The sequence below is a fragment of the Maniola hyperantus genome, chromosome 8 (assembly GCF_902806685.2).
Source record: "Maniola hyperantus chromosome 8, iAphHyp1.2, whole genome shotgun sequence".
Classification (NCBI taxonomy): Eukaryota; Metazoa; Arthropoda; class Insecta; order Lepidoptera; family Nymphalidae; genus Maniola; species Maniola hyperantus.
The window spans coordinates 3,176,082-3,241,089 of record NC_048543.1 but is presented as its reverse complement, the minus strand read 5'-3'; the positions used below and the strand labels follow the sequence as shown (position 1 = coordinate 3,241,089).

At 38.2% G+C, this 65,008-nt stretch overlaps 2 protein-coding genes and 1 long non-coding RNA gene across 3 annotated transcripts; 2 read left to right on the top strand and 1 right to left on the bottom strand.

Annotated features, from left to right (window-relative positions):
• Positions 1-8,455: 8,455 nt before the first annotated feature.
• LOC138402638 (uncharacterized) lies at positions 8,456-9,858 on the top strand. Its single transcript, XR_011236995.1, has 2 exons — positions 8,456-9,606; positions 9,696-9,858. It is a non-coding gene; the product is annotated as an uncharacterized lncRNA (long non-coding RNA).
• Positions 9,859-14,267: 4,409 nt separating this feature from the next.
• LOC117984279 (ATP-binding cassette subfamily G member 4) lies at positions 14,268-60,986 on the top strand. The gene is made up of 12 exons (XM_069500345.1): positions 14,268-14,625; positions 30,994-31,111; positions 44,887-45,076; positions 45,449-45,773; positions 46,496-46,637; positions 48,922-49,138; positions 51,077-51,223; positions 51,845-52,013; positions 52,778-52,878; positions 53,825-53,980; positions 54,460-54,645; positions 55,321-60,986. The coding sequence occupies exons 1-12, from the start codon at positions 14,439-14,441 to the stop codon at positions 55,477-55,479; spliced, it is 2,097 nt and encodes a 698-aa protein (XP_069356446.1). The 5' UTR covers positions 14,268-14,438; the 3' UTR covers positions 55,480-60,986.
• On the bottom strand, positions 34,146-37,263 carry LOC117984298 (uncharacterized). The gene is made up of 3 exons (XM_034970925.2): positions 36,985-37,263; positions 35,165-35,381; positions 34,146-34,759 (listed from the first exon to the last, which is right to left on the bottom strand). Exons 1-3 carry the CDS (start codon positions 37,221-37,223, stop codon positions 34,229-34,231), a joined length of 987 nt encoding a protein of 328 aa, XP_034826816.1. The 5' UTR covers positions 37,224-37,263; the 3' UTR covers positions 34,146-34,228.
• Positions 60,987-65,008: the final 4,022 nt, after the last annotated feature.

Below are 65,008 nucleotides of genomic sequence, written 5' to 3'. Positions count from 1 at the left end.
TTATCAAATAAAAATGGTAAGGATATTTTTTTCTTTCGATTAAAACTCAGATTTAAAGGTTTATAGCCAAGGTTTATAGCAACAACTAGTTTATGCTAGTTATTTTTATGTTGAGAGTAGACCAAATTTATACATACACAGATTATATTTATGACAATTACAAGCTCTGTGTCGGTATTAGTCTGCACTCTGCGTCAAATTCCCTGTAATTATAATACTCTTTGGTCAAACAGTTTCGAAAAATTATCTACCTTCTACTTTTTCGTGTTTTGTTTTGATAATCGTAAAACTTAAAAAACTTGGAAGTTTCTTTTAATATGTTGTAGTGTTATGTTTGTTATTAACTACAATAGAAATGGATAACAAGTTTCTTATTAACAATTTGGGGTAAGTTCACGCAATTCTAAAACCTTTGTGCACAAAACTTGAATTCGCGACGTAGTCATATTTTATTGTGACCTCTTTATCATATTTACCTACAATAATACTTGTTTTTGAGCAAACAAAAAGCTATTTCATTAAATTTTATTTTAAAACCCTACTTTGCAATAAAATAACTAACTTTTAAACAATAATTTAGAGAATCGTATCCAAAAGAAAATGAAAGTGAGTAAAACCCCAGAGAATGGGACAACTAAAAGTAAATATTCTCTAAATTTTCTGTGTCAGATGTCTTGCGCAATAAATGCTAAGTGTGCGTAGCATTGAGTGGTTAGTGGTAGCTCATTAGTTTGTAAAAAGGTCCTTGGCGTTTATACATACTGTTTTCGATATACTTAATTGCTTGATATACCTACCTACTTTAGTATGAGATTGCAATAAGCATAAAACCATCTAATAGGATAGGTATATTCTCTTTACTTGGTAGGATACTTACCTTAATAACATTATTGAAATAAACATAAAATAAATTATCACCAAGTATTCACTAAGAACAGGTTTGTTTTAAAAGTAAACATAGTCAAGGCAGTATTAGGCATTCATTAGACAAAATATTTGGTCAAGCAATATGACACTTACACACGCACACACACATACACACACACACACACACGCTCACACACACATATGCACACACTCACACACGCATACACACACACACACACACACACACACACACACACACACACACAATCATACACAAACTGTTGTAATTTTATTTTATTATTGTATATACCTACATTTATTCTAACTATTCTGTTAAAATAGTTTAATTATAATTTTAAGTAATCTCTTTTGGCCTTCTGTTATACCTAGATTTAAATTTAAATAATAATTATGTATTTACGCTGTTGATTACTTTCAAATAAACAAAATAAATAAATAAATATAAAATCTGCTTCTTTCATACATATAATTAAGTATTTGTTTACTTAAGTAAATATTAATTTACTTAGTTAATATAATATTAGGTAGCTGTTACAGAGTAAATCATAAAAGGAAAGAAATAAAAAGCTTAAACTTTTGCAAAGTGCTTTCAAATCTTATAAAATAGAAAGATTTTTTTTTCATATAAACTTTGACATAATTATGTTTAAATTTTGATACTTAATGCAAAAGCACTTGTAGAAACAAGTGCTTTTGGATCATCAAATAATCTACCAAATGAATCGAGAGAATACTACTACTTTCAAGCGAATCTATCACTGGCTCCTTCAGGAAAGTCAAGTTTAAAAAATCTATTAAAAGTATGCTCCTGAAAAAAGCAAATTACACAATTGAAGATTATCTAAATGATAAAAGGGCGTGGATTTGACCTGCTGCTCGTTCCAGCAATGCACAGGACTGCAGATACTTTTCATAGATGGCATAATATTGAATATCTAATCTTTGAAAAGAGCAACCGCCGAGTTTCTTGCTGGTAAGATCTCAGTAGGAAAGGCATTCCGAACCAGTGATAGATGCATCTGACGATTCAAAAATACTTAAAAACATACTAGTAAAAATTACTTGTAAAAGTTTAAGGCAGCTCAGTTCGGTGCTTTCTTCATACAAACGTAGGAGGGAAAATACAACAATATTCGATATTGTACGCACAAAACTAAGAATTATATCGATTTATCTCGTCATTATCTAGGTTCAATGATATCTAAAACATTGAAAAAAATATTGATTTAAAAGTTACGAGCCTCAAAAGATTCCTATTTTAACACTAAATTTATGTCAACTTTGGGCGTAAATAAATAAGATTAGGAATAGGAAAATTCTAAAAAAAATTATCATTAGACATAGTTTATTTATTCATTAGTTGAAATAACTTTACTTTGCAAACCTAAATTCAGTAGTTTTTTCTCAAAAATACTTTTCCCAAACTACTGTTCAACCCTTTTCAAGCGCTAGATTTCGGCTAAAATCATCATGCTTCTCACCCCAAAACATTAGACACCGCGCGGGTGGCGGAGGGAAGGGCCAGCCCAGCGGCGCGCGGCTGCGCGTGTAATATTTTGGTTTCTATGACGACAACTGTTGTTATTAATATGTTTTCAAAAACAAAAGTCGTAATGATTTTATAAAATTAATTTTTATTCAGTGGCTATGCAAATGTGTAGAAGATTGAGCAGAGCAGAGTCAATAAGTCCTTCAAATACTTATTGCATTTTGTACATTGACCTCTGGAATTTGAAATTTGGACACCAATTTTATTCATTGGTTTATTGACCTGACTTTGTTGTTGAGGTCCTAGTAGGGATATCTACTCGTGTGGTCCTAGTACAATAGGTAAGTAACTTTGTTTAGTTATTTATTTTATCTAATTTTAAAAAACCGGCCAAGTGCGAGTTGCTCGCGCACCAAGGGTTCCGTACTCAGGTATTTTTTTGACATTTTGCTCCATAAATCAAAAACTATTATGCATAAAAATAAATAAAAATGTGTTTTAGAATACACAAGTAAAGCCCTTTCATATAATACCCCACTTGGTATACTTATCATACATTGAAAATTGAAAATACTAATTATTTTTTCATTAACACACTTTAATTTTTTTTTGTAAGTTGTAATCACAAATCTATGGTTTTCGGATTTATTCCTTTACTTGTGCTCTAAGACCTACGTACCTACTAAATTTCATGATTCTGGGTCAACGGGAAGTATCCTATAGGTTTGTGTGACAGATACGGACACAGACGGAGAGACGGACAGACAGACAGACAACGAAGTGATCCTAAGGGTCCCTTTTTTTCCTTATAAAGTACGGAACCCTAAAAAAGGCACCTGTATATGTATAATAATATAGGTAGGTAGGTACCTACCTGGTGGTATTTCTTTGTATTTTTAGGGTTCCGTACCTCAGAAGGAAAAAACGGAACCCTCTGTCTGTCGGTCCGTCTGTCCGTCCGTCCGTCTGTCCGTCCGTCCGTCCGTCCGTCCGTCCGTCAGTCCGTCCGTCCGTCCATGCGTCTGTCGGTCCGTCCATCGGTCCGTCTGCCCGTCCGTCTGTCCGTCTGTTCGTCTGTCGGTCTGTCCGTCTGTCTGTCTGTCCGTCTATCTGTCTGTCTGTCTGTCTGTCTGTCTGTCCGTCTTACAAATAAAGTACGCAACGCTTCGTACAAATAGTACTTTTTTATTTATTTACTAGCTGACGCCCGCGACTTCGTCCGCGTGGATGTAGGTTTTCAAAAGCCCGTGGGAACTCTTTTATTTTCTGGGATAAAAGAAGGCAGGTCATGCCTGTCGTAGAGGTGATGGCCGTTGGAGCCGGAAAGTTCTTGAGTGGAGACCGCGTAGGTATATGTAAGCGTAGTGTGGGACGCCTTCCAGCACGATGGACCGACGATATACAGAGGCTGGCGGGAAGTGGCTAGGTGAGGAAGGCTGAGGACCGGGTGTGGTGGCGCTCTTTAGGGAAAGCCTATGTCCAACAGTGGACGACCGCAGGCTGATGATGATGGAAAAAATCACGTTGATCCGTTGCACCCCTCACACGTCCCTATCCGCCTTCTCCACTCCTGTCACGCTGGCGAATAAGTTTGGAATAGAATAGGATTCGATGGAGTGCGTGGATTTTTGTGAACGGAGTTCAACCATGTAGTCGTGGTTTGGTACAATAGTAAATGGTACAATATTAATTCACCAACAACAGTTCCTAAAACCCATAGAATAGGAGTGCAGTACCCTGCAGCATCAGTATTGAAGAGTTGGAACTTAAAGTTCAATAATGGTATATATGTTTGGCATCTACAATATTATCTCACAATCAACAGTGGCTTAGGAGTGCAATACCCAGTACCCTGCATCATCAGGGTTGAAGAGTTGGGATATCGAGTTGAATTATGAAGTCGTTGCTTGGTACCTAAACCAGAGATAGTTTATTCTAAGCGTACCTTTAATATCAATTCAACATCAACTATTCCTAAAACAGCTGATTGAAATCCAAAAGTACAAAAGCTACCCGTCATTATTATGATGATGGTTGAGAAGTTGGAACTTGAAGTTTTAACATGTATGGTTTCTAACAAAAAAGAATGAATGAAATCGGACTACGCGTTAATGAATTACAGCTCAGTATACATTTTAACTTTCAACCCCTCTCCTAAGGGAACCATGCTGAATTTCGGGATAAAAAGTATCCTATATCCTATATCCTCATAGTATGACGTCAAATCGTACCAAGTTTCATTGGAATCCATTCAGTAGTTTCAGCGTGATGCGCGGCCGTGATACAGACAGACAGACAGACAGACAGACAAAAATGAAAAAAAATCCAGTTTTGGGTTCAGTATCGATTATAGAGTGCCCTCGAAAAAAAAATTTCAAAATATCTTCAATGTACAGAATTTCACCTGTTACAGTTTTATTATAAGTAATAAAATAATAATAATAATATTGATTCAGATACAAGTTAGCCCTTGACTGCAATCTCACCTGGTGGTAGGTGACGATACAGTCTTGCTTACGACTATTTCGGATCGGAAATTCTTGGATTCAGGTTAAATGCAGTGCAAAAAGAGAGATCATTAGGATTCCGTACCTCAAAAGGAAAAAGGAACCCTTATAGGATCAGTTTGTTGTCTGTCTGTCTGTCCGTCTTACAAATAAAGTACGCAACGCGTACTAGTACGCGTAGTCTGTCTGTCTGCTAGCTTTTCACAGCTCATCCATTTAACCAATTTTGATGAAATTTGGTACAAAAATAGCTTGCATCCCGGGGAAGAACATAGGCTACTTTTATGATAAATAAGATTTAGTGGATACCGCTATTTTTCTGGAAATAACGTTAGATGCGAAACTTCAATGGGGCTCTCATATAAATAACTTATCGAACAGACAGTTCTGCTGCAAATGCGGTAAAAAAGATTCGCCAGTTGACAGACATAGAAACGGCGAGACTAGTATATTTTAGTTACTTTCACAGCATTATGTCATATGGCATATTATTAGAAAAGAAAAAGAAAGAAAAGAAAAAACGTTTATTTTTTAAAGCTGTACCACACATTACCAGTTACCAACTGGTTAGGTTATCCCAGCGCCTCTTATACTTGAGTAATAAAGTCAAAAAACCTCAAGTAGAAGAAGCGCCGGAATAAAGTATGTCATGTGTGGCACAACCCAAAAAAAAGGTCCCTACTCAGCATAAATGCATATTGTCTTGCACAAGTACAAAAACATACAGCGCTGGTTTTCAGTAGAAACCCTGATTCAGATGGCACCACGGAATTATTATGGGGTAATGCTGCTGATATAAATTCTATTTTTGTGCTGCAGAAAAGGGCTGTTCGAGCCATATATAGTATGGGACCACGAGAGTCGCTGAGAACTAAATTTAGAGAAGTTAAAATTATGACAGTGCATAATCAATATATTTTTGAAAATTTATTGTACGTATATAAAAACATAAATAAATTAAAAAAAAAAGTGACTGTCATAAGTTCAAAGTTTTCATAAAACGTAAACTAATTAAAAAATCCTATTACATTGTAAAGGATTATTTAAATGATAAGCAAGCTTGGGAATGAGTTGCTCGGCTTTGTGATAGTTCTAATAAGTTTAATTTATGATTTTGTAAAGTGGTGATAATAAAAGAATACCCGGCTGAGTTAGCTGTGGGCTCTTCTCAGTCTTGGGCACGTTTGGAACCCTCGTAGCGTTTGCGAAATAATTATCACCACTATATTTTACAAATCCAACAACTGACAATCGAAAAGAGTAATTTATTACCTATTTTGAACAAATCATTTGACTTTGACTTTTGATCTCGGAAAATCAAAGTTCCCACGGGATTTTTACAAAACCTAAATCCACGCGGACGAAGTTACGGGCATCATCTAGTGCATACTAAATAGTTTTTGATTTATCATGCAAAATGTCAAAAAATACTATTTACCTATTTATTTATTTTTATTTTTCACTAGCTGCCCCGGCGAACTTCGTACCGCCTAACAGTCGATTCTTTTTCAGGATTTTTTTAAAAATTTTCTCTACGTAAGAACCATATTCGTACTTCAAGGAATATTATAAAAAAAGAATTAGCGAAATCGGTTCAGCTGTTCTCGAGATTTGCGATCAGCAACACATTTAGCGATTCATTTTTATATGTACCGAAATTCTAGTTACATAGTAGTAATAAATTAAGTTACATTGTAAATGCTTATCTCTAAACAGAGATTTAGAGATAAACATTTTACTATTGTAGTACGGAAACCTCGGGGCGCGAGTCTGACTCGTACTTGGCCGGTCGGTCTGTCGGTCGGTCGGTCGATTTATTTTAGAATGCATCGTATCGACAGCTGGTGGTAGTAGTTTACATATATCCTACTAATATTATAAACTAGGTGAAGCTATGATAGCCTAGTGGTTAGGACGTCCGCCTTCTAAACGGAGGTCGGGGGGTTCGATCCCGGGCACGCACCTCTAACTTTTCGGAGTTATACGCGTTTTAATTAATTAAATATCACTTGCTTTAACGGTAAAGGAAAACATCGTGAGGAAACCTGCATGCCGAGTTCTCCATAATGTTCTCAAAGGTGTGTGAATTCTACCAATCCGCACATGGCCAGCGTGGTAGACTATGGCCAAAACCCTTCTCACTCTGAGAGGAGACCCCTGCTCTGTAGTGAGCCGGCGATGGGTTGATCATGATGATGATGAGGTGATGCCCGCGACTTCGTACGCGTGGAATTAGATTTTTAAAAATCCCGTGGAAACTCTTTGATTTTCCGGGATAAAAAGTAGCCTATGTCACTCTCCAGGTCAACCATACCCATGCAAAAAATCACTTCGATCCGTTGCTCTGTTGCGACGTGATTGAAGGACAAACCAACGAACCAACAAACAAACACACTTTCACATTTATAATAGGTGTAGTGATGTGTGTGTGTGGATGTTTGGATGTTTGTTACTCAATCACACAAAAACGGCTGAACGGTTTTGGATGAAATTGGGAATGGAGATAGATAAAAGTGTTAATTTAGGGTATACCCTAAATTAACACATAGGCTACTTTTTATCCCGGAAAATCAAAGAGTTCCCACGGGATTTTTAAAAACCTAATTCCACGCGGACGAAGTTGGGGGCATCAACTAGTAATAAAATATAATTTGGACTTATCCGAATTCCGAAAGTCAGGGTTGTCAAATCACACTTATATTATAAAGGCGAAATTTTGTATCTGCGTGTGTGTGTGTATAGGTTTGTTACCCTTTCACGCAAAAAGTACAAGACGGATTTGGCTGAAATTTGAAATAGTGATCGCTTTTGAAAGAGTTCTCGCGGGATTAAAAAACCACTATATCCTCGCGGACGAAGTCGCGTGTATCATCTAGTTACAAATACACAAATACATTTTCAAAAAGATTTTCATTTCATTTCATTTCATTTCATTTCATTTCAAATATAAGTATGTAGGTCATATTGTGTGCTTAGACAATTTAATTATATACTTGAGTTTTCATGTAACAGAAACAAAAATGGATTGGCGGAAGAGGAAAAAGAAACGGTTTAGACTCGCAAAAGCAAATCCCTTGCAAAGAGGAGATCTATTAAAATTCATCAGAATCTTTCCAAACCATAATATTATCTTGTGATGATAATGCCATTACTTTTTCGGGGTTATTCCTGTGAGTCACACCCGACGTGAGTAACAATGTGACTCGAGGGGAATTTTATTTGACTGAATATGTACTTTTCCGGGATGCTGAATTTGATAATGACATTTATTTTCAAATCCAAAATAGCAGACATGCACTTTTCACAAAAATAGAAATGGGTGTCGTTTTCAGGGTTTCCAGGATGCTGGTTTTGATAATGACATTAATTTTTTAATCTAAGATGGCGGGCCAGCACTTTTTATAAAAAATAGACGCGAGTGTCGTTTTCAAGGTTCTCCAGGATGGTGAATTTGATGATGACATTTATTTATTTTCAATAAATACTTATATATTATACTTCTATTTTAGTGGATCACAGGATTTTCTTTGACAAGGAAACGACAAAGCAAAAATCGAATTGAATTAGATTATGATGCTATCACACCGTACCATTTAGAGCCAGCTTCTGAAAATTTGACACTGTGTTTGTAAGTTGATATTATTTAGATACTAGCTAATGCCCGCGACTTCGTCCGCGTGGATTTCACATTTTTCAAAATCCCGCGGGAACTCTTTGATTTTCCGGGATAAAAAGTAGCCTATGTGTTAATCCAGTTAAGAATTCTAAATTTCATTCAAATCCGTTCAGCCTTTTTTGCGTGATTGAGTAACAAACATCCAAACATCTACACTTTCACATTTATAATTCCACTAGCTGCCCTGGCGAACTTCGTTCCGCCTACGGCCTAACAGTCGATTCAAATTTTTTAAATTTTTCTCTCGGTAAGAACCATCCTCGTACTTCAAGGAATACCTAATTTAAAAAAAGAATTAGCGAAATCGGTTCAGCTGTTCTCGAGATTTGCGATGACATTTAGTGATTCATTTTTATATTATAGACTAGCTTATGCTCGCGACTTCGTCCGCGTGGGCTACACAAAATTTCGAACCCCTATTTCACCCCCTCCAGAGTTGAATTTTCAAAAATCCCTTCTTAGTGGATGCCTGCGTCATAATAGCTATCTGCATGCCAAATTTCAGCACGATCCGTCCAGTATTTTGAGCTGTGCGTTGATAGATCAGTCAGTCAGTCAGTCAGTCAGTCAGTCAGTCAGTCAGTCAGTCAGTCAGTCAGTCAGTCAGTCACCTTTTTCTTTTAAATATTTAGATTAGGATTAGGATAATATAATTATTATGTTACTAGCTGCCCCGACGAACTTCGCACCGCCTACAGTCGATTCTTTTTCAGGACTTTTTTAAAAAAAATCTCTCCATAAGAACCATCCCCGTACTTCAAGGAATATTATCAAAAAGAATTAGCGAAATCGGTGCAGCTGTTCTCGAGATTTGCGATCAGCAACACATTCAGCGATTCATTTTTATATAATATAGAGATTTACTATTTGTTGTCAGATTTGTCAATGCTGAATTATGTTGTATTTTAGTGACTCAAGACATTCCTTTTAGAAGAAAACAAGGAAAATAAAATGAATATGCCCAATATACGTACCACTGAAATCCAACATGATACTGCAACATTCAATTCTGTACTAAATATTGAAAGGTCTACCATCCCATACTTGTAAGTTGTTATGCTATGTTTTTTGCATACATTCTATATAGATAATACTCACAATATAATTATGTTGATTGTATGTTTATTAATTCCAGAAATGAAATGGAGAGCTTCAATAGTTCTGCGTCGAATGATACATCTAATGTGACTGTTGAAACAGAAAATGATACATATTGTGTTTATGTGTGTAGTGGGCTTTTAGAGGGAAATTGAATTGTACCTACTTCCTACTTATAAAAATAAAATTTTCATTTTTGAGATCAAAGTGGAATTTATTTTGACTTTTGTATACACAAGTAGATAGTATATATAGTTTTTAGTCGCTACTAATAGATAAGTGTAGGCAACAAAAGTTATTTTCACAGACAAACGAATGTGTAATCATGTGTTCCTAATAGGTAATCCGCCAGCACAGAGAATTCAACTCCTAGAGTACGCATATACAAGGTTTTACATGAAAACAAAATCGTAAAATGTTGGCGGGGGACAGGGGAGAATGCTTTGTTGTGATTGGTGGACTGACTAATCAAAACAATGTGCGGAATGAGGGTACCGAACGGGCGTGGGCGATGATTCATTTAAAATTCCGTGGGATCACCACGATTTAGCAATGCAATTCCTTAGGTACAGCATCAGGGTCGAGAAGTGGGTCTTCGAGTTCAATGATAAAGTCTTTACTTGGTAGATATAGGTACCTACCTCCAATATCAATTTATAACCGACAGTTTCAAAATCCCATAAGTTTTGGTGGTCATGTCCCCTGCAGCATCAGGATTGAGGAGTTGAAATCCTGTGTGTCCTATATAAAATGACATTTTATATAGGACAATGTTGCAAAGTTTCTTTATCAATTAAAAAAATACGCAAATCGGTTCAGAAATCTCGGAGATTTCTGTGTACATAGGTAGAAAAACACAACTCCTTTTTTAAAAGTCGGTTAAAAAAGTATCCTTTGTTAATCCTCTACTTGTCTGTAAAAGTCCCGTCAAAATAGGTTCTGCCGTTCCGAAGATTAGCCCGTTCAAACAGACAGACAGACAGACAGTTTTTAAAAACGTTTGATTCAGCTGTTATGGTACAGTTCAAATAACAATATTATGAGCTTGCGGTAGTTATTTCGAAATTACAGACAGACACTTCATAGAAGTATGGATTTCTATAATATATACGAGTTGTTTATACACGCTGAGGCAGTAGTTACCTAATAGGTATGTATGTAAGTGAGATTTTATAGTATTCATCAAAAGATAAGTAGGTAATCATTATCATTCAAAAAAAAATTAAAAAATATTTATTTCAGTAGGTAAAACAATTTCACATAGTGCGTAGTAATTGGGACCATCCCAGTAACTGTTTTAGTATTGCTACGAGTACTCGTGGCAGGCGACCCCGCTCTTCCATAAAATCTTATACAATAATAATTGAAATAAGTAGTTCCTTCATAAATCATATATTTACAAAAATTCATCGGTGACATCTGTCCAACTATCTGTGTGCCATCATCAATATATCCGGACGCTAGTGTGAGCGCATGCACTCGCTACACTGCTCATCACTGAGTCTATTTCTTTCTATCACAATGTTAGGTGAAATAGCATACAGGTTACCCACGTGGGCCGAGCAGTTCGGACGTGCATCCAGCGTCACCTTAATTGAATAAAAATATTTTTATTTATTTATTTATTTAGAATTTCCTTTCTATTGAGAGAAACTAGTATGAAAACAACTCTTCATAATCCAAACTATCAGTTTCCAAGGCTAAAACCAGGTAAATTAGGTATCATTAATAAATATCAACACAACTTGAGAGGTTGATAAAAATTCATCTTTGATAAATAGCCTCAACTGGTGACAGAAGGGCTGGCTCATTTTTTGCGCAGCGGATCAGCCTGGCTGTCCAGCGCGGAAATGCAGCCAGTATTCTTGGCACCATTCCACGCGGTCATGATTTATATAGTAATTAGATAAGGCTAGCTTTAAGTTTTATTGTATTAAAAAAAAAAAAAAAAATTGAAAAACATAGAAGATGAAGTTGGTAATTATGTGATTACCTAATGAAAGGGTCATAACCATCAGTAATGAGGCATTTGATTCATAGAGACAGAGAGACATAATGCTTGGAAATAGGGAATTCTGTTTGGTCCAACTTTGAGCACATAAAAACCAAAAACAGGTGGATTTCGAGCTTGATGCAAAGTGTAAAAAAAATGCAGAGAATTTAAATTTCATGAAACTACTTGCTTCTAACGTAAATGTTGATAGCTTACAAGGGTTGCTAAGTTTGTATTTCTTTGATTAATTAACTATTAGGTATCTGATAAAAATTGTTATCATGGCAACTATCGCAAAAATTATCAAAAGACCAAATCTTTAGAATTTTGAACCCGGCTACGAATGCACTTCTATCTAATAATAATATATGTATATAAAAATGAATCGCTAAATGTGTTGCTGATCGCAAATCTCGAGAACAGCTGAATCGTTTTCGCTAATTCTTTTTAATAATATTCCTTGAAGTACGACGATGTTAAAGTATTAAAAAATAATACTTAAAGAATCGACTGTTAGGCGGTACGAAGTCCGGGACAGCTAGTTAGTAATAAAATTACAGCACATATCTAATCCTAATAATATTAGCCCTTGACTGTGAACTCACCTGGTGTATGTAACCATGCAGTCTAGAATGAAAGTGGGGTAACCTGGAAATTAACCCCATAAGTATTGTTTGTGACAGGTTGAGATGGCAATTGTCTAGTGAGGTGACATCACGTCATGCCGAGTAATCAATATCAAAACACTAAAACTACGACAGTGTGGTATGCCGGGCGTTCCCCCCCTTACGACTCACCTTATACCCCGATTGCCCTGTTGACCTGTCGCGAACGATACAGCTACAAGTTCGCGACAGGTCGAGATGGTAATCGGGGTATCAGGCGGAGGGACGCCCCGCACACCTGCGCTCGCCCGCACTGGGTTAACGCGGGGGCATTGCGGGTGTGCGGGGCGTCCCCACCTCGATTGCCATATCGACCTGTCGCGTACTATGGATACCACCACCTACATATAATTTCTACGTTGCACTGTACGAACTACGAACACTACTCGGCGACATATATTGACTTTAATTTTTTTTTCAATTTCAAGTTCAGACTTTCAAATTAATTTCAAAAGGTCACAAAATGAGCTTTAAAGTATAAATTATTTTACTTCCCAAATGAATACCGGTAACATTTTTAATGTCCTTACCATTTTTAAGTATAGGTCTAGGTATTTAATTTAATTAATGCAATGTTAATTCGCTTGTTTTGATATCATTACGGAACCCCGATAAAATATATCCGACGGCGCAAAGTTCAAAACTTCTTGCGACGTCAGGAAGTGTAAGGCTAGGTCTACACAACTGGTTCAACTATGATTCGGCCAGAACGAGTAATGGCCATATAAAACTGTCGGCCATACAATATTTACCTAAGGGTCAACCACAAATGGTTATTTGTACTGTACCATAACTGAATCACACGTTTTAAAAAAAATTCTCTGTCTGTCTGTCCATCTGTATGTCTGTCTGTTTGAACGGGCTAATCTTCGTCGTTAATAAAATCTGCGAGCTCGCACAACGCTTCGCAAAAACTAACGAATTAATTTGCATCGCGCAGTCTTCCGAGTTCAGATGTTCTGTCATCATCATCAACCGATAGACGTCCACTGCTGGACATACATAGGTTTCTTGTAGGGACTTCCACACGCCACGGTCTTGCGCCCTCTGAATCCAGCGGCTCCCTGCGACTCGTCTGATGTCGTCCGTCCACCTAGCGGGGGTCTTCCAACGCTGTGTCTTCGGGTGCAAGGTCGCCATTCCAGCACCTTGGGACCCCAACGTCTAACTATGTGCCCTTCTGAAGCCCAGATGTTCTGTCTCTTCTTAATAATAACAGAAGTGCGACACGCTTTATGTGATGATGAGAGACACTCGGCAAATCTCAATTTTAAAAAGTAATCCAGTACCGGTTCATGATCCATGGTTTTGCTGGTCTTGGATATCCGAATCATGGCAGCTAGATACCTTGCGGCGCGAAATTGCATCGCATTGCAGTTTTTTGCGTCGCAACGTAGTTTTGTGTCTTATGTACACACAGACATTTCATGTACACCACCATGACCAACCCATCGCTGACTCACTATAGAGCACGGTTCTCCTCTCAGAGAGAGAAGGGTTTTGGCCTTAGTCGCTGGCTATCGGATTGGTAGACTTCACACACCTTTTCAGTACACTATGTAGAACTTTCAGGCATGTAGGTTTCCTCACTATGTTTTCCTTCACTGTTAAAGCAAGTGATATTTAGTTACTTAAAACGCACAAAACTCCGAAAACTTAGAGGTGCGTGCCCGGGACGAACCCTCGACCTCCGATTAGAAGGCGGACGTCCTAACCACTAGGCTATCACAGCTTTCTACCATGTACACAGATCAATAGTATTCGTAACAAGAATAATATGTACTAGAAATTCAGCCAATCACCAGAGGTGTGATTGTAGCAATGATTGATGCAGTTTTTCGCAATCAACCAGCTCATTAGAATGTGTTGGCCGCCAAGTTTTAATTATAGTAACCGAACCGGAACCGTGTAAACCCAGCCTTACACCCAGTGGAGGTCGGACGTCACTCTCGTCCCCACCGCTCAGTGCGTGCGCGGGAGTGCGATCGAGTGCGCGTGTTGAGCACTCCACACATCACAGTACAACTTTACGTCCTTTGTGACGTGTGAGATGACAGTTTGACTCCGTAACTAACGAGTTAGCTAAGTTAAGCTCCATTTTGTGTAACAGTTAGAATTCAAAATGAAAGTGGAAAAAGAGTTATGCGCTCCTGAGGAGAGTAAACCCATGATCTCCGACAGGAAGGGCAGTCTGAAGGTGACCATCACTCCGGCGCAGCACAAGACGCTCACACACCTGCCCAAGAGGCCGCCAGTGGACCTGGCGTTCACGGACCTCACATACAAGGTCCAGGAGGGAAGAAAAAGCAGTAAGTTTTTTTGTGTACATTTTATCATCAAGCTAATTCTAATTTCTTGGAGTTTAGAACTTTCCAATGTAGTCTACTGAGCTAGGACTGAGTGCATTAAAAAGATCTTTTAGTAGTCATAATACATGGGTGTGAAGTGTTTTAAGTAGACTGATGTTTGCTAGGAACGCGTTTGTTTCAAAATGCGACTGTTCATACCGAGAAATACTTTGCAATCTACCCTAATTTATTTATTTATTTAGGTGGCTAGTTCTAACTTATTAAGAGTAAGGGCGTTTGTGCACTCATTCGTATTCGATTCGTATGCTTGCTTATTCGTAAAAATATGATTTGAAGTGGCCGTAATATAAAATGTACCTAAGCTTGTGCACTAACTTGATTCGTATTTAAATACGGATCCGTGAAAATACGAATAAAATGACTTCACAAACGCCTTAACTAGAGAACTTTCCATCATAATACAGAGATAGTTTTGAGCCGGGTTGTTATTCTAAAATCTGAGCACATAGAAGCCAGGTACAAAGGTGTTTTTAAGTACATAGCCTGATGTTTGGTTCAGAACGTAAAATAATGTTATACCGTGAAATATTTTGCAATCTACCCTACTACGCGCAGATAAAATTGATTTATTGTTACAGTGTTTTTAAATTTTATTCCTAAGTAAAACATGATAAAATATTATTCCTTTCTAAATAATCATGCCAATCCGCACTTGGCCAGCGTGGTAGACTATGGCCAAAAACCCCTCCTCACTCTGAGAGGAGACCAGTGCTTTGCATTGAGCCGGCGCGGCGATGGGTTGATCATGATGAAGTAATCATGAAGCTTTTGCTAGGAGCAGAGGTAACCATAATACCAACTCCTTTAAATATTTTACAATCTCTTGTATTTCAGTCGGTCTGTACTGCTCAGCTATTCTTGATACTTGATAGGTTTACTCAGTCTTAGATTCTTGAGCGTTACCTTTTTTTTATTCAGATACAAGTTAGCCCTTGACTGTAATTTCACCTAGTGGTAAGTGATGATACAATCTATGATAAGCGGGCTAACCTGGAAGGGGTATGAATGTTTTTATTAACCCCATGCCCCTTTGGTTTCTGCGTTGCGTCGTACCAGAACGATAAATCGCTTGGCGCAACGGCTTTGCCGGTAGCCCAGACCAGAAATTTAGAAATTATAAAATTCCAAACCCCTCCCAGAATTCGAACCCGGGACCTCCCACTAATAAGACCACAGTGCTTACCACTGCGTCAAGCTTATATTTATATTTTATTTATCGTTGAGCTTGTGCGTTAATGTTGCTTCATGGGCAAAGGAATGGAAGTTTTTCATACAATTTACCTAATTATCTTAATGACTTTGATTGTTATAAATAGTAGTTAGTTAAATACACAATAAGTTATTCTTAGCTAAGTTGTAAAATGTAATGATGGTGGTTTAAATAGTCTTATCTATCTATAATATTAATTATTAGATTTATTATACTTAACCATTTAATTTGTTTCTTATCTTTTCTGTCTATATGACTGTGTTTTCCTCAACTTTGTGCATTACGGCTCTCTATTAGTAAGCCGTGATAGCTTAGTGGTTAGGACGTCCGCCTTCTAATCGGAGGTCGGGGGTTCGATCCCGGACACGCACCTCTAACTTTTCGGAGTCATGTGCGTTTTAATTAATTAAATATCGCTTGCTTTAACGGTGAAGGAAAACATCGTGAGGAAACCTGGATGCCTGAGAGTTCTCCATAATGTTCTCAAAGGTGTGTGAAGTCTACCAATCCGCACATGGCCAACGTGGTAGACTATGGCTTAAACCCTTGTCACTCTGAGAGGAGACCCGCGTGCTCTGTAGTGAACCGGTGATGGGTTGATCATGATTAGTACTAAAATAATATTCTTAAGCCTCAATAAAATAGTTCAACGGTTGTTTAAGGCGCTGTGGTTACCTAAGTTTCCATCTTTTTCGCACATTCTAACATTTTCAATGATTGTGAAAGAGCTTTCAACAAATGTAGCTCAGTCAAGTCCTAAACAGTAAAATTACGTTCCTTTTAGACAAATGTATGTATTTTTATCTATGATTTTTATCGTATGACGGACAGCGGAGGCTTACGGTATTTGACAACTAGTCAGTAATCAGTAACTTTTTATCGAACGTCAAAACGCGCACTTAGTATGCGATATTCTATATGAAATACTGGAATGTGACGTCACATCACAATGACGTACTTTTAGTGTAATCGATAATTTATGGTCATTACACTTAAAACTAACAAAGGACGTGGATTTTACATATTTTGGAGGACCGTCTACTTAATAATCACTGAGAAATTATTTATTTTTGATGTATTCAAATATCCACTTGGGTGCCGTTGGCACACTTCGGGTACGGAACCCTAAAACGAGATAAAAACCTACAACTTCATTGCTTTTATTTGCATCGATGACCACGTCACGTGCATCTGCTTGTATTAAGAGAAAAACGCAACAATGTCATTTTGTTTAATTTTCATACAAAGGAGTACTAAACATCAATCATTGTTTGTTTTTGTCGATATTTAAACATTTGAAAACACCTGTCTGTAGGCATTGAGTCATCTACACTTCTACACTAATATTATAAAGAGGAAAACTTTGTTTGTTTGTTTGTTTGTTTGTTTGTTTGTTTGTTTGTTTGTTTGTTTGTTTGTACTGAATAGGCTCAAAAACTACTGAACCGATTTTAAAAATTCTTTCACCATTCGAAAGCTACATTATCCACGAGTAACATAGGCTATATTTTATTTTGGAAAAAAATAGGGTTCCGTAAGATATTTGGGTTTTTCGGACATAAGGTGTAAAAAATCAACCAAAAAAGTTACTTATTTTGCGTACGCTGCCTAAACTATAAAAGATAGAACCATAAAATGTTCTAATTAATTGTAGATCTTATAAATATCTACAAAAAAGTCCGCGACACACTATACCCATCTATGTCGAGTGAGGCACAGCAACCATTTTTTTATTTAAAAATCTTGAATTTTTTTTGGACTACATTTAAACGCGTTTATTTTACTCATGCTATTAATCCTTATCAAAATAAATGATTTCATCACTAAGAACAGTTTATGGAGATAATATTTGGTCTTTGAATGATTAAAATTGGACGTTTGGTTTTGAAGTTATGGCGAAATTAAAATATTACGATTTCTGCTGCACGGCCCGTTGTATTATATAAAGAGGTAATGTCGTTAAGTTTGTTTGTAGGGGGTAATCTTTAGAACTACTGAACCGATTTTAAAAATTCTTTCACCAGTAGAAAGCTACATTATTCCTGAGTGACATAGGCTATACGGGATCTTTAAAAACCTAAATCTACGCGGGCGAAGCCGCGGGGATCAGCTAGTATTATATAAAGAGGTAATGTCGTTAAGTTTGTTTGTAGGGGGTAATCTTTAGAACTACTGAACCGATTTTAAAAATTCTTTCACCAGTAGAAAGCTACATTATTCCTGAGTGACATAGGCTATACGGGATCTTTAAAAACCTAAATCTACGCGGGCGAAGCCGCGGGGATCAGCTATATTATATAAAGAGGTAATGTCGTTAAGTTTGTTTGTAGGGGGTAATCTTTAGAACTACTGAACCGATTTTAAAAATTCTTTCACCAGTAGAAAGCTACATTATTCCTGAGTGACATAGGCTATACGGGATCTTTAATATTATATAAAGAGGTAATGTCGTTAAGTTTGTTTGTAGGGGGTAATCTTTAGAACTACTGAACCGATTTTAAAAATTCTTTCACCAGTAGAAAGCTACATTATTCCTGAGTGACATAGGCTATACGGGATCTTTAAAAACCTAAATCTACGCGGGCGAAGCCGCGGGGATCAGCTAGTAGATTTTATAGAGATGCAGACCTCATCTCATGATGTCAAGAGAACGCTGATCTCCCTTAGCACGAAAGTTCTGATCACATTGCTGCACTGCAGTCAATGCTGCAATAGTGCATTTTCTATACTATAAAGAGAGTAGGTTTGTTTTGTTTGCTATCGATAAACTTTGAAACTACTGAACCGATTTTAATAATTCTTTCACTCTTAGAAACGAGACGACGACCTACCTGGCGCAGTGGTCTTGTTAGTGGCAGATCTCGCGTTCGATTTCCGGCAGGGGTTTGGAATTTTATAAATTTCTGGTCTGTTCTGGTGGAAGGCTTCGGCTGTGGCTAGTTACCACCCTACCGGCGAAAGCCGTGCCGCCAAGCGATTTAGCGTTCCGGTACGACGCGATGCCGTGTAGAAACCAAAGGGGTATGAGTTTAATAAAAACTGCCATATACCCCTTCCAGGTTAGCCCACTTCCATCTTAGCATGCAATCATTATCTTAATAAAAAATAAAAAAGCTGCTTTATTCATCAATTTGAGAAGATTCAGCTATAAGACTTCAATTTGAGACCGTTTTGCGAGACCTCGCCGCCTCTAGTTATACATGACGCCTCTTTGCCCGTAGGTATACCTACTTCGTCACCAAGTCGCGAGGATCAAGGGTAACGTACTCGTCCTGAGACTTTGAGTTACAGTAATTGTTTTGTTTTGTTTTTATACTTATTTCAACGACCTCTCTGACGCAGTGGCGTGCGCTGTGCCCCTTTAAGATGGAGGCTTCAAGTTCGATTTTCGATTGGTGCAGTTAAATATGGGAAAATTTCTAAATTAGGTATTTATTGTTTCCCGCGTTTCCATCGTTTGTTTTGGTTACCACGTCTTGCCGTGTGGTTACGGCTGGAGAATGATTTTTTTGTACAAAATAAAAAAATCTTACGATTTTATGTATCTTCTCCAGTTAGTAGGTAGGTACATGGATAAACCACCCACTGCGCAGGTTTAAGATCAAAATTCATCTCACCTGACGTCAACTGCGTCAGACGGCAGACCATATTCCATCACATTAGGTCGTAGGTAAACTAACTTGTCACCAGATCAAAGAGATGACAGTTTGTAGGTTATGTAAATTCTATATTTTATAATTACAATTTTGGTACATGAAAAATAAAAATAAATAAATAAAAATAAATTCTATGAATTCCCATTCTCATTAATTCATATATATTATAAATGCGAAAGTGTGTCTGTCTGTCTGTCAGTCTGTCTGTCTGCTAGCCTTTCACGGCTCATACGTTCAACCGATTTTGACAAAATTTGATAAAGAGATAGCTTAGATCCCGGGGAAGGATATAGGCTACTTTTTATCTACGCGGACGAAGTCGCAGGCATCATCTAGTAAATAATAAAATCCCTAGTACATAGTTCTATTTATAATCAAACATCTAGAAGGTTTACTTAATTATAATCTAATAGGCACCTATTTGAACTTGTTTTGAACTGAGATTTCGAAGAACACAGCAATAGATTGTATGATTATGTGCCTAATAAAGTAATAATCAATACTATACATAGATAGCTGTACTTAGGTAGGTATATTATAAATGCGAATGTTTGTTTGTCTGGCTACGGCCCATCCGCTTAAGCGATTTTGACGAAATTTGGTCGAATGGATTCTCAAATGCGCGGGCAAAAGGTTGTAAATTATAATACAACTAGCGTATGCTCGCGACTTCGTCCGCGTGGACTACACAAATTTCATACCCCTATTTCACCCCGTTATTGGTTGATTTTTTAAAAATCCTTTGTTTACGGATGCATACGTCATAATAGCTATATGCATGCCAAATTTCAGCCCGATCCGTCCAGTAGTTTAAGCTGTGCGTTGATAGATCAGTCAGTCAGTCAATCCTTTTATATATTTAGATATCACCACTACGCTTCAGGTAGGTAAAGAGCTTTCGAAACTGTCAAACGGCTTGCTGTCAAGCAAGTAGATTTGTTTTGCTTGATCATGCTGCTTGATGCGCCTCGAACACTATCCGAACGTCGCGTCGCGTCAAGCAAAAATATATAAAATCGCGTCAATCACGCGTCAAGCACGTGAATGCTTGACACAAGCATCAAACAAACTTTGTAAAGGGTCAAAATGCTTGACTCAAGCAAAAATATTTTAACTCGGAAGCTCTCAGGTACCTAGGTCGTCATAACTACTACAAGTATTCGTCTTGGAAGGTAGGCATTTTGTAAGATATTACAAAAAAAATAAAAACCGACTTCGTTACACAAACACTAAAAATTGAAAAATAATTTAATTTATTACCGAATATATTATGTATACAAGAGTTAATATAGTTCCATATTAATACTTTTTGGTGCCGGTGCCAATTAGCTTTAGCTGCGCGAATCGTCTAGACTTCATATTTTTATGGGACTCCACAATGGCACCTCATTGGCACCGACCCCAAAAAATATTATTATGGAACTATATTAACTCTTGTATACATAATATATTCGGTAATAAATTAAATTATTTTTCAATTTTTAGTGTTTGTGTAACGAAGTCGGTTTTTATTTTTTTTGTAAAAATTTTTTATTTCACAATTTTTAGTGGCTCCATGGAATTATGCTATGACTGGTTAAAAATCTACTGTTTACTAAGCTATTACACTGATCGCGAGCAATTTACTCTTATCCGTTGAGGAGTTCCAGTATCTATCTTCGAAGATGTTCATCAGATCTTCACCAAATTGAAATGGGACCAACTTTGAAGTATACCCTTTCAAACAAAAAAAGAATTTTCAAAATCGGTCCAGGCGTTTTCGAGTAATCGGGGAACATACATAAAAAATAAAAAAAAAAAAAAAAAAAAAAAAAAAAAAAAAAGATTCCGACGAATTGAGAACCTCCTCCTTTTTTTGAAGTCGGTTAAAAATAACATTTACAAGGATATTTGCAACCTTAGAATAGCTAATTAGTGTTGTAGTTATTGTATTTTAATTTTATGTATGAATCATGAAAAAGTTTAATGACGTAAACGAATGAATAAACCATTGAAGACTTGTTGCTAAACAGATAGATGTACCTAAAGGAAAACAGGCTTCACCGATTTCCTTGTTGGCTTCCTATACATACTATAACCGGTAAAACAGATCTGTGATCGGTAGTATCTTAGAACTTATAATAAGCATCACTCAGACTACCAGGACTATTAGACTTGTATGTAACAACTAATTGGAATGCCTTCCCGATACATGCGCGAGAGACAGGTCACAACACGTAGTCTACCGAGAGATTTAATCTACAGAAAACTACTGAATGATAGACCCATTTGTAATGTATGGACATTAGACTACGACTGTCGTCTTACTCTTGCACACCACACTCTACAAAGTGATGATAAATTAGAGAACCCTCTTCCAGCGACACTTGGTATATGGCAAGGAAGTGGAACGGACGTGCGTGTGGTGTGTGAGACGTAAACCAATACTACAGGATAAGTAGACATACGGTAGGTACACCATAACTAGTCAAATCAGTAACTTTTTATCAAACGTCAAAACGCGCGCTTAGTATGCGAGATTCTATGAAATACCGGTGTGTGACATCACAATCATTTGACTCACATGCTTTTTTTTATTTTAATCGATAATTTAGCAGAAAGAATGTTAAAAAAATACTATAAAATTTAATAGATAGGTTGCTTTTCTAGCCCAACACTATTTAGGTATTTTATTTGGATTTTGTATCATTAAAAAATTACGTTTGACTATTATAATTATTACTATTCTGTGGTTTGGGCATTTTTGGTTCTAGCTTAGAAAAATCGACCCTTTAAGTAAAGGCACTAGGTCATTTGTATTTATGCATTTATGCGTTACCAAAATATAAAACCAGGTCATAATCAATCTACGTAGGTCAATTATTTCTATATAAAAAATAGTGGGGCGAAGACGCGCCCCACTATTTTTATTTTTTGCGGGTGCGGGGAGTTATCTTTACCTAATTTACCTTCTTGTGCGTGTGCCCACATCGCTGATCGGTACGTTACGACTTCCGATAGAACACACTCACAGTACGCAGCACATTTGCATTGTATCCGATTGGGACAAAGAGTGGGGCGCGTCATCATGGATTGAACTATCTATACTTACCTATGAATATTCTATTCACAGCTATTTTTAGAGCTTTCGTATTTTGGTATTATAGACACACGATTTTCTCAGTATTTACCGCTTTAAGATTTCCCAAATATCATGGAATCTATTCGCTTTCCTGTTGGCAAACGTGCCTGGGTGAAGAATAATATAATTAGTTCATAGCTTGTATATAAACTTATCAAGATAATGGATTAGCTGATGATCGCGACTTCACATTCATTCATTCATTCAGGCTTTACAACCTAACTTCAGGGTCCCCGGCACAATTTGTAAAAAGACCTATTGTAAGAACAAATAAATCATGTAATCTTATCATTTAATCATTGTGACTTTTCACATATTTTGTCATAATAAATAGATGTTTGTAATCAGTGTTCTATTATCTCGTCCAATACCATCCCTTCGGCATATGAGAGTGAAGGAATAGAGGGTGCGTCTGTATTCGCTAATATCTCCTGCCTAGTTGACTAGTATCCGTTAAGAATAAAAGATTGTTCGCCGCGTTTTGCACAAAATCTGATTAGGTCCCTACTCCAAAAACTTCACCAAGTCTCCTGCTTTGATCCCGCACGTAACTTCATTAGCTTACTGCTTATGAGCATCAATGCTTACGAGTTATGACGTAGGTCATTATTAATCATAAATACAGAATTCTTGTTATTAAATGAATGCTAGGCATTTTACGCGTTTCGGCGTTGCCAAACCGGCAATGTTTCAGAACAGGTATTATATTGCACGGCGGATGACATTGAACAGTGTTTTAAAAATTGCTTCCTCTTGATTTATTTTTTATTTTTAATACCTACCTGTGCGTTTATATAGCGATATATCACTTTCACGAAATGATAATGATGATATAACCTAATAATTTTATTCCAGGTAGGCTAGTACTAGATAAATAGCACAAAAAATACGAGGAAAACCTACTGGCTGAGACTTCGTATGCGTGGATACAGATTTCTAAAAATCCCTCGGGAACTCTTTGATTTATCGGGATAAAAAGTAGCCTGTGTCAGTCTGCAGGTCTTTAACTATACCCATGCAAAAAATTACGCCGCTCCGTTGCGACGTGATTGAAGGACAACCCATTAAACCAATAAACAAACACGCTTTCGCACTCAGGTATACTGCACGTGTGTGCACGTGTATCTGCTGTGACGTTTCTTTGACGGCATTAAACTTGTAGTTCCTTGTGTATGAAGAAGGATAAAATAATTGCGAAGAAAAATATGTCTGTTTTCATATTACTCATTAGATTGTAGTCAATGTTCAATTAAACTGATGTCGTCGGTACATTTTTATATCAAAGTAGTTAAGTAGATAATTTATATGTAGTGTCTTCTTCATGAACATCAATTAAAGAGCTCATATTACTGACATCACGTGTCCGATACATCGGTTATTATAAGTTATAGACCTATTGTTATCTTAAGTGAAGGAGCCTAATGTGTTGAATCGCTAATTGTGAAGATTTATGAGCTATGACAACTGACAGTGTATTAGTTAGTTATATATTTTTCGTAAACATTTTTTTTTACTATTTTATTATGTAAATAAGCGCTTGTGGGTAACCTGTCCGGTTATTTTCAGAATAATTAATATAAATAAATTCTATACCTATAGAGAAGTAATTTGCATGTCGGAAGTTATTAAATAAAGGCCAATCCTTAACAGAAATATCTTTTAAAGGTTTAAATAAATGATTTTTTTACCGTGATATTTAATTAATTAAACGGGAAATGGCTTGTTAATTTTTAAAAGGGTCAAAACGCTTTGAGTGACCTTTTTGGACTCTTAGCGGACAAATATTTTGCCAGTTCAAAGACATCCTTGCTGAATTGTTTGCAAATACCTAAACTTAAGCTATTGTTAACACTAAATAACTATAAAGAAGGTAGTATCTAAATATATAAAAGGAAAAGGTGACTGACTGACTGAATGACTGATCTATCAACGTACAGCTCAAACTACTGGGTGAATCAGGCTGAAATTTGGCATGCAGATAGCTATTATGACGTAGACATCCGCTAAGAAAGGATTTTTGAAAATTCAACCCCTAAGGGGGGTTAAATAGGGGTTTGAAATTTGTGTTGTCCATGCGAACGAAGTCGCGAGCATAAGCTAGTTGATTGATAAGATCGTAAATAAAGACATTAATAAATTACTAAATAGTTTTTATTTACGCGCGCGTTTCCCAGAAGACGTAAGTAGGTTCGAATCCTACCGATTCCGCAATTTTTGATATATTAAAAAATTTCCTTGAAGTGTAGGTAAAAATATTAACATTAAAAAAATCACAAGAATTTATTTGTGTCTCAAGTTGTTAAAACATCCCACAAATTAGGATCCTTGCAGTTCAAGAAATTATTTCAGGCCCAAAGATTTTTGACACACAACCCATATAAAATCTAAACCCTGTCACAATGATAGTCATCAGCATCATCTTCACAACCGATAGACGTTCACTGCTGGACATAGGTCTCTTGTAGGGACTTCCACACCTCACGGTCTTGCACCGCTATCTAGCGGCTCCCTGCGACTCGCCTGATGTCATCCGTCGACCTACCAACCCAGTCTTGTATACTCGTACTGGCAGTACCTTCCAACAATGCCAGTCATCATCGTCATCATCATCAACAACCGATGGACGTCCACTGCTGAATACAGAGCTCTTGTAGAGACTTCCACGCCCCACGGTCTTGCACCACTTGAATCCAGCGGCTGCGACACGCCTGATCATCCGTCCACCTACCAACCCAGTCTTGTATACTCGTACCTACTGGCATTGTCTTCCAAAAATGACGAGTATTTAATTGCTTACAATCCTACTCACACGATAAATAATTAATCATAGTGCAGTGTGTACGCCCTGAGCATAGTAGGTGAGCATGTATTTCGTCTTGTCATCATTATAGTGTAAAGTACGTCGCGTCGTCACAGGAACTCATAAATGCACTGTAAAAACCGATATCATAGCGTTTTGGAATTAACAATGAGTAATGACCTCATCCCCATATTTTCTTTTTAAAAGAATATCAGCCATGTCAATGGACTAATATACTCATATATCAAGCTTACAGTTCAAAGTCCCGTATTACGAAATATTAACCATATTATTTACAATGTTATTTGATATTCAGAACATGTTGCAAACGATTTTGATCCATGATGAATCACTCTTTGTTGTATAGATAAAGTGTAATAATGTAATAGTTTGAAAACCACTATGTTCACAATGTTGCTTTTCTTATGAAAGCTATGTGCTATTATTAATAAATAATGATCTGGACTGACGATCTAAGGTCACAGAGTAAGGGCGTCTGTACTCTGTACACTCATCCGTATTCGATTCGTATAATCCCTGATTTTTCGAAATGCCCGTCATACAAATACGTACATTCGATTCGTATTTTTTTACGGATCCGTACAATCGCAGATGAGTGCGCAAACGCCTAAGGGCGGTTACGCACTAACCCGATCCGAGTCCGTGAAAATACGTTCCGAAGTAATCATAGAACTATTTGTATGGTAGCTTATGACATCAAATCAAATAAATCAAATTTGTTTATTTGCAAATGTGGGTTGTATTACAGATGTAATAGTTACTAAAGTCTCACCGTGAATAGCCATAATATTATGGCAGGCAAAAAACAATATACTTACTCAATTACAATTGAATTTTGTACCTACCTATCTACAGTTAATAATTATATTTTTATATATATATATTCTAGTATTGATTAAATAATATCATTTAAAACTAATAATGATTGCTAATAAAAAAACCGGCCAAGTGCGAGTCAGGCTCGCGCAATGAGGGTTCCGTACTACAGTCGTATTTTTTCGACATTTTGCACGATAATTCAAAAACTATGATGCATAAAAATAAATAAAAATCTGTTTTAGAATATACATATATACCCCACTTGATATAGTCACTCACTTCGAAAGTTGAAAATACTAATTATTAGTTCATGACCACAATTTAATTTTTTGTGTGTGATCTAACCCTAAATTCACGGTTTTCAGATTTTTCCCCAAATGTCACCTATAAGATCTACCTACCAGCCAAATTTCATGATTCTAGGACAACGGGAACCCCTGTAGGTTTCTTGACAGACAGACAGACAGACAACAAAGTGATCCTATAAGGGTTCCGTTTTTCCTTTTGAGGTGCGAAACCCTAAAAATGCTACAACTTATTATAAAATTTGTGTCTGTTAAATGGGATAGCATCTTTTCTGTAGTGAAAAAATATTTAAAGTTGTAATATTTAGATTTCGGTCAGCCAATGATGCTGGTAGTTTATTGTACGACTGAGGTGCCAAATTAAAGATACTATGACATATTATGACGTAGACATTTTTTATATCGGTAGGTAAGGGTTCTGATCGGATAAGTGCGTGATCGCTCTAAGAATAGTTAGTTATTGTATTACCTACCAGAGGTCAAAATGAAAAGTACTGATGTTTCTACTTTACTTGCATATCCAAATAAATGTGAAGGAAACTCTGAAATAAAATCTGACCTTAAAATTATCTTTGTCCTTAAAATTCAATGATAATTTCAAAAACAATTAGTCGTCGACCTTGCGAAATGTTTTTCATATTTTTCCGCAAGTGTCGATAAAAGAAATCCAGTGCTTTTTTTTTTTCTAAACAGTTTTTTGTTTAAAACACTTAATTCGACTTTAGGAATATTTAGGATTTCTTAATGGGGCCTGTCTGTCCCGAGCATCCTTTTCTTGATGTAGGTCTAGAACTGAATAATTGTTATCAAAATGTAGGTATTATTACTACATACTACATAGATTACGAAATCAAAACCTAATCTGGTAATAATTTGATAAAAGTCATAACGACATGAGCGTGGATTTTGATAGTGTTGAACAATTGATTACAACTACATAATTACGAAATACCTGTTGTAATTTATGCGAACAACCCATGGTCTTTGTGAAACTCAGATAGATATGTGACTTAGGAGTTTGTAGCTAAATAAACAGAGATAAAAAACGCAAAGATTCGTAATCAAAAATATTTTTCCGTTGTCACGGTTCGTAGAGCAACTAATTAGTAATTTAATATATATCCTCGTATATAGTTATTGTACGAGCATATAAAGATATAATTGGCAATCTACGGGCACTAGAATATAGTATTTACTAGCTTATGCTCGCGACTTCGTCCGCGTGGACTACACAAATTTCAAACCCCTATTTCACCCCCTTAGGGGTTTAATTTCCAAAAATCCTTTCTTAGCGAATGCCTGCATACCATACCAAAACATACCAAATTTCAGCCCGATCCGTCCAGTAGTTTGAGCTGTGCGTTGATAGACCAGTCAGTCAGTCACCTTTTCCTTTTATTTATTTAGATTACCAGAACACTGATCCGCTTATGAGATGTCTGATTGTATTTTATTCACTTTATATATTGGCCTGTATGTATAGGGAGTTAGGGACTCCTCAAGGACTACCAGTAAAATGTAAATACATCGAATGTTGACTTGAATTGTCTCAGTGAGTCCTTTGGTAACATGTTTTGAATACATAATATAAAGGCTTTGTTTTAGTATTTTAAAACTACAAATATTCAGGTGTAGAGCCCCGATAGCCTCAACGGCTAAAGGAGCGGACTGAAAACCGAAAGTTTGCCGGTTCAAATCCCACCGTTGCACTAGGGAGTATTAGTCAACAAGTAACTTGGCTAAATTACCTCTATGCTAGAGTGGTCTATGAAATAGTTAGCAACAATAAGATCGTTATAATATAACATGCATTCGATTAGGAAATGCCCAAAAAGTTAATAAAACTGGATGCTGACGTATTGATATCATTCATACCGATAAGCACTACCTGTTCTTATCAATGAGATTAAAAATAAAGAAATAATTTATCTAATATTTAATCATATTTTATTTCATTTTGGAAGGTATTATATGAACAGAATAAACTTAAATCTAAATTAAAAGTTTAAAAAAAAACATTAAAATTTTCAAAAATCCTTTCTTACCGGATGTCTACATCATAATAGCTCTCTGCATGCCAAATTTCAGCCCGATCCGTCCAGTATTTTGAGATGTGCGTTAATAGATCAGCCCGTCACTTTTTTTCCTTTTATATATTTAGACGAAGAGGGCCATGCGAATATCCTGTAACAACCGCGCGGTTTCGAAACAAAGCTCTTTGTTATAAAGCAGCCAACAAGACAAAGACAAAGATAAAGTATTGTTTAGTCTAGATAAACTATTTCTTTAGGTTCATATGTGGCATCGTTTCAAACATACACACAACACTAATAATATCAATTTTTCAATCACATCATGCATCATTAACATTATAATCGGTACAAAATAACTCTTCACGCGCCATTTTAACTCTATAGGTCCACTGTCATGTCAAAAGTAAGCACGGTTCACCTTTAAAATTAGGACTAAAATCGTACTTTCTACATGAAATGTTACATAAGAAGTTAAAATGGCGCATGAGGAATTAAAGTTTACGCGTTATATATAGACGGTGGTCTACGGACGCAAACATCAATCTTATGACTTTAATTATGTTTTGATATCTGAATTTGCTTTATTAATTTATTTCGCGCGGGATAAGTAGTAAAACTCCCATGAGATCTCTTTGGATTTCCGGGATAAAAAGTAGCCTATGTACTATTATATCTTCTGTGCCTATGCCACTCAACTATATTCCCTGCAGAAAATCACGTCGATCATTGCTTCGTTGTGGTAGTGTGAAGGACAATGCAACAAACGAAGAATTATTATATTCATTATTCGCATTTATAATATTATATAGTAAACTTTTACAATACCATTAGCATGCATGCAATTTGCATGTTTCTCACATTTTAATTTGTGTCTATAAACGCTTGAGCTTAGAGACATAATAATGTCTTGTGGTCGGAAATGGACATCCGACCTTATGATACTAGAGTCGAGATATGTTTTAATCAGTCTTAGTTACCAATAGCGGCCCAACCCGCATGCGTATTATTGTTGTCTATGGTTGTATTCTTAAATATATAAAAGGAAAAGGTGACTAACTGACTGATTGATCTATCAACGAACAGCTCAAAGTACTAGCCGGATCGGGCTGAAATTTGGCATGCAGCAAAGTGATCCTATAAGGGTTCCTTTTCCTTTTGAGGTACGGAACCCTAAAAACGTTCGAAATTCAATTCGAAACTTAGTTCGTTATTTGCTCTCGTTAATGGGATTACGTAACAGAGAGAGCCCTGTACTAACTTCTTTCCGTGGATAGAGTATAGTACCTACCTAAATAAAGATTCTAATAAAAATAGAAAACTCGACAACTATGAGAACTTTCTGCTATCTTATCTAATCAAGTATCAAAGCCACGTGTATAACTTGAAGTAAGCATGTTACTCATCGTGTTTAATGTACCTCCAGTACCTATTAGAATGCGAGACGTGGAATTTGTCCTATGAGTAAACTTTGTGCTTGTGCCTATTAAGCAGGGCACTCACTAGGTACTCACTAGCCGTGTAGCATGTAACGTATCTGATACTGTATCAACCTGCAAGTGGGTACGGCTCGTCCACGGTCACCGCGTATCCAGCTATAACCCGGTCAAGCTAAGTTTGCACCTCGCGTCGATTAAAAATTAAAAAAAATTAAAAACTCAACAAGTGGCAGACAAAAATTCGTAGTACGTGTATGTTCGCATCTTTGTCACTGATAGACGTACTACGAATTTTTGTCTGCCAATTGTTCAGTTTAAATTTTTTTTTTTAATTTTTAATCAACGCGAGGTGCAAACTTAGCTTGACCGGGTAGTACGAGTTACGTGTTGCCATCCACGCGCACACTGCGAGCGGCTCCCAGCGGGCTCGTACGGTCTACGTTCTCACTTGATACAGTATCATATACGTTACATGCTACACGGCTAGGTGAGTACCCTGCTTTATAGTTGCGTGCACTCCACAAAGGCTTAAAACATTATTTTTAACCCTTTGATGAACTCTGGAAATTGTTTAGATACCTACTCTTAGTTATAATGTAATGTAGGTACTTTGTACAGGAATATGAGATTTGTACTTCAAATGGAAAATTAACAATTACTATTTTTAATTTTATCTTCACTTCAAATTGATCCTATAAGTGGTTTCTTTTTTCTTTTGAGGTACGGAACTCTAAAAATGTTCACATAATATGATTGCCATTTCTGAAAACAATAGTCAGTTATATTTTAATATGCTTCTATCATCGATGGATTCTATGTGTTAAAGACATGGTTAAAAATTGATTTTTAAGTATGTCATTTGAATTATTTCAGTACGATAGAGTACTTAGTAAGGATTTTTTTGTAGATGTGAAGACTATCCTCAAATCGGTGTCGGGGAGGCTGCGGTCCGGCGAGTTGACGGCCATCATGGGCCCGTCTGGCGCTGGCAAGTCTACCCTGCTCAACATTCTTACTGGTTACAAGTAAGTTATTAGGTTTTATTTATATCTACGTTTAAGGTTACACTGCGTACCTACTCGCTTCTCCATAGTCCATACAAACATGATTCCGAAAGAGTACTTGGATTTGCCAATGCATATACCTAATACATATGTAGTTCGGGAAACCGATAGACGTTTGGGTCCCAAAGTGCTGGATTGGCGACCTCGCACTGGAAGGCGCGGCGTTGAAAGACCCCCACTAGGTGAACGGACTACATCAGACGAGTCGCAGGGAGCCGCTGGAGTCAGGCGGCGCAAGACCGTGGCGTGTGGAAGACCTATAAGACACCTATGTCCAGCAGTAGACGTAAATTTGCCGCGCTTTACTAGTCTCATCTTTCGTTAGCCAGATTAGTGGAAAATCAGGTGACCCGCCTGCTCGTTTGCTCGCTATCTATTAAAAAAAAAAAAACTTATGATTCACCGTGTTTCGAGTTATTGCAGTAACTTCTATAAGGAGAAATCAGATAACAGTATAACGTTTACAAGATCTGCTTAGTAGATAGTAGATACTATATGACTTATGTACCGTACTTACTCGGTGAATGGAGCAACTATATGTAGCTATTTACCGTAGAAAATCTTCGTTTCTCCTCGCAGCGGCACAATTCGCTTCACTTTCTTTTTATACCGCAAAATTTTTTTTACAAAAAAAATAAAAACCGACTTCGTTACATAAACACTAAAAATTGAAAAATAATTTAATTTATTACCGAATACATTATGTATACAAGAGTTAATATAGTTCCATAATAATATTTAATTTAGTGTTTATGTAACGAAGTCGGTTTTTATTTTTTTTGTAAAAAAATTTTATTTCACAATTTTTAGTGGCCCCATGGAATTATGCTATGACTGGTTAAAAATCTACTGTTTACTAAGCTATTACACTGATCGCGAGCAATTTACTCTTATCCGTTGAGGAGTTCCAGTATCTATCTTCGAAGATGTTCATCAGATCTTCACCAAATTGAAATGGGACCAACTTTGAAGTATACCCTTTCAAACAAAAAAAGAATTTTCAAAATCGGTCCAGGCGTTTTTGAGTAAGCGGGGAACATACATAAAAAATAAAAAAATAAAAATAAAATAAATAAAAAAAGATTCCGACGAATTGAGAACCTCCTCCGTTTTTTGAAGTCGGTTAAAAATAGCCTAAAATGTTCGTGTTTATTTACTACTTACTTAGTACCTACCTATAGCCTAGCTGTATCGTCGTATGGGTCGTGAAGTCGACTAATCAGATTTTTAAAAGATGACGTGAAATAATTATCACCTAAATAATCACATCCTTCATCCTTCCGCTACGCTTAGGTGGAGTGGAGACCGAGCCTTAGTTTTAAGTTTCCTACCACCACTAGCTGATGCCGGCGACTTCGTCCGCGTGGTATTAGGTTTTAAAATATATTATAATATAAATTAATTTATCCTATGTTTTAAAAATGTGTTTTTTATGTCTACCAATCCGCACATGGCCAGCGTGGTAGACTATGGCCAAAACCCTTCTCATTATGAGAGGAGACCCGTGCTCTGTAGTGAGCCGGTGATGGGTTGATCATGATGATGATGATGATGATGATGTTTTAAAATATATTTAATTAATTATAAATATATTTTAAAATATAGGATAAAACTCCCGTAGGAACTCTTTGATTTTCCGGGATAAAAGTAGCCTATGTCTCTCTACAGGTCTTCATCTATACCCATGCAAAAAATCACGTCAATCCGTTGCACCGTTGCGACGTGATTGAAGGACAAACCAACAAAAACACACTTTCGCATTTATAATAAGGGTACTGATTACTTGGTAGGTATACTCTTTTGGAATAAATGCTTTGATTTTTTTTAGTTTTACGGAACTATAAAGGTATCTAGTTTGACTGCGGAACTGAAGTAAAGGTGTAAAACCTGTTAGTGTAAGGCAATTAGGCTAGTGGTGTTAGAATGAAATTTCGGCTTTGTAGAGCGTTGTCTCTGTCACTTCGACGTTTTCACCTCCTTTTTTTTAAAAAAAAAGAATATTAGCCATGTTAAATGACTAATATTCCCCTTTCTTCTCCAACTAAGCGTCATGCTTGTGCTAGGAGTAGGTACGACAATAGTGCAACAGGCGGGGTTTGAACCGTCGACCTTTCGGTTTTTAGTCCACTCCTTTACCGGTTGAGCTATTTAAATAGTCAAGTCACTTACGTCTGTATCTATACGGCGTTTCGTGAACAAGATATTTCCTTTGTTAGGATTGATCCTGGGTATCAAAAGAAGGATTTAATTAAGTAAACTAAGAAAAACGATAGTTTTACTGTGGAAGCCTAAAATGGTGTAAAACGGAAAAGCGCCCCGCTTGGAGCTCTCGAATGGCTTGTTTCCTTGAGATGGTGTTGCGCAAATTGCGAACCAACGCTAACGTTGCACGCTGCGCAATGTGTGAATATATGTACTTACCACAGTTCTGTGCTGATGCATGTGCAATACCGCTTCGAGAGAGTTCAGTGTGATGAACAAATATGGCGAAAACAGTCCAACCCCTCCTAAGTTTTATTGGAATCGAACAGGTAGTTTTGAAAATACTACTACCTACCCATATAATAAATGCGAAAGTATGTTTGTTGGTTGGTTTGTCCTTCAATGACGCCGCAACGAAGCAACGGATGGACCTGATCGTGACGTGTCTCTCATTTTTTCCCGATCTAAAGACGATGAAAGTTATTATGAAAATTATGAACCATCTTTACAAATTTATACCGAAAAAATAGCCTTCTCTTTAAATTTTAAGAAAAGTTAGATTATCTAGGTATTCATGAGCATTATATCAAATTGCACGGAGATCCTACTTGGTAAGATATTAAGATGCATAATATAGTGATGTAGAGCCTTGACTGCTTAATAGATGTTATTTCTGACAAAGTTGCCATAAAATTATGGCTTTAAACCCGAATTAATATAAATAATAGGCATTCGCTTCACATATCAGAGGCATTGTTTTTTGAAGAGTTAAAATAAAACAAAAGTATGCAAAGTTTTAAGAATTTTCTTTATTAAATAAACACATGAAACTCATGAAAAGGAAGATTTTATAACCACCATATTACATCATACAATTCAATCACCATATTCAGTCTCCTTAGGCGATTGGCCACCATTTTCGAGATTGCAATGCAAATAGGCAATGGGATATTTGTAGTCTTGATCTGTATTTGAATCGTTACTGACTGAAATCGGATCAGATTGTGGTGTTGAGTAGCTTTGTTGTATATCATCATTATCATCATTGATTCGAACTGAATTTTTATGAAGATTTCCTAATTCGGCTTCAAATAGTATGTCGTTGATAGCTTTCTTGGCATACAACTTTTGGAGGGGGTCTAGTGTCGCTAAAGTGTCGGACCATTCTATTGCCAATGGGTTAGAAATCCTTTGACATTGGTGCTGATGTTGGTACGGTTGAGGGCGATTGTGGGCACGAGTATGCTCTCGATGCAATATTTTCTTTTTCATTTTCTGTGGCGGTTGCGATATTCGTATGGTCTCCGTACATAATGTTCGAAGAATACTTTCTTTCGTCTCTTTTGGTCTCTCTATCTGAATATGTTCCGGCTTCTCTGTTTCCTCCACTTTTAGTGTACTTTCACCCTGCAATTCAAATGCAATTTTTTTACCAATAACCCTAAACTTGTACGTGTTAAAGTTTTTTTCGTGGTTTTGAAGAATCTATGCGGGTGAGAGTCTAATTTATTTTAAGGTATATGACTGAGATAAGGTAAAGTGGACAGCTTATTTGAGTCAATCTTAGATTAATAATATCCTATATCAATGGAGTCAAATATGTTATTGAAGACAGGGTGTATTGGCGCTCAATAGGGTAGGTATTTAGGTATATGGTCAACTGTGGACGACCGCAGGCTGCTTATGCTGATGGTAAAGGCAAAATTCAATATCTGTCTGTTAGGAATGGATATTGTTTTTTAAAACTTTTGCCCAAAAAATAACGATTTTGTGAAAGTAGAAATCACAGATAATTATGGTGGTAGAAATTACCTTATCATCAGAATCTTCTAATTTTCTTAAAAAACTTAAATACGGGAAGTACCAAACTTTGGGATAATAGCCCCCAGAGTTTTCGTTTGCCATGTACTTCTTCAGCTCCCTGCGGAAGTTGGAGCGAAGAGAATTGATCTTCTTTTTGATGTCTTCTATGGTGCCGTAAGGTTTCATTTTCTGGTATATTGGTAAAAGTTTTGCCAAGGCCTGGTATCTGAAAAATGGAAAATTAGTTTTCTTAATGAGAAAATGTAAAGAAATATTTTAAGCAAAACTATGTAACTACATCGATGTATAAAATATAATTATTTAATTCAATGACATTTTAATTATTATTTATTTTCATTTTTATTTTTCCTTATGATTGATAGGTACTTAATACTTATCTAATTATTTTTAGGACAATCCTACTAACTAATATTATGAATGTGAAAGTGTGGATGTTTGGATGTTTGTTACTCAATCACGCAAAAACGGCTGAACGGATTTGGATGAAATTTGGAATAGAGATATATTATACCCTGGATTAACACAGGCTACTTTTTATCCCGGAAAATCAGTTTCCACGGGATTTTGACATGACATGGACCTACATGACCTACATTTACTATCTATCTATTTTATGATAGGTATTTGAGTATATATCGCAATATCATTCAGCACAAATAACCTTATAAATAACGAATTAATTGACAAGAAAGACAAGATAAGAAAACAATAACTTCAATATGTGACATTATAGAATGTTCAAACCATTCAAACATTATGATTAGTAAATACAATAAAGTACAATAAACAGTATTTCAATTTCCTTATGTTAGGTGGTAACACGAAATAATATTATACTAACTAGACACACTGCGCTTAAAGACAAGAACCGCTAAGACTTGGAACGCCCTTCTAGCATCAGTTTTCCCCTACAATTATATACATATATCTTCTAGACAAGCGCGCTCCATCTGAGGCTGCATCATCACTTATCACCAGGTCTGATTGCAACCAAGCGCTAGTCTATAAATAGAATAAAAAACATAACGCCTTTATTAGGTATTCATTTCATATCCCAGATAACATACTGCGTTTTGATAATTTTAACAGTGGGGCCGATTCTCTTGTACATAATCTCTAAACTAAACTAAATTAACAGGTCTATGTAAATCTAGATTCTAGTGCCATCCTTTTCCGCAAGCAACATTATAAAAAGGATAGCAAAAGATTTAGACGTGTCATTTTAGTTTTGTTTAGAAATTGGCACCGATTCCGTTGTCTTTCTCTAAACTAAATTTAGAGTATCTGCATCCTTTTCTTTTTAACAATGCTAAAAAGTCACAGAACATGAACTTTACATTTAAAGACTCTACATTTTAGTGCACGCTACAAATTTAAACAGTAGGCTCGCGACTGTGCGCTAAAATCACGTTTTTTACCATCTAAAAATTAAATTAAAAACTGTCAAACTGCGTCTGTCCTTTTCATATTACATTAGTAAGAAGAGGATGCAAATACTCTAAAATTTGGTTGTGCTCAGAATCAGTACCATTGTGTACGGAATTTGCCACAATATCAGCTGTTTGATAATTACGTATGTATATAAACTCGTGGCACAAAGCAAAACTCGCTCGTTGATGGCAATGGCGCGGGTGGCCCGAGCGGCGACGAAATCGAGGGAGGAGGGGACGAAATCGAGGGAGGAGGGACACCCCTCCCACTCCCAAGTTCCTATCCTCTGCCGACTGCCACCTCGCCGTAGCATTGAACTGAAGCTTGCGCGCGGACTGACGCCATATTCACAGATATAGATAAAATAAAATGCATACCTTTCAAATCTATTGCTGTAGCGTATGTCCGACGTATCCCATAACTGTGGAAGCGATTGGTATTGCAATATAAACTCCTTTTCCGGTTCCAAATTGTGGATTGGCGGACAATACGGCTCTTCCTGCTCCGCTCCGGGCGACGATACGCTATCGTAACACTCGTCCGACTCCATTGCCGGTCGGGCGCTGACTGACGGAATGTAGGATGATTGAACGCGTTCCGCCATTACGTCTGACATTGATTGAGTGATGGCGCCGGCCTTCCTTTGTACGAGCGACGATATTGCATTATCGTCGTGTCAATCATGATCTGTGAATGATTGATGAATTTATTGTGCTTGTGCGTGCTTTTAAAGAAAACGTACAATAATATAAGAAATAGATATCACGAAGAAATTCAATGATGCCCGCGATTTTTAAAAGTTCAGTGGGAACTTTTTTATTTTCCCTTTTCCGGGATAAAATGTAAGTGCCTAGCTCGTCTGTGTGTCCGTAATTTAAGCTATTTCCGTACCAAATTTCATCAAAATCGTGCCGTGAAAAGGTAACAGACAGACAGTCTCGCATTTATAATATTGGCACATGAGTGAATATATGGATACAGTACAGCAGTGTATAAGTCCCGCAAATTGCGCGTGGCCGCCTTTTTTGTGACGTCAGCACTAGACTGAAGTTTCGAGCTGATGGTATATTTTTATTTCGGCTGACGTCAAAATGACGTCATTTTATACCGGTGAGCGCGCATCGATGCCGAATGCCCATTTAGTAGGACGTAGCGCCACGGTACCATCGGCGTGTCTATCAAATTGCGCACTGCACACAGTAGGTACCTTCCAATTGACCGCTTGACCCGCTTGTTGCCAACTTTGTGATAACTAGGATCCGGTTACTATTAACTAGGCATACATAGTACATACCTTGCTTTCCAGACATCTGCTTATCGATTGTATACTATTTCTTAACTAAAATAACTGTTTTGTTCATATCCCTTTCATAATTAATGTTATCAGCGGAAAAGTATAACATTTGACATTTGAAATATACAAGTATTAATGTGTACGTAGGTATAAAAATAACATATTCTATGTGGGTAGTTTTAAATAACATTATACCATTTAAATTTTTTATAAATCAAGAGAAGAAGAACTGCATGTTATGCATGTACCTGTGTAACTAATTAGCACAGACTACGGTCTATTTGGGCTGCAAATTGCAAATACCAGTAAAAAACTGCAAGAACATGAAATGTATGCTAGGGCCATTTTCGGCTGCCGCACCAACCCGTGCTTTCGTGATTCCTTTCGTCAAAGGTTGCCTGGAAGAGATCGCTTTACCGATAAGGCCGCCTTTGCATGTTACAGCTATTAGATTAAGATCCTGTATTGTGTTTTTTTTTCAATGTTTACTTTGTGTTGTGTGCAATAAAGTGTAAATAAATAAAATAAATAAATGTATGCAGTGAGATGTTGCATTTTGCAATGAATGGAGCTGGCTTCGAGTCGAGGGTGTATAACAAGTTACAGTCGCGCGGCCGAGGTGACGGACGATTTCTGCATGCCAGTAACACTGAATTTATGCTCCGTGACTATTAGCAAATGGTCCATTAACCATGAGTGGCTAAATCTTGGAGATCAACTTTCGGGGAAACGTCGTCATGATTTGACATCTTCCTACAATAATTTGCGGATAAGGCATAGTTACAAGTTTCAGTCGCGAGGCCGAGGTCACGGACGATTTCTGCAAGCCAATGCTTCATAGCCTGAGATCTATAGAGCGCACTTTGACTTTGCTCAGACATAAGATTGATTTAAAATGAGACAGATTTATGTGAGAGATAGCTCTGTCTCGTTTTAACTATTGTAGCCTCAATAGCTCAACGGTTAAAGGAGCGGAAAGAAAACCGAAATTATCGGTTCAAATCCCACCCGTTGCACTACTGTCGTACCTACTCCTAGCACAAGCTTAACGCTTAATTGGAGGGGATAGGGGAATATTAGTCAGCAATTAACTTAGCTAATATTCTTTTAAAAAAAAAAAACTCTGTCTTAAGTCTGAGCTAGGCCAGAGTGCGCTCTATAGATCTCACCCATAGTCGCCAATCGTTCTTTCCTGCTGTGTTAGGGACAATACGCAGAGAGACTCTCAGCGGGCTTTCTTTCTATCCTTTTAGCGTCCCAATAACAAATTATTCCATTTGACCGTATACAAAAACAGGCAGTTCGACTCGTGGACATCCCGTGTTCGATTCAAAACCATAAATGAAAAAAATGAAAAAATCTTTATTATTCTCTTTACATTGCCTTAAAAGTAAAGAACAGTAACAACTGCTTTAGTTAGAAACTGTGTTACAGTTGTAAACCCCCACCTCCAGTTTGAGAAATTAGGTACAAAATAAATAATAAAAAAGAAAAAGCACAATGTTAAAAAATCAATGAAAATTATGTTAGATTAATATAATATGTGTGTGTGTGTGTGTGTGTGTGTGTGTTTTCTGTGTATAAGATGTGTGAATGGATTATTTCAAAGTTATATATACCTAGTTATAAAAATAGTAGGTAAAGTAATTATGTTGAACACTGAGCCTAGCCGGTATCATCAGTTTGGTTTCAATGGATGAACATTAACAATAAACTGGAAACGAACATTAGCAATTTGATGAACACAGATACGCCTACGTATCTTATAATGCTATTTTAATGGAAGAAAAACCGGCCAAGTGCAAGTCAGGCTCGCGCAATGAAGGTTCCGTATTACGGTCGTATTTTTTCGACATTTTGCAGGATAATTCAAAAACTATGATACATAAATATAAATAAAAATCTGTTTTAGAATGCACAGGTGAAGACCTTTCATATGATACCCCACTTGATTTAGTTATCTTAGAAAATTGAAAATACTAGTGATTAGTTCATGAACGCAATTTAATTTTTTTGTGTGATGTAACCACAAATTCACGGTTTTTAGATTTTTCCCCAAATGTCAGCTATAAGATCTACATACCTGCCAAATTTCATGATTCTAGGTCAACGGGAAGTACCCTGTAGGTTTCTTGACAGACATACAACAAAGTGATCCTATAAGGGTTCCGTTTTCCCTTTTGAGGTACGGAACCCTAAAAATTAGAATTCTGAATGTCCTCCAAGTTCTGGTGGTTGGTATTTTAGTGATTTGAATAATTATTTTTATTACTAACTAAGCTGAGTTCGTTCGATTATTATTTTTAGGGTTCCGTACCTCAAAAGAAAAAAATTAACCTTATAGGATCATTCCGTGTTCTGTCTGTCTGTCCGACTGTCGTGTCTGTCAAGAAGACCTATAGGGTACTTCCCGTTGACCTAGAAACATGAAATTTGGCAAATGGTAGGTCTTATAGCACTAATCTAATCTAGATCAGCCTGTGCTGTCCCACGTCTGGGCAAAGGCCTCCCTCCGATCCTTCCACAATCATCTTATAGCACAAGTAAAGAAAAAAATCCAAAAACCGTGAATTGGTGGTTACATCACACAAAAAAATTAATATGTGTTCATGAAAAAAGAATTAGTATTTTGAATTTGAAAGTAAGATAACTATACCAAGTGGAGTATCATATGAAAGGGCTTTACCTGGTTATTTTAAAACATAAATATTTTTATTTTTATTTTACCTAAAACTACAAAATGAGGCTAATGGTTATTGGTATTGGACTGTGTTTAGGTAGTATAACAATAACGCTAAGTTTTTGCTAGCGTTCTGGTTCCACCCTGTATTTTACCGGGAAAATTAAATCAACGCTCTAAGTATAAACTATTATAGTTTTTGTGATATTAACAATAAACCTCTACAAACAAAGTTAGTTTTGCGGTTCGTTAGCAAAAGTGATTCTTACCGTTTTGCTTCTTCGGTAGAACGGAACCCTCGGTGCGCGAGTCTGACTCGCACTTGACCGGTTTTTAACGTATTTTTCCGTTCTGTCAATTTAGAAATCATAATCAGTAATAGGTACTAGGAAAAAGGTAAATCCCGAACATATTCCAAAATAAATAAATTTTAATTGAATTTTAGGGGGTGATTCGCTAACTCAGTATCTAACACTGAATAATAGCCACCGTGCTCATTTGACATTAGTTGGTCTTACATTGGTGCTTCTTTGAGTGATATCAAAATGTTTTTTCGTAGAAAACCTTTAATGGATTCAAAATAAATGTGAAATGAGCTCGGTGGCTATCATTCATCGTTGAACACTGAGTTAGCGAATCACCCCGCTGGAGATTGAGTAGTGTCGTAGGGGTCCCTTATCCCCGAAAATCAAAGAGTTACACGGGGTTTTTAAAAACCTAAATCCACGCGGGACATCAGCTAGTTACCTACTTAATAATTTCTAAATTGGCTCAGATCTGTTGGGTGATTCTCTAACTCAGTGTCTAACACTGAACGATAGCCACAGAGCTCACTTTTTAATCCGTTGAAGGTTTTCTACGAAAAAATATTTTACTACCACCCAGTGAAGCAGCAATGTAGAACCAACCAACCTCGGTGGCTATCATTCTGTGTTAGACACTGAGTTAGCGAATCACCTAGCTGGTCCGGTGTGAGGTTTCAGCCGACCAATATACTGCTATAGCTTTCCAATTTAGCCGGCTTCCATCTTAGACAGCATCATCATTTAACACGATGTAAGATCAGTCAAAAGTTAAAAATAAAAAACCTTTGCGTAAAAGGTCTTGTCGCTTGGTCGACATATTAATCCTTTCTGTAATTGTTGTCCCGCTTAATAAAACGTAATGACTTGTTTGGCTGTTCGTTAATGACGAGAATTTATATATCCAAGCGAGTTTCCTTGTTCGTCACTGAATGACAACAAAAAAATGTCTTGTGGCCTCAATGATATACCTAGTGGATACTCAGTCAACTATGTTACTCGTATATCGGATTAGGTAACATATTGTGGGTATTAGATGATTGCGTATGTTTTGTTTGTATATTTTATTGAAAACTAGCAAATGCCCGCATGCGTTGCAATTTGTAAACTTTCTCGCAAGTTCCAGTTCAAATCAATACAGTGAACAATGCACGAAATGGTACTAGGTATGTCAGAAACTTTCTCGCACGTCCCAACAACATCTATACAAAGTTTCAACTCAATCGAGGGAACGGTGCGCTAAATGGTTCTATGTCAGAAACCTTCATACAAGTCCTTCAACATCTGTAAAGAGTTTGAACTCAATCGGTTGAACGAAATGCCAACGCATAAATGTAACGAACGGACAAACAGCTTTTGTTTAGGTTGAATGGAAAAGGCCAAGACATATCCACATGCGTTCTTCTTCTCGTACCTTTCCTCATGGCAGTTGGCCGCCATCTCGTCATATTACGCCGGCTCCACACGTTGGCCCCAACCCTGGCCCTAATAGTTAATACTGTTCGCCCAACGTGTGGATCGGAAAATAAGCATTGGCCCCAACGTTAGCACAGCTAAAAAGGACCCAAGGACCTTGGAAAGGTCTAAAACTACTAGGACTATAATATTACAACCGAGATAATTCGCCACATATAGCCGGTTTTATATCGTAGGTATCATTAAACTTTGCACATTTGACGACTGACGCCACGTTTAAAATTGCGAATGACGGACGAGGCGTCAAAGATCTATAGTAAGCAACAGGTCGAGTTAAAGTATGATTCCGAACAACGCTGCACGCAGCAGCGCTGCCGCAACAGTGCTGTCAATGAAACAATGTAGCGGAACATTGCTGCCTAGCTCGGAATGTAATGTCATATAACCTTATAGAGATTGTATGGGGACCAGTAGTGCCGCGACAGCACTGTGACAGCTGGTGACAGCACTGTTGCGGCAGCGCTGCTGCGTGCAGCGTGGTTCGGAATCATACCTTTAGCAATCAGAGTATGAGGCGGGCGGACGCCCCGCACACTCGCACGTAACCCGCACTCACCTATACCGGGATAGCGCGGTACACAATTTTCAAACTAAATTGACAGGTCCTATCCTTTATCGCAGGGAGTATTATGAAAAGGATAGCAAAATATTGTTGCACTATTACTACACCTATCAAGCTATCAAGCTGTGATAGCCTAGTGGTTAGGACGTCCGCCTTCTAATCGGAGGTCGGGGGTTCGATCCTGGGCACGCACATCTTACTTTTCGGGGTAATGTGCGTTTTAACTAATTAAATATCACTTGCTTTAACGGTGAAGGAAAACATCGTGAGGAAACCTGCATACCTGAGAGTTCTTCATGTTCTCAAAGGTGTGTGAAGTCTACCAATCCGCATATAGCCAGCGTGGTAGACTATGGCCAAAACCTACTTACTCTGAGAGGAGACCCGTTCTCTGTAGTGAGCCAGTGATGGGTTGATCATGATGATGATGATGGTTGCTACACCTACTCATAGCACAAGCTTTTCGCTTAGTTGGAGGGAAAAGGTGAATGTTAATCATGATTAATCATGGCTAATATTCTTTAAAAAAAAATCAAAGAAAATCAATCTAACTTAGTTTGTACAAAGTGCGTTCCGAAAAAATCGAAAGTCGAAATGCCGCGCGTCGCGGGTTGGGATAGCGTATGTTCGTACTGTAAAGCAGTAACATAAAATTATATAGTTGTACGTCTGCACTGATATTGCCGCTTTCAAGTAATCGACCAAGCCTTGACCTCGCTTCTTGACCCGGGAACTCGCTCTTGACTTTAATATCAATGATCCATCACCTTTTATTGTTAAACACAATTGTACAGTATAAAAACTACATGCGTGTACCTACAGTTTTTGTAGCTTTAGGCTGAGAACTAACTAAATAAAGAAACTTTTGTTTCAGGCATAACATAACCCATAATTGTGTGTTAGTACAAAAACAATTACTTAACCTATGTTAGTACTTATTACTAGATTAAACTTAACAACTCAACCAACTAAATTAAAACTAATGCTAACAATTCACAATTCCCGAGGGAGTCTCCTAGCGCCTATGTGCGCACCACCCCTGCACCTCCAGAGAGGACCCTCCAGTTTCATGGCCAATGCGCTGAGAAGAGTGTTGGTACTACTCAATATCATCATGGGCGCTTGCGCATGATTGCGTAAAACTCATCCACGCGAGCATCCGCAAACATTGCCGACGCACTGCAGTGTCGAGGCTTCCTCAACACCGCTCTCAGCACATTGTTGATCTACTTTGACTTTGCTCCGACTAAAGTTAGAAAGGGACAAATGGATGTCATCCACGCGAGCATCCGCAAACATTGCCGACGCACTGCAGTGTCGAGGCTTCCTCAACACCGCTCTCAGCACATTGTTGATCTACTTTGACTTTGCTCCGACTAAAGTTAGAAAGGGACAAATGGATGTCATCCACGCGAGCATCCGCAAACATTGCCGACGCACTGCAGTGTCGAGGCTTCCTCAACACCGCTCTCAGCACATTGTTGATCTACTTTGACTTTGCTCCGACTAAAGTTAGAAAGGGACAAGTGGATGTCATCCACGCGAGCATCCGCAAACATTGCCGACGCACTGCAGTGTCGAGGCTTCCTCAACACCGCTCTCAGCACATTGTTGATCTACTTTGACTTTGCTCCGACTAAAGTTAGAAAGAGACAAATGTATGTCAGTGACATAACGATGACTCGTTTTAAGTGACTTAGTCTGAACAAAGTCAAAGTACGCTCTATACATCTCAATACACGAGGTGCTTAGATAAAGTAAAAACCGGAAAATATAATTAGAGATGTAGATCCAAATCAAATAACATTGGTTCTCCAATATCTGATGTCTTATTACATCAGAAATTGTAGAGTCGAAACAAAAAAATATCGAAAATATTATTTAAGCTTGCCAAAATACTAAAGAGTCAATTTTCTCCCTATCAAGATAGTTCTTATATCACTAACGAAATCATCTTGTTCCCAGGACATCAGGAATGGAGGGTAGCATCACAGTGAATGGCATGGAACGCAACCTGTCCAGCTTCCGCAAGCTGTCGTGCTACATCATGCAGGACAACCAACTGCACGGCAACCTCACAGTCGAGGAAGCCATGGCGGTGGCCACTGCTCTCAAGCTGCCGAGCGCTACCAACAGGGCTGACAAGGAGGAAGTGGTAAGACGACTAGATTTACTCTCTGTTACTAGAATTTTCCAACCAGCTAGATCCAATTTTGAGAAAAAGGTCAGTTAGTGAGTCTGGGTTTTAAAGTTTCGAGATGTCTTCTCGTCTAAAATACCTCAGTACCTGCATAACAAAGTCATCATTCATCAAACAATCTGTGTTGCCAGTGACGACATACGGATCTGACATAGTCACTTACATCTATAAAGCCAAGGCAATAAAGACGTTTTTGAGCTCTGGAAAGATTTAGTTAACAGTCATCCAATCATGTTTTTCGACGAGCCAACGTCTGGTTTGGACCTCCTGCTTCCAATATATATCGTAGCTTAATACCTTTAATTATCTCAAATATTTTGTTACCAGATCCAAGAAATCCTCGAGACGCTGGGTCTCTCAGAACACCACAAAACGATGACGTCAAATCTTTCCGGAGGTCAGAAGAAACGTCTCTCAATAGCCTTGGAGTTAGTCAACAATCCTCCAATCATGTTCTTCGACGAGCCAACGTCTGGTTTGGACAGTTCCTCGTGCTTCCAATGTATATCGTTGCTGAAGACCCTGGCGAGAGGAGGCAGGACCATCATCTGCACCATCCATCAACCCTCAGCGAGATTGTTCGAGATGTTTGACCACTTGTACACGTTGGCAGATGGGCAATGTGTTTACCAAGGCAGCACGGGACGATTAGGTGAGTTTATTTTATGCTTTTACATTTTACTACAATAAATTCGAGATGTCTTCTTGTCCAAAATTCCTCAGTGCTTGAAGACCATAATCTTCGAACAGTGCGTGTTGCCAGTGATGACATATGGATCCGACATCGCTAACAATGGACCCCATAAGAAAGCTCAGAGTCACTGCGCGGGCGATGAAGAGAGCTATACTCGGAGTTTCTCTACGTGATCAAATCAGAAACGAGGAAATCCGTAGGAGAACTATAGTAGAATCAAAAATTCACCGAACTAAACTGACTTTTTTTTAAATTTCGTATCTGTCGATATTTTATTTGTAAGGCACTGAACAAACAATTGAAAAGTTTTACTTTTATATAAAAACGTTTACAGTGTTGACAGTTTCTGATGAAAAAAAATACTGTTGTGATTAAAAAATTGATTCTCCATCACTCACTTATTACATCGTGATTAAACACCTTAGAGTATAACCGACATAGCTCATTGGGTTGCGAAGCTGAAGTGGCAATGGGCAGGGCACAGTTCGGAAAACCGATAGACGTTGGAGTTTCAAGGTGCTAGAATGGCAACCTCGCACCGGAAGGCGCAGCGTTGGAAGGCCCCCCTCTAGGTGGGGGGGTCTTCCTACCTAGCTCTATCAGTTTGAGTTCGAAACACTGTTGAGCAGTGTGAATTTGTACTTTATCCCACTGTTCATAAAACTTATATTCGTTTGCAGTGGAATGGCTCGGCAGCCTGAGCCTGCAGTGTCCATCGTACCACAACCCCGCGTCCTTCATCATCGAGGTGTCGTGCGGCGAGTACGGCGACAACACCGGCAAGCTGGTGCGCGCCATCGACAACGGCAAGAACGACATCAGGTAACTCCATCATTACCGACAGCCTGAGCCTGCAGTGTCCATCGTACCACAACCCTGCCTCCTTCATCATCGAGGTGTCGTGCGGCGAGTACGGCGACAACACCGGCAAGCTGGTGCGCGCCATCGACAACGGCAAGAACGACATCAGGTAACTCCATCATTACCGACAGCCTGAGCCTGCAGTGTCCATCGTACCACAACCCTGCCTCCTTCATCATCGAGGTGTCGTGCGGCGAGTACGGCGACAACACCGGCAAGCTGGTGCGCGCCATCGACAACGGCAAGAACGACATCAGGTAACTCCATCATTACCGACAGCCTGAGCCTGCAGTGTCCATCGTACCACAACCCTGCCTCCTTCATCATCGAGGTGTCGTGCGGCGAGTACGGCGACAACACCGGCAAGCTGGTGCGCGCCATCGACAACGGCAAGAACGACATCAGGTAACTCCATCATTATCATCCGATGTTATGATGGCGATCCATCATCACATTCATCACTATCCTCATCATTTAACGGCCTCCCTGGCGCAGTGGTTTACTAAGTGGAAGGAAAATATTAGAAACTAGCTTATGCCCGCAACTTCGTACTCGTGGACTACACAAATCTCAAACCCCTATTTTATCCCCCTTAAGGGTTGAATTTTCAACAATCTGTGCTATCTGTATGAGAAATTTCAGACCTTTCCGTACAGTAGTTTGAGCTGTTTGTTGATAGGTCAGTCAGTCAGTCACCTTTTTAATTTTAGTCATTTAAATATCTAATAAATCGTATAATTTCATATTACTAATACCCGGTATGCATTGCAATGCGTCTTTTGTTCAAATGGCTCGCTTGCCACCTAATGTAAGTTAATGCAACCATGTCAGTAACCTTCACGCAAGTGCCATCAACAACTATACAAAGTGTCAACTCAATCGGATGAACGAACACATTAATGTTTGTAATTAAACACCCGATATGCATCGAATACCTATGCATTTTATATTTACTTCGCCACTGAATCACTACCCCTATTATAAATGCGAGTGTGTTTGTTTATTGGTTTGTTGGTTTGTCTTTCAATCACGCCGCAACGGAGCAATGGATCGACGTGATTTTTTGCAACGGTACCTATAGTCAAACACCATGAGATTGATATAGGCTACTTTTTATCCCGAAAAATTCCCGAGTTCCCACGGGATTTTCAAAAACCTAAATCCACGCGGGCGTAGTCGCGGGCATCAGCTAGTTGTTTAAATAAAAATGTTTACAATCAAAGTTGATGTAACTGAAAGATATGCGCATTCGTTAACACTCAAAGACCTACATGACGTCACTGCACAGGGCACTAATCACGTGTGTGATTTTACACGAAACTAGCTCCGGCTCTACTTGGTTGAATTTTCTGAAAATCTTCTCTTAATGAAGGTCTACGTCTAATCTATACATGAAAAAGGAAAAGGTGACTGACTAACTGGCTGATTCAGCAACGCACACTACTGGACGGATCGGGGTAAAATCGGGCAGATTGCTATTATGACGTAGACATCCGCTAAGAAAGGTTCCTCCCCCCCAGGCTAGGATATAGAATGCCCTTCCGACATCAGTTTCCTGTGTGTGCCAAAGCCATGGAAGTAACAACAGCACATTCTATGGGTAAACTCATGCAGAGGACTAAATCTCTATTAGTTTTAGTCAGTGATTTAAGCTGTCAGTCAATTCATCCTTTTACACGTGTAAATAACTGGATTTACCATTGAGGCCATGGGAACAAAATTCTTTATAATAATATGTCTACAAAGATTTCGAGTTTTTTTAGTCGTCAAAAGTTAATACTTGGATGCTAAGTGTCATTTTTTGTTTAACTCGATGACAAATTAGCACCTGACTACAATCTCGTTTGATAAGTAAGCGGTAATTCTGGCTAAAGCTTGGGTCATATACAACGCGGGACGGAAACGTGTAACGTGTATAAAGGCGTTACGTGGAGCGCGATTCGTACTGGCTAAACCAAGCGAATTAGGGCGCCCTGCCCCTCGGTAAGCTAGTCTATCTATATCTAAATATATAAAAGGAAAAGGTGACTGACTGACTGATCTATCAACGCACTGCTCAAACTACTGGACGGATCGGGCTGAAATTTGGCATGCAGATAGCTTTTATGACGTAGACTTCCGCTAAAAAAGTATTTTTGAAAATTCAACTTCTAAGGTGGTAAGATAGGGGTTCGAAATTTGTGTAGGCCACGCGGACGAAGTCGCGAGCATAAGCTAGTTAAATATAATTTTTCATCTTTCCCAGAACTGGTATGCCATTACCGAAAATGGCTGAATACAACAACAAGAAAGACATGGAATTATCTATGAAGTCCAACGAGTGGAACAAGAATGACGCTTCGCAAGTGCAGGACAAGGTGTTGGACGTTCACGGCGCCAACGGAACCAACGGGACCAACAACCTCCACAATGGACTACTCCAGCTCGCGGCCAACGAGATTTCTAAAGGAAAAGGTGAGATTGTTTGTTTAAAAACATGGAATTATTTCTGAAGTCCAACGATGTGAACATGAATGACGCTTCGCAAGTGCTAGACAAGGTGTTGGACATTCACGGCGCCAACGGAACCAACGGGACCAACAACCTCCACAATGGACTACTCCAGCTCGCGGCGAACGAGATTTCTAAAGGAAAAGGTGAGATTTTTTTTTTAAAAACCGGTCAAGTGCGAGTGTTCCGTACTACAGTCGTATTTTTTTGACATTTTGCACAATCAATCAAAAACTGTTGTGTCAATCAATTAAATGTACAGGTAAAGCCAAGCCCTTTCATAGGATACCCCACTTGGTATAGTAATCTTTTTTAAAAATTGAAAAGACTATTTATTATTTGTCCATTTTTTTTTGTGATGTAACCACAAATTCCCGGTTAAACAGTAAGTGTTATACATACATATTATTATCTTGTGAGATAGTACGGAACCCTTCGTGGGCGAGTCCGAATCACACTTTAGCGGTTTGTTTTCATCCCGTAAATTAATGACTTTCCACAAAATCTTTTCAAGATATTTTAATTTGGAATATTTTCCATTTTGGCCTCGGCGTAAACCTTATTAACTTGTATTTATTTAGGTATTCATGTAAACTTCCTTTAAATAATATCCTACTAGCTGATGCCCGAGACTTCGTACGCGTGGATTTAGGTTTTTAAAAATCCCGTGGGAACTCTTTGATTTCCCGGGATAAAAAGTAGCCACTCTCCAGGTTTTAACTATACCCACGCAAAAAATCACGTCGATCCGTTGCTCCGTTGCGACGTGCTTGAAGGACAAACCATCAAACCAACAAACAAACACACTTTCACATTTATAATAGGGGTAAGTGATTCATGTAGACTTCCTTTAAATAATATCCTATTCTATAGAATTTGTTTAGATCGAATTGCATCGAATGTAGCGACTGATAAGCGCGGCCAAAGGTAACAGATAAGCTTCCTGTTTGCGCGCTGGAGGTTAGATGTGGTCAATAAACTAACGAATGCCAATTAATTAGCGATCATTATCTTATTTGGTAACATAATTAGGTTACATCAGCACCCTTGTGTGTATAAAATGCATTTCTCGAGGGATTATTTTTAGACTTCGTAGTTGATACCTAAATTAACCTAAAAGATCGTACGCTTACGTAGCTCCGCCCATTTTAAACGAAAAATGTTGGTTTGGTGGAGACCAGGCTGGACTATCCAGACAAATCTCGCCCATCTGGCAATTTCACCTAAAATCAGTACCCTTATTATAAATGCGAAAGTGTGTTTGTTTGTTGGTTTGTCCTTCAATCACGTCGCAAAGATGCAACGGATTGACGTGATTTTTTGCATGGGTATAGATAAAGACCTGGAGAGTGACATAGGCTACTTTTTATCCAGGAAAATCAAAGAGTTTCCACGGGATTTACAAAAACCTAATTCCACGCGTACGAAGTCGCGGGCATTAGCTAGTGAAGGTAAAAACCAGCCTAAAGTACGATTAAATTCAAACGGGCCAAATTTAATTGCGCCGCAGCGCATTTTACATGCTGTAAAGGAAATTAAAATGTCTATACAATATCAAAGTGGATATTTGCATGGAACCCGCATACCAAAGAAGATAGTCGGCTGCATTCGTATACCACGGCACGCGGTCGCATGCTCTTGGCTCCAGTCGGATACCATCGCATGCGGTACACACAGTAGAAATGGAGACCTGACTGCAACGTGCCACCGTCTCGTTGCTAAAATCGTGAGCATGCTGAGGCATCCGCCATCCGACTCGCTCCATCAGGCGCATACGGTCGGCTACTGCAGTATACGATTGCATACGATTCCACGCGATTCGATGCGGCGCGTTTTATGTGAATCGTTCTTAAACTCCATACTTTGGTCGTGTACACTAAAAGTATATTTTGTGTTCGCCAGGTGACCAGGTAGTGCAAGTGGAAACGGAGAAGCAAGACAACGCAGAAGTGGCGCTTCTCGGCACCGAAGCGTCCCCGCGGCGCTACGCCACGTCAGAGTTCACGCAGTTCTGGGTGGTACTCAAACGGACCTTGCTCTTCAGTAGACGAGATTGGGTGAGTTTGTATTTGAACAGCACTCTTTATGAAGCCAAGCATTTTAGTATTGGCCTACGTCACTGGTAGGTAGCGTAAACTTCCCCGAGATATACACAAGATAGAAACCTTATTTTCGACTGCAACTGTCTGACTGACAGATTGCGACTGTCTGACCGACCGAGTGTAACTGTCTAACCGATTGGCTGCGACTGTTTGACCGACAAATTGCGATTGTCTGACCGATCGACTGCGACCTACTGACCAACTGACTGTGACTGACTGAACAACTGAGTGTGATTGGTGAGGTGGCCAGTTAGTGCAAGTGGAAACAGAGAAGCAAGACAACGCAGAAGTGGTACTTCTCGGCACCGAAGTGTCCCCGCGGCGCTACGCCACGTCAGAGTTCACGCACCCTGATAATAAATGCGAAAGTGCCTGTCTGTCTGTTGCTTTTTCACGGCCCGTCTTTTTTACCGATTTTAAGGACTTGGTATACAGGGTATAAAAAATTCAAAGGTCCGAAGAGTAATAATTTTGACCATTCGTTCCAATCGGGTCGAGTAGACGTTCCAGTCAGTCAGACAATCATCATCAATCACGGTGCACTGATACGAATTTTAATTACTTACTGTTTGGCAGACGCTGATGTACCTGCGTCTGTTCGCACACATCCTGGTGGGCTTCCTGATCGGAGCACTGTACTACGACATCGGTGACGACGGATCCAAAGTGCTGTCCAACCTCGGTTTCCTGTTCTTCAACATGCTGTTCCTCATGTACACCTCTATGACCATCACCATCCTCAGCTGTGAGTATGAGTTTCACTAATTTACGAAAAAAATTGTCCAGTGTTTTTTTTAATTTTTTGTAGCTGAAGAAACATGACTTGACGACAAGCTTCAATTCACGGCAATATTAGACCGATTTCGTATTATAAAATTCGCAATTTGTCTTCCTAATTTTATAATTTTTTTAAATTTTGTCCGCTAGTTCATCCGCAGCAATTTGTGCTTTCTTTTAACCGTGTAAAAATCCTTTGTTTTCCCAGAATCAAAATTCAGTTTCTAGTACTAGTAGTAGACAATGATAAAAAGACGGAATCCGTGATTTGACGGAATCCGTCAAAAAAATATCGAATGTACGTATTTGTATGACGGCCACTTCGGAGAATCGCGCATACGAACCGAATACGGATGAGTGCACAAACGCCTTAAGGGCTTTGGTCTGCGTTGTTTGCGTTTAGAAAGATGTTTCTAAAAAAGTGTGCTACGTAGAACCAAATCAAAAACCTTGATCTTACGTGGCATACTTTTTCAGACTCCATGCTAAATTCCCATGTAATAAACATGGATGCTAAATCAAAAGAATTATACCTATTTGTTAATATACCTTACAAAATATCTTAGAACCCAATCAATTTTATTTTATTGGGAAAACCAGCAGCTTAACAAATTAAATAGCCTTAAAATTAGATAACTTAAAGCTAACAACCACAAGCCACAGATAGATACATATGCCACATAAATAGATGTTTACAGAAATTTTACTAAATCTGTTTCCTCTCTATTCCAGTTCCTCTAGAAATGCCGGTGCTGATAAAAGAACACTTCAACAGATGGTACTCTCTTCGTTCCTACTATCTTGCCATCACTGTTTCGGATATACCTTTCCAGGTAAAAAGTAGCTTTTTTGCTATCATTTAGTGCTCCTCCCAATATTAATGAGAATATAACGAGATATACTTCCAAGGGGCTGTCAATTTTGGATTATTACACCTATAAATTCAATAAAAATCAAAATAAACGAAAAAATTTAACTGACGAAATTCATGTATGTATCTGGTACAACGAGATATGCATCCAAGGAGCTGATAATTTTGGACTATTGGCTCAAATTAAGTAGGCTTAAGTTACAGCAAGAACAACATATTTCCAATGTAACTTAATTTATTATTACTTTGTAACTACAATTTTGGTACATGAAAAATAAAAATAAATAAAATAAATAAACATAAATTCAACGAAAATCAAAACACGAAAAAGTCTGGCACAAAACATGAGCTGATACTGTTGTGTCATGATCAGCCCCTCGTTGGCTCACTACAGAGTCTCAGTCACAGGTCTCTTCACAGTGTGAGAAGGCATTGGCAATAGACCACCACGCTTGTCAAGTGCGGATTGGCAGACTTCAGACACCTTTGAGTTATGGAGAACTCTCAGGCATGCAGGTTTCCTCACAATGGTTTTCTTCACCTTTAAAGTTAGAGGTGCGTAGAGATTTTGTACGCCTAGTATAAGATTTTATGTCTCACCAAACGTTGCTAGAATTGGAGAGTCGAAACACAATACCGTCAAAGTAAAATGGACCTAAAGAGCCTTGAACTTGAGTCATAAATTCAATGCCACTGATTTTAATTTCGTTACGTTTCCGCTTGGAGCGCTCGCTGTAGATGTGTAGAAAACCTTGAGCTTTAAAACAAGGCAGTTAAGATCCAGTTTACTATAATGCGGAAGTGTCTCGACACTCGAATACTATCAACGTTGGTGAGACATAAAATCTCGTACTAAGCGTACTGTTGTGTAGTCTGGTAATAAAACGAATTCGTTTCTTTGTTTCCAGGCGATATTCTGTATAATCTACGTGGTGATCGTGTATCTGCTGACGTCACAGCCGCTGGAGTGGTTCCGTTTTGCAATGTTCCTGTCATCATGTCTGCTCATCGCCTTCGTGGCTCAGAGCGTTGGTCTCGTGGTCGGGGCCGCTATGAACGTCCAGGTAACCTTGACCTGTCAATTTCATTTTTAAAGTGGTTTGGTACATCCGGCCGCGAAAATTCAAATTTTGGTTAGTTTTTCGTAAATAGTAGACTAAAATCATACATCGAAAGATTCTAAAGCTTATGGTAATGAGTTTTGCGGGTATAACACTTATGCATCTACATGTTTTTTCATAAAAACTTAGGCCAAAAATACTCATTTACTTCATATTTGTTCCTGAAAGATAATTTTCTGAATTTTCCCAGATTTGCACAAATATGAAGTAAATGAGTATTTTTGACCAAAGTTTTTTGAAAAAACGTGTAGATGCATAAACGTTACGCCCGCAAAACTCATTACCATAACTAAAATTTGAAGTTTCGCGTTTGGATCTATCAAACCACCTTAAGTTTTTTGATCAGTTTTTGTTCTCAATGTGCGAAACTTTCGGGATTGTTATAGTATACAATACATCTAGTTATTATTATCTTGTTCCAGAACGGAGTATTCCTAGCGCCAGTGATGTCGGTGCCGTTCCTGCTTTTCAGCGGTTTCTTCGTGTCGTTTAACGCGATCCCAGTTTACTTGCGCTGGATAACATACGTGTCATATATTCGCTACGGGTTTGAGGGCACGGCGTTGGCCACCTACGCCTTCAATAGGACTAAACTACAGTGTCACCAGGTACGAAGCATTATCACATCTATTTCCACGTTTTTAGAACTGTTTTTAGATAACGCGTTTTGGAGACTCAAAAATTTGGGGTTTTCATTCAACGTTCTTTCTTAGGGGGAGGAATGTTAAGTTTTATTTGAGCATACTTTGGCTGTTAAAGGTGTGGTTTCTATAAGCTGTTTTAGGTGCATTCATAGACCACAACCCGTTGAACTATGTCGGTTACTTTGGTTTTTCTTCTACTGATCTCCTGATTTCTGATTTGAATCAGTACCCTTATTATCAGTACCCTTATTATAAATGTGAAAGTGTGTTTGTTTGTTGGTTTGTTGGTTTATTGGTTTGTTGGTTTGTTGGTTTGTCCTTCAATCACGTCGCAACGGAGCGACGGATTGACGTGATTTTTTGCATAGATATAGTTAAAGACCTGGAGAGTGACATAGGCTACTTTTTATCCCGGAAAATCAAAGAGTTCGCACGGGATTTTTAAAAAACCTAATTCCACGCGGACGAGGTCGCGGGCATCAGCTAGTTTGTAATAGTTAGCAATTTTATTTTCTTTAACTGAACCACCGACAGAATGATACAAAAAAATACATCTATTTTATTATCTCTATTTTTACAGCCTCAAAAAGTCTATTATCTCAATTTTCTCTAATGTTCATACCTCTATTTTATTTCCAGGTATACTGTCACTTCAAGCACCCGGACACGACGTTGGAGGAACTGGACATGCAGAACGCAGACTTTACCCTGGATATCGCTGCGCTGTGTCTGATCTTCGTCATCCTACGTATCTCCGCCTTCCTGTTCCTGCGCTGGAAGCTGCGCTCCACGAGATAAGCTCCCTTTACTTTATAGGCCGAGTTTTCAAATGGGATAACAATGGCAGCTCTGATAAGAGGTAAAGATAGTAAGATTATTGTCCTAACCAAAACAATCTTGGAGATTGTCCAATTAAAAAAAATACAAAAAAGTCATAATTATATCACTGACTATAATCGAATCGACACATTGAAAAAGAAAACATTTTTTTTTCAAAATTGGCAATAGAAACTCAAAATCCTTCTAAAGTCGATACCAATGAATAAAAAATTGTTAGAATAACTAGACACCCAAAATGCAAAAGTTTATACCCACCTTGTTTATTTATGGATTTTAGGCAGAAAAAAGCCTCAAAATATGTAAGCAGTTGAACAGTTTTTACAAAGACGTAGTTATACGTTTAGATTTTGTCATTTTATCGATTTATGGGGATTGAAAAACTTTAAATGTATGTTTTGGTTAGCATTGCTGCCATATGCATCCCTATTTAAAACTTTACCATGTACATTTGTAAGTTAAATCTTAATTTTATTTTATAGGTTCAATGTATGGGACTATTTAAAATGTGATTGCGTTTTTTATAAGAGGTCTCAAATGAAACTTGGATGCAGTTCTTGTGATAATAGGTGGTTTTTCGAATACACGTAAATGTTGCTAGTGTCTTGTGTGAAGCACTAAAACTGTATTTGCGAAAAAAAATTTAATGGCCCTATATTTATTTATAATTTTTATGATAGTGTTTTTACCTACACTTCAATTCCGCATTTTTTGATATGTATTTAAAATTATTTAATGGTCCTTACTGAAATTTTGAATTTACTGAGTTGTAAAAAACCTATTCAACCGATAGACGTTCACTGCTGGACATAGGTCCGTAGGGCTTTCCATTTCAAATTGAAACTTTCACCCTTCTCGTTCTGAGAGGAGAGCCGTTCTCAGTAGTAGGCCGGTGATCGGTTGATCATGATAATAACTGGCATCAAAAAATAAATTGTTTGGAATAGTCACCATTTTGAATCACCGTTGGCTAATACAGATTTCGTACTTTTCATGAGACTGAAATGATATATAGCTAGGTCTACACTGAATGCGGCAGCCATGAGAGGCGCTTCTTTGAGAGGTTGCCGCATTCATACTATACCGTGCTAATGAGAATGATGAAAAAAAATTATGTTATGAAAAATATTATGACGCGAAATATTAACTACAGGCATAAAGCATAACTGTACGCTTAGTACGAGATTTTATGTCTCACCAACGTTGATAGTATTCGAGTGTGAAACACTTCCGCGTTATAGTAAACTGGATCTTAACTGCCTTGTTTTAAAGCTCAAGTTTTAAAGCTCAAGTCTACACATCTACAGCCAGTGCTCCAAGGCTCTAAAGCGTTGCGAAATTAAAATCAGTTGCATTGAATTCAAGGCTCTTAAGGTCCATTTTACTTTGACGTTATTTTGTTTTGTGCTCTGGAATTCTAGCAACGGTGGTGGGAGGTAAAATGTTATACTAAGCGTACAGAGTAGGTTCCTGCGGTAGTGGCGCGGTGCGGGAGGGGTTTGATGACGTGACGAGAGAGCTCAGTGATTGGTCCACTTGTGACAACTGTCCCCCCTCCCGCACCGCTCAAATACCGCAGGAGCCTACCGAGTTATGCGCTATTCCTATACATAGGTGGTTGGTAGGAGCATGACAATTATTTATGATTTTAGCTATGTACAAAGTGCCTTCTATGTTATGCTTATGAAATTATCTTAAGTAGATTTAAATAATATTATTGTGTATTCTATACTCTTCTGGATTCTTGGACTGATTAAAAAACGCCGTGAGGTCTCGTGGCCCGTGGGACATCTGATAGAAGCGAAAGAATACGATATTTGACAACTAGTCAAATCAATAACTTTTTATCAAACGTCATAACGCGCACTTAGTATGCGATATTCTTTGAAATGTGACGTCACATCATAATGACGTGCTTTTTTAGTTTCATCGATAATTTAAAATCGTTATTACACCTAAAACTGACAAAAGGTCGTGGATTTTACGTATTTTGGGAGACCCTGTATTTAATTATTTTGATGTAGGTAGTAATACCCAATTGTAATAAAATCTTGTAGTCTATCTCACTCACTCACATGGGCAACAATACGTGCTGCCCAGACAACCCGACACCCGACAGACGCCAACCTGCTTGCGAGTTGTATATAAAATCTTGTACTCTGTCTTACTCACTCAAATAGACAAGAATACGCGCTGCCCAGACACGGCCACCCTTCCGAAGCTAAGCTGTTGCGAACTGTATGTTATAAATGCTGCAAATGTTCATGGGCGGCGGAGCTTTGCGCTCGCCACCTCCCCCGGTGACGCTGTAGCGGCCAATAGGGCCTACGCAGCATAGTCAATCCGAGACAACACACACAATCATGGGCGGCGGTAATTACTTAACATCAGGTGACCTGCCTGCTCATTTACTCGCTATCTCTATTTAAAAAAAATATGTGTAGGTTTCTGGTAGGTATAAGAAAATATCGAAGAACATCAGACACCATTTCTATTACTTTATTTGGAGTGAGTAACAACAGAACTTTTTTGACAAATAAGTACCACGATCAAAAATAAAATGAACAATATTTTAAAACTGTGTACCAAATATGTGTTTATGAATTGTTAGCTATTTATATAGATATTAATTTATATTTTTTAAATTATTGTAAACGACACAAATATAATACGATTCAAAATATACGAAAAATATTAATTTTGCTCAGTTAGTGTTTAAGTGGCTTGCCTTGAAATTTTCTTGCCTAGCTCAGGCGTATAATGCGCAACGCAGACCTACAGAGTGGAGTGGAAATGCATCGTCTTTTTTAATAAGCTCAGCTTTATTTACTTTGGCATGGCGGCAGCCCGGCGACTCGAAAAGACTTTTTCGTTTTCTTCATGATTTCCGTGTTTCCTTTCATTCTAAAAATCTCAACCGTATGTGATATGTCATAATTGATAGAGCCGAGCTTAAGTTAAAATTTCAACTTTATGCCAAAATGGATAAAGCTGTGTTTAAGTTATGATCAAAATAGACGCTTCGCCTTGGTTCCACTCTACTCTGTGGGCGTGCGTTGCGCCCTCGGAATATGGTAATCAAATAAATCTGAAACTAAACAATGCATTCCACATATTAGTTTTTCTTATGTTTAATTTATTAAAATGTTTTTATAAAAGTGTTTATCAACATTACCGCGCGCAACATATGAACTGTATGTAAAATATATCTAGTATAAAGATAATATAAAACTTAAAACAGGAGAAAAATAATAAAAAATATAATTTGAATAATTTAAATAAACTTGTTCTTTAGTAAATAATTTAATTGCGTCAGAAAAAGGCTGTAATAAACCTATAAACTCCCATCGGCGGTGTTCCCACTAGATTATAACATGGGGTTATTCAAGGGGCGGACCAACAAATTCCTAAAAGGCCGGCAACGCATCGGCGGCTCCTCTGGTGCTGCAAATGTTCATGGGCGGCGGTAATCACTTAACATCAGGTGACCCGCCTGCTCGCTTGCTCGCTATATCTATTAAAAAAAAAAAAAAAAGTATTCTAGAGGATTTAAAAACTCGGGCTTGATTTTTGCCATCTTAACATAGCCTAATTATTTTCTATCAAAGCACGTGGTAACATTGAAAAGCGACATAAAATCAAAATCCAAGTAGGTATAGTTCCCGGCAGTTAAATAGTCGCGTCTGACCTACGTTGTGAGTGCGAGCTCGCGCAGGTATTGTTCCACGCGCTCCCGTATTGTGTACGGATGTAAAACTCACACTAATGCAGGTGGTGAATACAGGGTGCGGCGTGGCGCGCGGACTGGTGTGTTCCGCTCCCTGGCGTCGCGCGTCCCACTGACGTCTAAAAAATGCTATTGCGACGAACGACTATTTAATTGGCGCGGACTATACCTACCTACTACGTTTACGTTTTGTCTAGTATAAAGATAATATAAAACTTAAAACAGGAGAAAAATAATAAAACATATAATTTGAATAATTTAAATAAACTTGTTCTTTAGTAAATAATTTAATTGCGTCAGAAAAAGGCTGTAATAAACCTATAAACTCCCATCGGCGGTGTTCCCACTAGATTATAACATGGGGTTATTCAAGGGGCGGACCAACAAATTCCTAAAAGGCCGGCAACGCATCGGCGGCTCCTCTGGTGCTGCAAATGTTCATGGGCGGCGGTAATCACTTAACATCAGGTGACCCGCCTGCTCGCTTGCTCGCTATATCTATTAAAAAAAAAAAAAAAGTATTCTAGAGGATTTAAAAACTCGGGCTTGATTTTTGCCATCTTAACATAGCCTAATTATTTTCTATCAAAGCACGTGGTAACATTGAAAAGCGACATAAAATCAAAATCCAAGTAGGTATAGTTCCCGGCAGTTAAATAGTCGCGTCTGACCTACGTTGTGAGTGCGAGCTCGCGCAGGTATTGTTCCACGCGCTCCCGTATTGTGTACGGATGTAAAACTCACACTAATGCAGGTGGTGAATACAGGGTGCGGCGTGGCGCGCGGACTGGTGTGTTCCGCTCCCTGGCGTCGCGCGTCCCACTGACGTCTAAAAAATGCTATTGCGACGAACGACTATTTAATTGGCGCGGACTATACCTACCTACTACGCACTACGAGTTTAACCGATTATATTTTATAATCGAATAAAATATAATCAGTAAAACTCATAGTGTGAATACTCCCATAGTCGAGCCGTTATAGGCGATATTCTATTTTGTGTCACTTTTCACTGTTACGTGCGACTGAGTGAACCGATTTCCTACTATTTATTTGACTACCATATAGCTGCTATATTAGGGCATTTGTATACTTGTCACATTCGAATCTGATTAAATACGGATCAAGAAAATTTTGTACTAAATTCGGAAATCGGATGTTATACTGGCTTCCCACGGTGTGTGATTCTGCGTATTATCACGCACGGCCGACAGTCACGCAGGCTCGGATGACGGCGACGTGTCTGCTCTACCACGGACGATACTCTTTTCGTGGTCCGTCGGTACGGACTGTTCCGCGTCCGTCCGCAATATCACGCACCGTGGGAAGCCGGTATTAGTGACGTCCCAAGCGAGGCTTAGGCTGAAATCTATAGAGCGCACTTTGACTTTGACTTAAGCTTCAGTTAAAACGAGACAGATTTATGTCGGTGATATAGCGCTATAGTCTAAGCAAAGTCAAAGTGCGCTCTATAGATCTCAGCCTTAGTGAGAGTTGTATCCGAAAAAAACAGTCAACTGTTGCGGCCATTTTGAACCGTATTTTCTCAGATTCGGATCCGACCCGTGTAGTCCTGATCAAGTTAAGAGTAAAGACAGGGATCGTGGTTATTTTGTATTTGTACTTAGTTTCTTAAACACATAGACAAATTATGGTCCAATAATGTTATGGTTAGTTATGGTTTTTAGAATGTATAAAGTTTCTATATTTTTTAAATAAATGGTTCAAAATAATAATATTACGTTTTTTTGTTATAATTTGAAACCTTTTAAATTTCTTGACCAACGGCCGAAAGTAATTAATAATCATTCCTATTGATAATAATCTGTCGATAGGTTACTGTAACGTACGTCGCTAAGCAGTGGCGTGCATAGGGTTTAAAGCCAGGGTAAGCAGTAGTTAAGTAAGCAAGTCAGAGGAGGATAATGAGCATTGAGCAATTTCAACCGAGTTAACTATTTCTTGGGTAAGCAGCGCTTTTATGCCTCTATGAGTTGCACGCCACTGTCGCTAAGTAACTTATCGGCAGATTCATCTTTTGAGCAAACTAGGGAAAAACGGACTATATGTACCTTCAAGTCTTAAAAATCCTACGTAAAATCTTTTATATATAAAAGAAAAAGGTAACAGACTGACTGATCTATCAACGCACAGCTACTGGACGGATCGGACTGAAATTTGGCATGCAGATAGCTATTATGACGTAGGCATCCGCTATGAAAGGATTTTTGTAAATTCAACCCCTAATGGGGTGAATTGGGGGTTTGAAATTTGTAGTCCACGCGGACGAAGTTGCGAGCATAAGCTAGTTCAGATATAAGGTTAACCCTTGATTACAATCTCACCTGGTGGTAAGTAACTATACCCATACCCATATTATAAAAACGAAAGTGTGTGTGTTTGTTGGTTTGTTATTCAATCACGTCACAGCGGACCAACAGAAAGAACGACGTGATTTTTTACATGAATATAGCTAAAGATCTGGAGATTGTGTTGTCCACGCGGACGAAGTCGCGAGCATATGCTAGTAATTTATAATTTAGTAATAGGCAGGTAGGTACCTACCTTATATAGTAAAGGACTGATGTCACTAAGCCTTGGCGCTAACCTAGATATCCAGGCAATTGACTCGCCTGCACAGCCATAGGTAATTGGACAAAATGGCTAAAAGATTGACTATCATTTTCCCCTTGGTCGAATACCGCTCTATTGCTAGGCAATTCGTAAGTATGCCTATGCCTGTACCTATAGTACGCGACAGGTCAAGATGGCAATCGGGAAGGAGGCGGGGGGGACGCCCTGCACACGTAACACAGGCTCAAAGATTTACATTTGCTTGATCTGAACCTTTTTTGACGGGACTTTCACCGACAAGTAGAGAATTAACCAAAGTGTAACTTAGGCTACTTTTTAACCGACTTTCAAAAAAGGAGGAGTTGTGTTTTTCTACCTATAGGACACGGAAATCTCCGAGATTTCTGAACCGATTCGTCTGTCTATAATCGAGCAAAGCCGGTTCAGTTTTCAGCCGGTTAGCTAGGAACCTAATTATAGGTAGGTACCTACTTAGTTCGAATTTTATTATCGTTTGAAAGTATGTACCTAGTTCATCGATATAAATGACAAGATATGGTCAAGCGAATAAAATTAGCGCCACCTCTTAGATAATAAATAACGACCCATTTGAAATCCAGACGTCACTGAGGTTGCATTGGTGCTATCTCTATGGTGCTAAAGCACCACTAAGTCGGTGCCATTTTGTTTGTTCAATAGCCCTGTCCATACGAAGTAATATATAAGTCAATGACCTAGTTATTTTATGCGTCGGAAAATTCACGGGAATTTTAGCTATGGTTTACCCATTGATTTTATTATAGCTGTTCATAATATGCATTTAAAATTTAAATAACGTCATGACTCATGTTTATTTCTATTATTAATATTTTATTCTCGCTACAAGCGGAATAATGTTAGCTGAACTATAAGAACTTCTAAGGTGTCAAAAGATCAAGGATTGACCTTGCAGTTTTTGCGTAGGTACCTACATAATGCGAATAGATGTCTATTCAAACAACGTTCCTTCCTGTATCATAAAATACTTGCTGACGCCCGCCACATCGTACGCGTGGATTTAGGACTTTAAAAATCCAGTGGGAACTGTTTGATTTTCCTCGATAAAAGATAAAAGTAGCCTTTGTGACTCTCCAGGTCTTAAACTGTACCCATGCCAAAAATCACGTCGATCCGTTGAGCTCCGTTGCGACGTAATTAAAGGAAAGCCAACAAGCCAACAAACAAACTCACTTTCGCATTTATAATATGGGTAGTGATAATATTATGGGTATACCATCAGCTCGAAACTTCAGTCTAGTGCTGACGTCACTAAAATGGCGGCCACGCGTAATATTATATGGGTAGTGAAATTACTTATTTTTGAACCAAAGTCTGTCTGAAACGAAAAATTCCATTTTTTTTACAGAAATAGCATCCGGGAGCCGCCTCGCCTATTTTACCGATTTTTAAAAAGGAGGTGGTTCTCAATTCGGCCCATATTTTATTTATTTATTTAGGTATGGTACTACACTGATTATTTCGAGGTTTCTGGATGAGCCTTGTGCAAAGCCTTATACGAAGGAAAAAGGAAATCTTATACAGGATCACTTTGTTGTCTGTTTGTATGTCAAGACCCGTCAAGGGAATTAAAACGTACCTATAGTTGTAGATCAAAAGTAGAGGGAAACATCCGAAAACTAATTTGTTGAAATATACGTAACAAAATAACCACACTGACATCATATAAGTATCTATCTACATTGCACCCGTGCGAAGCCGGGGCAGATCGCTAGTTTAGTTAATTATCATCACCATCATCATCATCATCAACCGATAGACGTCCACTGCTAGACATATTATGTAGGTCTCTGTAGGGACTTCCACACACCACGGTCTTGCGCCGCCTGAATCCAATGGCTCCCTGCGACTCGTCTGATACGTCATCTGTCCACCTAGTGGGGGTTCTTCCAACGCTGCTTCTTCCGGTGCGAGGTTGCCATTCCAGCACCTTGGGACTCCAACGTCTATCGGTTGTACGAACTATGTGCCCTGCCCATTGCCACTTCAGCTTCGCAACCCGTTGAGCTGTCGATTACTGTAGTTCTCCTACGGATCTCCTCATTTCTGATTTGATCACGTAGAGAAACTCCAAGCATAGCTCTCTCCAAAACAAAATATTAGGTTTAGTAAATACTTAGTAGTGAACATTATAGTTTACACCTAAATATTTAAGTGTTAGAGGTATGACAAGTGTGTGAGTGGCCATTTTATAGCAACGCACAAAGTTGTTACGGCCTTTCACCCGCGGACAACAATGGGCAACGTCACACGTGGAAACGCATGGAAAGTACCTATGAATATTGTAACATAATATTATGAAATAACTAACAGTAATTAGATAAGGCTAGCTAAAAAAAAATGTGAAATAAAATTTTACATTGTTAAAAAAAACTAAAGTTACAGTTGGCCTTGTGCATGTACTTTTAATGTTTACGTCTTAGTTTTTAAGTTTTTGGTAAGATAAAATAAATAAATAGGTACTAACAGTTAGAAATGAAACGGTTCCTAACCGACTTCAAAATAAAAAGCCAGTTCTTAGCAATACTACGGACGTTTTAAAATACTTATTTATAATGTTCATACTAATAATATAAATGCGAAAGTGTGTCTGTCTGTCTGCTAGCTTTTCACGGCCCATCTGTTTAAACAATTTTGACGAAATTTGGTACAGAGATAGCTTACATCCCGGGGAAGGACATAGGCTACTTTTTATCCCGGAAAGTCGAAGAGTTCCCACGGGATTTTTGAAAGCCGAAATCCAGGCGGACCAAGTCACGGGCATCATCTAATATTTAATATTTCCGACTTCGTCCGTGTGTACTATCCTACTTTCGGATCTCAGCTGAAAATCAGCGTTCTGCATCTTATGTGTGTTAACACATAAATGATGCAAGACATTATGAGCTGTACACCCATTCGGGGTGGTGTCAAAGATGAAAATGTTGCATTAAATTTGTACTTTGTTTTTATATGTGACACCAACAACAAATAAATGCATTTTCTTTCTTTCTTTCTTACTTATCAGGGATGTTAGGGTAGTGGTTATATAGGAACCGAATTCGGAAGCGGAATTTTTAATTTGATTTATCGGAACCGGAACCGGAATCGGAGGCGGAGGTGGAAGCGGAGGCAGAATAGAGATGTAAAAAT

Bases quoted from the DNA above. Each gene is read 5' to 3' on its own strand.
- LOC117984279 (XM_069500345.1), top strand. From the start codon at position 14,439: ATGAAAGTGGAAAAAGAGTTATGCGCTCCTGAGGAGAGTAAACCCATG. The intron at 45,774-46,495 runs GTGAGTTTATTT...ATTCGTTTGCAG, and splicing joins AGGCAGCACGGGACGATTAG to TGGAATGGCTCGGCAGCCTG. The intron at 46,638-48,921 runs GTAACTCCATCA...CATCTTTCCCAG, and splicing joins AACGGCAAGAACGACATCAG to AACTGGTATGCCATTACCGA.
- LOC117984298 (XM_034970925.2), bottom strand. From the start codon at position 37,223: ATGTCAGACGTAATGGCGGAACGCGTTCAATCATCCTACATTCCGTCA. The intron at 35,382-36,984 runs GTATGCATTTTA...TCCATTTTTCAG, and splicing joins TACAGCAATAGATTTGAAAG to ATACCAGGCCTTGGCAAAAC. The intron at 34,760-35,164 runs GTAATTTCTACC...TTTGAATTGCAG, and splicing joins TAGAAGATTCTGATGATAAG to GGTGAAAGTACACTAAAAGT.